Raw genomic sequence first — 60,971 nt, 5'->3', positions numbered from 1 at the left:
GAGTTCTTGCTAGCAAGGGCAGCTCCCTACTGAGAGACTCGCACTAAGAAACTGCCCCGGTCTTTATTTATACTTCAGTGTGTGTGTGTGTGTGTGTGTGTGTGTGTTACTGCTGATCAAAGGGTCAAACATCCTTGGTCAGGAAGAGGGTAGCCTCCCCCTCACCCTAGATGGTTCACCCTAGATAACACGGTGAGGAAGTCCTGCAGTTCATCTAAACAAAGAGCACTTAGACTAAAACAAACGTAACTACGTTAATCCTGCTATAAAACAATAAAACCAGGTACAAGCTCTCTCGTGCTCCCAGGACGTGGGGGTGCATTCCTGGGGTGCACCCCAAGCCTGCAGCCTGTTAGTGATCACACACAATTAATTATATGCCTCTAAGTATACATGGTTGAATATTTCCTAATACAAATAACTACATGCAGTATTCTACCATATGCAAACTTATATCACTAAAAGATTATACTGACTACTAAATACAATTTTCCATTAACATTCCCTCCTGTTGTCAGTAAAACTTTAAGTGAGATACCAGTTTGTAACATCTTGTTGTACATTTTCTGTCACATCGTCATTAATCACACAAAGTCTTCGTGTTCCAACAGGTCGGGGTCATTATCATCATCATCACTTGTCATGGCTATTTATGCAGCAACAGTAGAAAATATTATGCGGTTAATCATGAGTTTTATACATGGCAATATACACGTTACAAAGACACAAAATAAAAGTAAAAATATCCCAACTCCGATGAGTAGTCTTTTTAGCACCTGTAACCAGGAGCCAGTGTAAAGCCAAGAAAACCAGTCACTTGTATCACTTACATAGTCCTGATTTTGGGCCTGCTGGATCTGTCTTAAAACATTCAGGGCGTCAGTCATGTTTGATGAATGTGCGTCTTCTTTATGTAAACGCAGAATGTGTTGTTGAAGAGGACACAAAGTCCCCTTTCTCTGCTAGTATCATAGAGTAGTTCTTCCCTGACAGTTAGTCCAGGAACATATATATTGTGGGGTATGTTGCCGTGCTGGGTAGATGGGAACAGACATAACAGTCTGTATTTGCCGATTCTGCTTTTGTTCTTTCGTGGATATAACGGTACCTGGCATTGTTCATCCACGGATGAATGTGGTCTTGCGTCATATCCCTTAGGTGAGAGTTGTCGTGTGTCCATCTTCTCTGCCTTCCTCCTGGTTCAGCTGTTTCCGGCACCAGCTGGGGTCCTGTAAAAGTGAGCGTCGTAGTCAAGGTAACCAAGAGGGTCCACCTTCCCATGGTTGCACACAGGTCCGTCACGCCTCGCACTTGGTTGCCCTAGAGTTGATCAGAGGCTGGAGGTTGAAGTGCGAGTTTACCCTACGGGGGCTCAATCAGCACCCCCCCCTCACCACTGAAACAACCAAGTGTGAGATTTCTCTATTGTGCTGTCTTGAGGGTGCCGGGGTTTCTTGGGACCTCGACCTCTTTGCAGTGGCTCTGATAAATCCAGGAGGATCTCTCCGCTATTTTGCAGGCAGTTGAAAAGGTCAGAAGCACTTGAATTGGCCTCTATCAACCCCCATCACCTCACTTCAGGCCTTCATCCTGCGGTAGGAATACTTATGACTCTTCTACTGTCCATCCTCTGCAGAAAAACACCTCTGTGGAAAGGGTGCTGGGTTCAGTTATCTTACTGCTGTTGTGATCCCAGCAGTCTTCAGTGTGCCATCGTATGCACAGTATAGTGGCACAGCATTAGGTGTTGTTCATAGGAAACTGCTGTCATCACCACCATGGCTTCTGGTTCCTGGGCTTTCACAGAATCATGATGCCATCCTTAGATTCCCTCTGCGCTGTCGATGGAGCTTGGCACGCTCTCTCCATCCCTCAAGTTTTCATATTCCAACGCTGTGTGGGAAGTCTCCTCTTGATCTCCCGGAAGCTCAGTAGCACAGCTCTCTGTGTGATGTCCGCTGTGCTGAAGATGATCTCTGATCCTCCTGAAGCCTCTCTCCTGGCCTCAGCTCCCATCTTGTGGACGATCCTCTCAGCCACTCCTTCTCGTCATGCATAGTCCTGATTTCTCAGGAGATTACTGCTGCACCTGTATTTCCTTGCTAGGAAGACAAACTATTTGGAGAGTATGTCAACAATCATCAAACCACATTCTTTAGTTCAGTGAACTTCACTTATAGGCCATCAAAGCCTCATCTGAACATGGGTGCACCACTTGTATAGGTTTAATATTTGTAAATAAAACGGCTAATCACACAAATCGCTGCAAAAATTATATAAAACAAAATTTAATGTTAATTCATTGTTTCATATTAGTCCTGGATCCCTTCTCTTGACACATGGACACTCCCATGAGTCAACTCATCAAAATCAGATTCCTGTCTTAAAGAAAAAGATTAGCTAGATCATATCCCAGGCAACATCAGGGCATCTCCTCCCCTGGAGCAGCACCACCCTGGACCTATAATCCTGCAATAAAAATATTAGTGTGTTTTGCATAACACCTGGCTCTGCCAGGAGCCTGCATACACACCATCATGGCCTGGAAAGCAAAATCTGGAAGTGAAATCAAACTTCACACCTATAAACACCTATAAAGTAATAAAGCATTCAGCACTAGCAGGACAAGTGTCATGTGCAGGTTTTCTCAAATCAGTAAACTACAATTATTACCATAATTTGCCTCAGACATGGATCATCCCATGTACTCAGTCAACAGTAATGTAATCAGTGACTTCTCGTAAGCAAAGTCACTCCACTCATATATTATTTATGGGCTCAAGAGTGGCCAGCAAATGAGCCCATATTAACTATTCCATAACACCGCATCTCTTATTTGTTTGTCTCATGTCACTTGTCCGCTTCTGCCGAATCTCAAAAAACAAACATTAGCAACACACATTGATCATCCTGGTGGGCAGGCGCCAGCCATCCACATTCCAGAGGTGCCATAAAAACACCATAAAGTTAGCCATCCCTAGCTGTAGAAAGAATGTCAGTCACATATAAACCCAGAAATCCTATAGTAAAAAAAACCATTAACTAATCCTCTTATAAATCACATGATCAAACACATAAAAACTGCAATGCTGTAGAAAAGAAAATGCAAATGTTAGCGCTGCGCAGGCATATGCATACTTTGTCACCGTTACCTCTGTAAGCAACACAAGGTAGTGAATAACACCCCTGGTAGATGCACAGACACAGAAAATGGCATTTCAAAGGTTAAACCATCATGCAACCTCGAATGTTGCTGTCATCTTTCTGCTCCTGTAACAAAAACACATAAATTCATCCACCCTTGTGTCCTGTCTAGGTGGGGGTTAACCTTGAGTCGTGGTCAAGTCCTGTCAGCTTTTACCAGTCAGTCAGTTTGTTTTTTATTTCCATTCATTCATTCATTCATTCTTTCTTTGCTGATAGTGGAAACCATCGTCGCATTTAGTTTCCACTTTCAGCAAAATTACGTCATTTCAAAAGAAAAAGAAAAAGAAGAACTTCTAGATCGGATTACCTCGCTGAATCCTTTTTAGGCAGGGACGCTCATCTAATATTGTCCCAAATAAGTAGCTTTCTCCAGAGCCCATTTTAATGTGGAGAAAACTCACTTGTAACGGCTTTCTCGACAGGTCGTATAGCACTTTCAATTCCCGACGTGCAGATCTGCTTAAAGAAAAGAAATAGACAAACAAAATCAGTGCCTGTTCAAAAGATAAAAATGAAAAATAACCGAGGTTATCAAACCAAACTTCCAGTGCACTGTGAAAGTATCAAAATAAAAAGGCCTTGTTATAGTCATGACACAAGCTCCTCATCTCAGGAGGGTAAATCACCATTAGCATGGTTCATCATACCATCATACTAATTGGCAGGCTCAACTTCACAACAAAAGAAAAATCATCAGCTAGATTAACTCCAAACCAACCATCAGCTGCACAACACACACATAAGCCTAATGTCTTATTAGCTATGAGTTTAAACACCAGGTCTGTGCTCTTCACTCATTTAAACCACAGATCTATTTTATTCAATTTTCCTTTTTCCCTTCATCATAAAACATGTGACATGCTGTCATGCACTTCACAAAAGAAGTTTGTTCTGACATATTCAGAGTTGTGTATCTAAATACAGGATTCACTCGCACATCAAAACAGGAAACTCAGTGTTTTAGAGTCTCCACTCAACACACAACAAACATCCCATTCACTCGTGCTAGAATTCAGTCACCTTTCATTAATCTAAAACCGATCAACTAATTTGCATATCAGCTATTAACCCACTAAGTTGACAGGACGACAGAAATGCATGTTCAAAATAGTATCACAAAAGACAATTTCCCTCATACAGTAAATTACTTGCGCTGCATCAATCAAGCAGGAAGCTTCTCCCAATTTACTATATTAACAACTAAATTTATTGTCTGATCACTGGTTGGTCAAACCAGGATCTTTTTTCCCACAAAAGTTAAACTGTTGTCCTGCAACCTAGAGAGTCAATTTTTTGCATTGGATAAATTCAGTATTTGATAACGAGTGTCTGCTAAATTGACACTATTTTAACACTGATGAAAGATAACAAGCTAATTTTCATTGCATGGGTGTTTGTGTTATTAGGCAGGTCTAATGCATGTCTGTGGAGCTGCATATCCAGCAGAGCATGTTCTTAAAAGCTGCCTTTTCTACACACTTCTCTGCTATTATTTAATCATTTCTTAACTAATGTGCTATGAGTCTTCATGAGTCATTTTGTGTATGGAATTGTTAGTAGGGTTAATTCATGTTCTGCTTGTTTGTGTGATTTTGTATGTTTCTATTTTCACAATGTTTCAGACTCCTTCACAATTTTCCAACTTAAGCAGTCAGTTTTCTTTTCCCCAGGTTTGCTAACCCAAATTTTGATTTCCCACATTAAATAACAGCATTCCTCTGTGTTCTCACCTAGTCTTCTCACTCTGTGTTCCTCTCCCACTTTCAACAGTCCAACAGCCGGCAGTTCTTCAGCTTTGTCCTGTGTCCCACTGTCTCTTCTTGGCATTTTACTCCACAGGTGGCAAATGTCAAACTCCAACAGTTCAGTTCTCCTCAAACGTTTTCTTCACATGCACAGTGAAGTTTCAGCTTGTTGTAGACACAGTGCCATTCATCTGATCAGTCAGGATGATGGGTTTGCTCTTTTTCTCTGATGCTGTTTGTCCACATTGCTGCTGCTTTGCTGGGACTCTTTGCTCAGGACTTGCTGCTGTCTTTATCTGCCATGTTATTGCTCTTTGGAGCTGCATTCTTCAGGGAGGAGTGAGCACTTGCTTGTGAGGTTGAGAGACACATGGCGCTTTAAATAAGTCAGCCAGAAACTTGGCCTGCATGTTTCCAATGATGTTAAACTATAACTTTCTTTCGACCGCTGCATGTGGAAAATTGATTCAGGTCTGCTTTTCACCTGAAAGTAACAAACTAAGACATGTTCATTATTATCATCGCTGCTTAATCAACACACATCTCTCTCTCTCTCTCTCTCTCTCTGTGTTTTTGTGAACAGTCCTTTCTTAAAAGCAGAAAATAAGATTGTAGTTGTTCTTGGCTGATCAACACAAAACCTTTTTCCTATAATTATTTTTCATCTACAATGTAAATTTTGTCTCTTTTTCACTCTTTTTTTTATATATATATATATATATTTTAAATAGCTGGTGACCTGCAGAATCACCGCTCTCACAATCAAAGGCAATTACTTTTACACAGCGCACAAAAACACTGTGACGTCAGACACATTCACACTCACTTTTTCATCTGCGTAAATAAATCACATGGCTGATGATATGTGCCATGGTGATCCATAAATATGATCACCAGTTTATTTAACTATTTTTCAACCCAACAAAACAAATAAACAAAAACATGATGCTGATGTTATGAACACTCTACACACAAGTCAAGATGCAGGAAAACTGCTCACGGAAACGCTGCACACTCCAATTATCACAGTTATCACAGTTCTGTTTGTGTGAATTATCTGCTTTCATTATTAATACCAGTTTATAGGTTGTTATCCTTTTTATTATTAGTTTGAATGCATTAAAATTAAGTTGTAATTTAGCTTTTTGTTTATTTTACTTTATTCCTCTTGCATTTATATCTATTCAGTCGGGTCTGTTTCCAACCCTTTTTTAAACTACTTCAAACTACTGTGATCTCTAATTTTTGCTGGGTGAGGGATTATTATGTTCTTCCTAGTCTGAACTGCTCTCTTTACCTGAGCTGCTATCCTATTCTGAGTTACTGTCTTCTTTGTTTCTTACAGTCACGTACAAAATGTCCCTCTTTTCCACACCTCCAGCATGTAGTGTTAAAGCCACTGTTTGGTGTGTGTGTGTAGCCTCTACCTCTTGCTCTTCCACTATGCATTCCTCTCTCTTTCTTTTGGATTAGTCCTGCTCCGGCTTGCTGTTTTTCTAGACATTTCTCATCAGGTGTTAATTTTTCTTGTTTATCACCCATTTTCAAAGATTTTGCTGGGCCGTCGCTGGCACGCTTGACTTCAGAGTGGTTTACTGATACGGCCTTCGACTTCACCCTAACGGTGAAGCGGTATCAGTTTTATGAGATGAAACTCAACCGTTCTCCTGTCACCAGCACGTGAGCCTCAGCAAAGAAAACAAAAATGGAAGTAGTTCAGCAGCGTATTGTGCTGTAAAATCAACTTACTTCCAGACACATACACACACATAGACAGTTGCGCGCTAATTTGTCACGAGATAATTTCAGCTACCTCTAAAACTGGTCGAAACATAGTTCCTTTTGCCAAACTTAAACCTAATTTGTCACGAGATAATTTCAGCTACCTCTAAAACTGGTCGAAACACAGTTCCTTTTGGCGAACTTAGACCTTTTTTACCACATTTCTTTAAACTTTTGCGGCCGTCTTATATACCAAAATAGTGTTTCTCACCCCTGACGTCCCACTGGTGATTCAGATCATTGGACTGAATCCCACCGCCGTGGACCAGATTATAACACCGGCCCAGACCCGAATTTAACGTCCTGGGGCTCTCTCCTCGTCCAAGAGGGCTGTCATGGTCCTGAGTCTGAGGACTCAGTGTTTTGTGTTCCTTATGCTTTTGTTCATTCAGAGTGTGTATTCTGTTGTGATTTTGCCATTTGTTAGGTTTCTGTTCTTTGCCTGCCTGCTTCCACTTCTCTGTGTTCCCTCTGTCTGTCCATGGTGTTATTGTGTCTGCTCATGAGTCTGCCTGTCAAGTTCAGTGTCCGGTCTGGTTCTCTGTGTCTGTTAGTTTCCTGTTTTATTCTGAAAGTTCATGTCTCATGTCAGTGTGTTCAGTTTTACCTCTCCCCTGTCTCGTTAGCCTTATTGCTCCCAGCTGTGTCTCCCTCCTGTGGCCCATTCCCTGATTACTCCCCGTGTATTTAAGCCCTGTGTTTTCCTGTGCTCTCTGTTGCGTCGTCTGTTTAACGCCATGTCAGTCTGCATTATTCTGTTACCTGGTATTCATTCTGCGTCTCTCTGCCATCTCTCTTTGTGCATTTCGCTCCTCCTTCCGTGAGTGTCTGGTTTAAGTTTTGTTCTTTAGTTTTCCCAGTTTAGGTTTGTTTACTCCCCGCTCTGCTCTTCCTGTTTTGTCACTTTATCACCTCTGCAAATAAATTTTCACTCGCACCCCAGTCAGTGCCTGCATCTTGGATCCTTTTCTCAATTCACCACACGACTGCTGTGCAGCCATGACAAGGGCTGTGCACAGGCTTCGGTGCTGGCTCCCCATGGCGTCAGGAATCAGTGCTGGATCCTGGAACAGAGTCACAGATAACAATTCTGATATTTTCTGCTCCGGCTACGAAGGACCAAATAATGTTAGGGAAAATATTCTAAAACACTTCTTCAGTAAAGACTCAGAGAAGAGAAACACACAGAGTTCTTGCTAGCAAGGGCAGCTCCCTACTGAGAGACTCGCACTAAGAAACTGCCCCGGTCTTTATTTATACTTCAGTGTGTGTGTGTGTGTGTGTGTTACTGCTGATCAAAGGGTCAAACATCCTTGGTCAGGAAGAGGGTAGCCTCCCCCTCACCCTAGATGGTTCACCCTAGATAACACGGTGAGGAAGTCCTGCAGTTCATCTAAACAAAGAGCACTTAGACTAAAACAAACGTAACTACGTTAATCCTGCCATAAAACAATAAAACCAGGTACAAGCTCTCTCGTGCTCCCAGGACATGGGGGTGCATTCCTGGGGTGCACCCCAAGCCTGCAGCCTGTTAGTGATCACACACAATTAATTATATGCCTCTAAGTATACATGGTTGAATATTTCCTAATACAAATAACTACATGCAGTATTCTACCATATGCAAACTTATATCACTAAAAGATTATACTGACTACTAAATACAATTTTCCATTGACATCAGCCAACCAAAAAAACTGTCTTTGAATACTGTTCGCTTCTTCTGCTTTCAACTGGAGTGCATTACCACTGAGTTACTTTGCATCTGCTCTTAATATTTGGCCAGTCACTCACCTAACCAAACTACTGCCAGGGTGAAAATGAATAATACCTTACCACTAAATCAGGGGAGAGCAAATGTAGTTTCACATTGTGTGTGTGTGTGTGTGTGTGTGTGTGTGTGTAGTGTAGAGTAGAATAGGGCTTTGGAGTTGACGTCACGCCGCAATGCATTGTGGGAGCGCAGCGGCATTTTCGGGGTCTACGAATCAAAAAAACACACTGTGTTGGAACGACGACTACAAGAAAGATGCTTAAAAGCAGCTCAAAAGAGAGTGAACTGTATAGAGACCGATTGCGTCCAGAGGCGAAGCAGCGGTACTTGCAGAAAATAGCGTGCATTGGAAATGTGGACCCGTATGAAATACGGCCGTGGAGTAGAAACCCCGAACACCTAGCGCTACTGACGTAGCCTGACATATTTTCGTACCTTGTCTGTGGAGTCAGCGCGTACAAGTCGTCATTCAAACAAAGGTAAGTCAGCTCGAGTACTGCGTGTGAAATGCGTTTGATTTCCCTGCAAACATTCAGATTAGTGCAGCATAAATTCATTCATGAGGGGAAATTACAGTGAGAACATGTGGAGGCTGTTAGAGGGATAACAGTGAGTTCAGTGCATTGATGTGACATTGTCCTGAAGGATTTAGTTATTCTTTATGGTTAAAGAAATTGCACTAATTTATTCATATTTATTATAAATAATCCTAATTATACATCTTGCTTCCATGTTTGTATCCTGTGTCACTAAAAATACATTTTATTTTAGTTTTATACATTGATTAATGACCTGCAGAATCTCCTTATCATATTAAGTGATTCATAATTGTCACTTTATGCTTTCCCCATCTCTAAAGTGATGACATCCTTGCATTACATACTTTAGGTTCATTCTCTGCAGGCAGGTTTCTGACAGAGAACAGACAGATTTACACTATAACATGCAGCGATGGACACATAAAGAAATGAAAAATCACATGTATGGGCTAACTTTCTAAACACTTTGTTACATTTATGATAAAGTAGATAAAACACATTTATGTCGGCCATGGCTCATTAGTTCTTGTCTTTAAATGAACTTTGTCTGTGTGTGTTTCAGGTCCTGCACTCTCAAAGACTGAATGAACCAGCATTGCAGCCATGGGTCACTGTGAGCATCACAGGGAAGGTTGAAGTCGCCCACTGCAGCTGTATGGCCGGAGTCGCAGAGAACTGCAGCCATGTCGCTGCTCTTCTGTTTAAAGTAGAAGCAACAGTCTTGATCGTGGCACAAGGACTGTTACAGATGAACCTGCTTACTGGGTTTTGCTGGGTAATGTGACCAAGATACAGCCAGAGGTTGGCCATAAGATAGACTTCTCCTCTTCAGCTGCCCAAAAAAAGGCTCTTGATCAAAACATAAACAGACCATCCGTAGTGACAGGTAAAAGAAGCCGTCCTCAAAAAAGGAAAATCCCACCTGCTACTGTGGAGGAGTCTAGATGTATGCCTGTAGTGCACTGCCGTGTAAATAATTTGCATTTACTGAATATGTACTGACTGAGTCCCACTGTTCAAAAGTTGAATAAAGAAACAAACTAATTTTTGCCTCTTTTTATTTTATTTTATTAAAACCACCTTATAGAGCATCACATCAGTAACAGTGTAGAATCCATGTCATTTATAGTTTACAAATGACAAAATGTTTACACAAAATCATGAGTGTTTACATGATATCACCCACTACTAACATTACTTTATTTACTGTATCTTTTGAAAAAATAACAGCACAAGACTTAAGAACATTTAACAGGAGCAGGTTTCATTCTTCCCTGGTTTTATTATCACACTGTTCACCAAACACAGCAAACCTTCACCATCTTATCCAGGAGGGTCACCTCTTCACCCTCACATGGAAGAAGTAATCTGATTGGCATGGTGGTTTGTTTGAAGCAGGTCCCTCGTGTAGCGCTGGGACCCAGTCACGATGTTTCATCCATTTCATAGGCTGGTTTGCTGCAATAATGCCAAATAATTAGCAACTCTATAAATAGACGGTAGTTCTGCAAAATCACTCAGTAGGATGTTTGTTCTAATTTGCTATGACCTCAGAGTGCATTGAAAATGAAACTAATAGGCTATAAAGAGTGATATTAACATATTTAGAACTTACCGGAATGAAACTCTCTGGAGCACCAACAGATATTTGGAGATGGAAGAGAACTGGAGCTCGTCTCACAGCTGCTATCCAGGCTGGACGCCTTCGTTTGCTAACATCGATACACGAGCTGCCTCATGTTGCTTCCAGGTTGGGAAAGAATGAAAAGATAAACCCTTTTCAAGCTTATTTTCTTGCTGGTCGTGCGATCGAACATTGCAGCCGACCACACAGCAAATACGAACCATGGCTGTTGTGTGTGCCTTCGCTCCCTTTTCACTTGCGCTAGACCCCCAAAATGGCGGATCGGGCCAAAATCCTTTCCACGCCCACCCCCGTGACATCACGCTCCAAAGCCCTATAGAAGAGAAAAGAATGCCTTATTTTCCCTATACAGTTGTACAATGAGATAGAGGGCATCTCCTACTCAGTACAAACATGCTGGGTGGGGACAGTTCTGCAGCACTATATACGCATGGACAGTATTAACAGAGAAAAAATATACAAAGTTTACAAATATACAAACCAGTTTTAAAAAGTAATATGTAATAAATAGTGTTATGTATATACTAGAGATGGCACATACTACTTTTTTATGTCTGAGACCGTTACCGATATCATAAATTTGGATATCTGCCAATACCAATATAAATCCGATGTAGCGTATTTTATAATCAACATAATGTTTTTTTCAAATATGTTGCTGCATTTTGTATAGGTTCATACTGAAGTTTTTAAAAAACAAAACAAAACAAAAAACACTGAAGCTATTCAGCAAAAAATACACTGCACCCAAAATATTTCATAGTTCAGCAATTCTGCTCAATCTAATAAACTTAAACCTACATCATCCTTCCTATTCTGGTATTTTAAAGAGTACTTAGCAGAAATATTAAGCAACCTAACTAATAGGTTTGCCAACTCCCAGCTAGAGTTGGATGTCTCGAGACCGGTCTTGGTCTCGAGACCACTTTTACGTGGTCTTGGTCTCGTCTTGGTCTCGTCTTGGTCTCGACGTACTTTTGTCTTGGTCTTGTCCTGGTCTCGACGTACTTTGGTCTCGGTCTTGTCTTGGTCTCGACGTACTTTGGTCTCGGTCTTGTCTTGGTCTCGCTGTCTTGCTGTCTCAGGTCAACATAGTGATCGGGAGATTTGGAGTCAACAGTATCCATCACACACAGCGTAACGTTCGATAATGTATCATGTGGAAAAGCTTTATCTCTGAGAGCCGTGCTTAGAGAGTGCTTTGTAGTGAATCAGAATAGTCAACTCCCATTGAGCGAGAGCCGGCTCCTCAATTAATTTCCTTTCGCTGCTCAGCTGTCACACAGCGACACACAGTGGCTCAGCCATGCTCAAATCCCTCCACATTGTGGCATTTTATTATTTCGCCTTTCGCGCCCTTCACACACAACTAAATGCAACCCGTTAGATTGAGTCAGTTACAGAAATTTCAGCGACTTCGTCTGTCATAAAGTTTGCGTTCATAGAACACAAAGAGTTTTTGGTAAATGCAAAAAAGAAGCATTCGGCAAAGTGCAGGTTTTGTAAAGTCTCCTTGACTGAGACAGCCGGGACTACCTCAACCTTCACCAGGCACCTGGAGCGCAAACACCCTCAAAGGTAAGTTAGCCGGTAGCCATCTATCCATCTTCAAACTCTTCTAACTACCTTTCCAACCTCAGATGACCAGGTCATGTTTATGTAATATTGTTATTTATAATGTGTTCTTCAAACATTATAAATTATGTAGGGACAGTTTTTTTGCAACCGTCCCTGCAGACTTAACTTTAACTTAACGTTACGTTACATGCTATGTACAGGTAGCTAGCGCTAGCAGTGGCTAGAAGCTACTTAAACAATTTTCATTAACTTTAGGTATTTTGGTGAATTCATTGAGCAGAAATATATCGAAACCATTTCAGTGAGCACTTTAAGGGCTGGTATGGTGCTTTGTTGTGGACTTTAATGGGCATATTTATATGGTTGCTGACTCGTAAGGACGGGCGTTTCAAGAGTGTCCCTATAACATTGCTCGGCTAACAGCAGCGTTCTCGACAGTGAAGACCAGATCAGAGCGGTCTATGGCTCTGGTCCAGATAGCACGGATCGCAAAACTGAGTCCTAAGGTTCTTAAATCGAACTTAAGGACCTTTGACTATGACTTTCTTAGGTGTTTTCTACTATGTTGCCCTACTAAACCAGTCCAGTGTGTAGGGGCTATTTTAGCATTATTAGACACAGTTATTTTGTATTGGTGTAACTTCAGACTTTATTGAGTAGTTCATTTCTTGTCAATACAGCTGTGTCTGATAGCTGACTGGCAGGAGGAGGCTTAATGCAACCTGCAAAGTTAATGCACAGACATTTTGTCTTTTGTAGATTCCATTCAACTGTTTTTCTGTTCTTCTTATTTAAGGTCTTGCAACCCTGAACACTCCAGTATTTTCATTATTACTAGTTGTGCCTAATGATCTATATGTGTCACACTGGATTAGATTAGGTTATTTTGTATGCAAAGGTCTGCCCTCATTGATAGGTTTAAAATTACTGTGCTTGTAAGATACAGTAGTTTTTGTGGTTGAATAGAAACCGATGTTTTACAGATTCCTATTTCCCTGTTTTGTAGGTACTTGGAGTACAAGGCAGGATCTGCAACATCAGTGATAGCGGTCAATCCCACACAGCCTCAATTATCATTGTTTGCTCCAAGCATCCACTTATTTTCCCCAAATTCACCCAGGCAACAGGCCATCACCCAGTCCATCCTCCAGGACCTTATAGTTGGATGCTCTCTCCCCTTGTCTATCGTTGAGAATCCACATTTTAGACACTTCCTGAATGTCTTGGATAGCAAATACACTCCTGTGTCTAGAACCACCTTGACAGAGAAGCTGATACCTCACCTTGTCACTAAATTGAAGGGTGACATAATCAAAGCCCTGGAAGTCCAGCCAAATGTAGCAATAACAACAGACCTCTGGTCTGACCGGAGGCTTCGTACTTTCCTGGGAGTTACTGCTCATGCTGCCTGCAAGAACAAGGACTCTTACAGTTTACAATCATTTTTGCTTGACTGTAGGCGTTTCACAGGGAAGCACTGCGGCGAACGAATCGCCTCAGCATTTGACAGAATAGTTGAGGAGTATGGCATTGGCCATAAAATAAGCTACATTCTGACGGATAATGCATCCAATATGAAGCGGGCCTTTAAAGTCAAGATGCCAGAAGTAGAGCACCCTGAAGGTGACAGCAGTGATGACCTCGATGATGAAACAATGTGGGAGGATGCAGAAGGTTCTGATCCATGGTCAACGGGTGAACGTCTTTCTTGCTTCGCCCACTCGCTGCAACTTGTAATCAGTGATGGGATGAAAGAGGTAAAGGCAATAGCTAGAGCCATTGCCAAAGCCAGCAAGTTCACAAACCTGCTGCACAGCAGTAGTAACCACAAAGACTTGTTTGAGGCACACTTTGGCTCCAATAAGTCCATCCCAGCAGGAAACAACACCCGCTGGAATAGCACCTACAGACAGTTAAAGGCTCTGATCACACTTGACCACGGGGCCATCACTGAAATGTGCAGCAATACAGAGAATTTAGTGTTTTTGTCATGGTCCTGGGTCGGTGACCCAGCGCTTTTAGTTATCATTTTCTAGTTTATGATGATGATGATTATTATTGTTTGAGTTCTGTGTGTTATATTTTCGATCTGCCTCTGAGTCTGCATCTGAATCTGTCTGTTTAGTTCAATGTCTTGTCTGGTTCCATGTATCTGAGTTTCCTGTTTTATTGTGAAGGTCCGCGTCGTATGTGAGTGTGATCAGTTTACGTTTCCCCTGTCCCGTCAGCCCAGATTCCTCCCAGCTGTGTTGCCCTCCTGTCTCTCATCCCCTGATTACTGGTGTGTGTATTTAAGCCCTGTGTGTTCTCCTGCCTGTTGCCGGTTCGTCTGTGTTCCTCCGTGTCTGTCTGTGTAACTCTGTGTCAGTCTGTTACCCTGTGTTCCACGGTGTCCTGTTCCTCGTCTGCGTCTCTCTGCTATTCATCATCCGTTGTCATATGCTCCCAGGTCTGTTATTTTAGTTCTCCCAGTTTAGGTGTCTTTAGTTGTTTGTTATGCCCCACTGTTTGTTTGCCACTACACCTCTGTAAATAAAACCACCGGAATCTCATCCACTGCCTGCATCTTGGGTCCTCCTTCTATATCCACACGGCTCGCCTCGGCAGCCGTGACAGTTTTCAACCCGAGAGTGGGCTCAGCTGAAAGACCTTTGTGCTTTGCTTGAGCCTTTTTCTGATGCAACAGACCTTACAGAAGGTGATCATCAGGTGACTATTAGCATGGTGGTCCCCACTGTTCTGGACTTGAAGAATCATCTTATAAAGATGGAAGTACAAATGCCCCAGGCCGTAACTATAGTCAGGGCACTGAAAAGATCTTTAGAGAAACGGTTCTCTGGAATTTTCAGGCAGATTTGCATGGACGAAAAGGATCCAGAAGAGCCGTTTAGCCATCGGATCTACTTCCTTGCCACCATGCTCGACCCCCAGTTTGGACTGACCTGGGTAGATTTAGATGTGCAAAATGGTGAAACCGGACCAGCACTGAAGAGGTTCAGAGATGACCTTAAAAAGTCATTAATAGGTTACTGTATAATAATAATAATTTATTGTTATTGTTGTTTTTGTTGTTCCACTTAATATCACTGTCTTTGGTTTTATAGCATCATTAGAAGCATCCTGTCTAATCCTGTCTTTGTATGTGTGTGTGTGCACCCTTTTCCAGACCTTTTGATCACAGAGGTAGACAGAGACGGACCTACAGCACCAACAGAAGAAGACACAGAATTATCAGATAGTGACTCAGCGCCACCCCCAAAACAACGTCTTCTTTCACGCTACAAGGCATTTAGGTTGCAACGCAGCACAAGCCAGGACTCGAGCACTGATGCACAAATAAGCAAGTACCTAGACGGCATAAATGACTCTGACTGTGATGCACTCACCTTTTGGTCAAAAAACAAAGAGCGTTTCCCCAGTCTACACAGTGTTGCCTTGAAGGTCCTCTCTGTCCCTGCCTCTTCTGCCCCAGTTGAGAGGGTTTTTAGTAGAGGAGGCATTCTAATGAGACCCCACCGCGCACGGCTAGGCTATAAGATGTTGCAATCTTTAGTTTTCTTGAAGTGCAATCAATCACTGTTTTAAAATGTGAACTGTTTTCTCTCACTCCTCTCTGAAAATATGCTGTTTGTTCATTATATATTTGTTCATAAGATATTTGTTATTTGTTCATAATGTCTGTGTTCTATTGTTCCTGCCCTACTGAACAACAGGCTTGATTTCATTGGCAGTGTGTTGTAATCTCATGCCACTGAAGACATCAAGATGCCAGAATCTTTTAAGCACTTGTTCTTATTCTTATTAATGCACAATTTGTATTGGTATGTAATATTTGTAGTTTGCATCTGATTCATGTGAGGTGTGCACATGTCTTTATATTGTTTGATTACAGAATTTTACTTAAAATGGTGTTGTTTGACTAAATAAATGTGACCATTGACTTTTAAATAACATCTGCATATCACTTTGTGTTGACAGGCCTTATCCATTTTAGGGAAGTTGGTATCATACAGTGTAATTTGGCTAGTACTACTACAATAGGACATGATGCAATTTCAAGTTTATAATCTTCAGTTTGATGTTACAATTTTATCTATATATAAAGTATAACTGAAACCAGTTACATATTTCATATTTTAGTTGTTGGAGGTGATCGCTGTTTTGTCAGATGACTTTGGGGCCAGTCAGTACCATCATGTCAGCCCTCAAAAGCACACAAAAGTTAGTCTTTTTTTTGTCTCGGTCTTGGTCTCGTCTCGACTCGACTTGGTCTTGGTCTCGGTCTTGGTCTCGATACCCTCTGGTCTTGGTCTTGTCTTGGTCTTGGATTAGGCGGTCTTGACTACAAGTCTACTCCCAGCAAAAAAAAAAAAAATAGGGAACCACCCCCCACCTTCCACCTCATAATGCTTAATTGACGTAGTCAACTTTAATTTAATGCACGCGTAAGAAAATGTACAGAAATCAATAATTTTTCTACAATAATTAAATAGATTCAACATCTTTCTTCAACAAAATTGCAGACTGCACAGATGGTATCTTCCCAAAGGAAAAGGTACTACAGCTTGCTAGGTTATAAATTTGACTTAATAGTTCCTATATCAAATAATGAATTTTTATACATTTTACATCAGATGAAAACTTTGGTTGTAGGATTCAGATAATTATTTATGAAAAGCTAGACATGACAATTAGAAAGAAAATTCTGGCCCCCTGGCAAACATTTGCTGATGCACCTGTAGCACTTCCTTTAGGGAAGCAGGCTGAACATGTTGAAACCAGGGTGGAAGCCGTCGTTGATGACGTTTGCTGCTCTGTTGAGGCAGCGGGAGGAATAAATGTCCATCAGGGAGGGGAGAGGGCAGCTGATGATCTTTTGTGCTGTCATGACTACACTCTGAAGCCTCGGTCTATCCAACTCAGTGCAGCTGCCGTACCATACCGTGATGCTGTAAGTTAGCAGGCTCTCAATGCACGAGTGGTAGAGGGTCAGCAGCAGGTTGGAGTTCAGCTTGTACTTCCTGAGGGCCCTCAGGAAGTGCAGGCAACGTTGGGCCTTTTTTTTTTGTTTTGTTTTTTTTTTTGCCTGTCCTGTTTGGTTCTTTTGCCATCAGAATTATTGTCTAAAGGCGAGGAAAGATGCCCAACGGATTTACTTTACCAAGTTGACCATCCCAGCCTTGCCGTAATGGTCTATTTGATTCACCTTTTATTGTTTATTTTATTTTTTTTTTAATTTTCACTTGCTAGTTACGGGACAGACTTTAATGAGGAAAAGAAAAGGGAGAAAGGAAGAGGGGGAAAAAACTGCGGAGAAGAGGGACGGGGATAAAGGGCAAAAAAAACCCAAAAACCAACTAAATAAGCAGACACACAAAAAAAAATGCATATATCAATCACCTGGATCGCCTGTTGAGAAAGAAAAAAGAAAACAAGCAGAAGAAAACGAGAGCAATACAATAAACAACATCACAATGATATATGGGAATATAACAGTAAATATTAAATATTAAACATTATTGTGCAGCACGTAATATCAACAGCGCACAGTGTGCTTTGAGGTAGGAGCCAAAAAGGGTGTCGTTTGTGTGTGTGAGCACCCGTGTGTACACCTGTGAGCATGAACACGTTTGTTTTTAAAAGGTTCCTTCATGTAATGATCTGCTAGAGGGTGTGGGGGGGCCACAGCCCCGTCCTCCAGGGCATGAAGCAGGTATGGAGGAGATCAAGACTCCAGACATCCAGAGGCCCCCAGAACACAAGAGACCAAGGAAGACCAACAGAGGGGCAGCCGCGCCACTGTCCCAGAAAGAGCTGAGGAGAGTCCCAGATGAGGGCTCACTCAGCAGCTGCGGAGCAGAAGCCAGGGGGGGTTGCAGTGATGTGCCCGTGAGCTCCGCCGGCAGCCAGCTGCGCCAGAGTGACTGAACCCCAGGCCGAGAGGCCGAGGGCACCCCACCCCCGAAGTGGCCCGAGCGAGCCCCAGGCTCCAGGCCCTGATAAGCAGCCACCAAGGAGTGAGCCGGTGTGTACCTGGGCGCCCACCCCCGGACACAAAGAACCACCAACGCGCTGATGTCTGAGGGCGTCTGCCACTGGCAGGGGAAGTGGTGGTGGGTGATAGGCCTCCATACCTTAGAGGGCCTGAGATGTCCCCAGAGAGGTGGCGTCTGATACCCGACCTGACATATGGACACAGACAAACAGGCACACACAGATACAAACATCCATTCCCACCCTCATGCTCTCATATGCACTTACTCCACACTCAACCAACGTGGAGACAGACATAAAGAGACGCTGTACACACGATCACACTCCCCAAGCGTACTCTAAGAACCTGGTCTAGGTACCTTTGCCCCTGGAGGGGGGAACTGCACCCAGACCCAGGTGGTGTTACCCTTTTTCCCTGTGGTGGCGAGAAGCAGACCGTCCCGACTCCGCAGCAGCAGGGAGGCCCCACATTCCAGACCCCAGTCGGATGGCCAACTCCTCCTCCCGGCCCCCCGCTCCAGCAGGTTGCAGAGAATGGGGGTGAGAGAAGACTCCAAAACCTCCCTCCGCCCACTCATATGTAGTGTTGATGCATGTGTGTTCTAAGGTGCATTTAAAACCCAGGAGGGCATGGAGCTACCTGCCAGAGAGCAGCAGGTAGTCCCTCCTGATAGCCCTCAGTGTCTGTATTTAAAATTGAGAGGTGGGCAATGACGCCAGGGGTGAGGTGTACACCCTGATGGTCTTTTGGAGTCCGTGTAGCGTGCCCACCCCCAAGATCCTATATGTATGTGTTATGAGAGTGTGAGTAATGTGAATGTCTAAGTTGTGAGATAAAATTAAGGCACAAGAAGCCAGAAGGGGACAGAGGGGGGGATGCCTCCCCTGCACCCTGGTGACACACCTTTACCCCAAGGACCTGCATGTGTGGGTGGTTGTGGTGGAACGGGAAGAGGGAGGCAGCTGGAGATGGGGAGGGAAGGAAGGGAGGGGCAAGTGACCCCTCCCTGGGGCCAGCTCCCCCGCTGAACCCAGTAGGCACCTCCATACTCCGCAACCCGCCAGGGAAAGGGGACCCAGGCCCATCCGGACCGGGGCCCAGAACAGCAGCGCCGCCCAGCCCCACAGAGCCCGGGACAGCCCACCTGACCCCACCACAGAGAAAACTGCACCCACCCCGTCATCCACTCATCTTCCAGACTACACAAGACAATAGACGCCCAGGCTGAGATCTTCCTCCACCTCTCCTATATCTCCCCCTCCTGCAGAGTGAGTTCCTGAAGAGAGGAGAGCTCCTGCAAGGTGTAACACCCCCCCACCAGTTGAAGAGCCCCCCAGGTGGCTCGATGCACTGGCAGCACCCTGCGCCAGGGCCGGGCCCCCATACACCCACCCGCCCACAACCCCAGCAACATACCAACCAGGACCCAAGCCCCCGAGGCCCAGCCAGGGCCCCAGCCCAGAGACGGAGCGCCCCCAGAACCTCACGCCCGTCCCAGACCCACCCAGGGGCAGCCAGGCTACCAGGTCAGTAACCCACGTCCGTCAGCACAGACCCTCCCCTAGCCATGCTGCACGCAGCCACGAGGAAACCGTCACCTAAGAGCCAACAGAGCCCCTAATAGGCCATGACCGCTACCCCGGGTTGAGCCACCCAAGGAAGATGCTCCTGGGGAACCCCCCGACGAACGTTGGGCCTTCTTGATGACCACTGAGATGTTATCTGTCCAGGAGATGTCAGCAGAGATGAGGACACCAAGGAACCAGGAGTGGACCCTCTCCACACAGTCCTCGTGGATGTAAAGGAGGGGGGGGGAGGTATGTCAGTGCTGTGCCTCCTGAAGTCAACAATGACCTCTTTGGTTTTCTTAGTGTTCACTGGCATGTTGTTCTCTGAACACCATGCTGCCAGCTTCAGGACTTCCTCTCTGTAGTCTGCCTCCTCTGCCTTTGAGATGAGTCTGACTACTGTGGTGTCATCAGCAAACTTGATGATGAGTTTGTTGTTGTGGGTCGAACTGCAGTGGTGGGTGTAGAGAAAATACAGGAGGGGGCTCAGCACACAGCCCGGTGGGGAGCCAGTGCTCAGTGTGCGATTTGAGGAGACATTAGGGCCAAGTCTTACAGTGTGTGTGTCTGTGTTTGAATCCATCTCTCACCCCAACCACACACCTCACCTCTGTTTTACTGTTCTGATACATGTCCTCCAGCAGCCTCACCCTCTCTGTCCCACTGCTGTCCTCCTCATACAGTACCAAGGTTCCTTTCTTGTCACGCTATGTCCTCTTCTTCTTTTACTAAGATGAATTCCTTCTAAAGAAGGAAGGACATTTTTATATAATAACTTAACGCCATCTGTCATCACCTACAAAACAACAACCTACCTTGTTGTCATGACAGTGATTAGGCATACAAAAACAGCTGTACCATCAATGTTTCTGAATAAAGTTGAAGGATGAGGAGAAGGTTGAGGAGAGCCATGCTTTTAGAACATGTAAGCAGGAAAGCATACATGTTCTTTAAGGTTCACTTCTTTGTTTCATTTAAAAACTTTGATGTCTGCTAATGAAAGTTTCTGGTAAAGGGATGACTGGACACACAAAAAACATCTAAAACATCTATGGATTAAAAGGTCAGATAAAGCAAAGTCCAACTGGAAATGGTACACTATGCACAAGCAGGGCAACAAGTATGTTCTCTACAGACGAAACCAGGGTCGTGGGCGTGTCTGATGGCTTCCCCACACAGGTGATCAAGGATGTGAGAGAAAGTGATGCAAACATTTACTACTGCAACAAGTATAGAAACAACCAAGAACACAGGAGAGTTAAACTCATTGTTTCAGTATGATGCTTGCAAACAGTGATTATTTTATGATTATCACATCGATGAATGCATATCCTCTCAGAGCTGAAGGTAAAGGTGATTCCTGCCTAATCACGACCTGAAAACAGCTCCATCTTAGCAGTGATAGAAAATTGAAATTCAGAGAAACGCTAAAGATATTTGAGATAAAATGAATGAAAATTTTGGTTCCCACAAAGTATGAATAAAACAGAGTAAAAGAGGGTACGAATATTACTGAACAGTACACACAGCTTTTAGAGGCTCACACTGCTACCATTCATATAATACCCCCCCCCCCCCCCCCCCCCCCTCTCTCTCTCGTCCAAACATGGATGAAGTATAGACCCAGTGAAGACATTTGATGTGTTATAAAGAAAAAGATTAATCGTTTTTCTTCTTTTTTCTATTTCTGTATACTAATATAGGCCAGTCACTGCATCTTTATCAGTAAATCTGCTTGGTCTGATTTTTTTTAATTTAGACTTTACAAAGGTGAGTATACTAGTAATATATAAAAACACACATGTATTTATTATATATAGCAATAGACTACCTTTACTGCTCATTTACTGAAGTATATTTACAGATGAATGAAATGAAATGATATTTTGAAAAATAAAAATATCACGCCTGTTAGTGGTTCTGGTAAGTTTCTTTTTCTGCACCACAATAACCATTAATGCCGCACCATTGTTGTTACTCTGCCAATAGTAACAACTTTGGGTTTTTTGATGAAAATGTAATGAAATGTGGTCATGTAGCATATTTAATTGGGATGCTTTGTAAATTTTAAAAATAACAAAGACAAGAAGTGTGACAATACACAAAAAAACCCCACTATAAATTCAAAAGTAAGAGTCCAATAGCTGCTGCAAACATGCATTCTTCACTAGAGGGCTCTGTTGTGAAAAAAAAATTATCATAAAGGAGGAAGTGACTTTGGTCGTGTTAAAACGTGTTTGTCCTGCAGACACGCTGAAATCAGCTCTGTATTCAGGTTTTCCTCTTAGGCAGCTCATGAATTTGAACATTTATTCACATTTCTGATATTTCATAAATTTTGATATTAACAGAAGTCATAGCAAGGACTAAATTATATTCACATAATCAACTTTTTGATTAGAAGAGAAAATCTACAGCAGCCATGTTGTTGGCAGAAGCTGGATGTTTGTTTCTGGGTTTCATTCTGTGTCTGTCAGGTAGGAATAATTTGTTTCTCCTCCTCATGATGACTGTGATGATGTTTCTGGAATCTAGAAAAAGATGCAGAAAGTTACAAGTTTTTCTCAGAAGTTAAATTAAAGTGAATTTCCTAAAAAAACCTCACTTAAGAGATTTACTGTTAACATGATTTTTTCTTGTTTTGAAGTTCTGAACTGTCAAGTGTATCAAAGCACCAGATTGTGATCTTTTACAGTAACATGCTGTCATCACAGATTAGCACAGAAAAGAAAGTTAGCATAAATGTTCACCATGTTTTCTAATCACATGTTGTGTTAAAGGTGTTCAGGGAAAACCAAACAGCATCTGTGTCTTGAAAGGTTCATCAGTGAATCTGCCCTGCTCACATCAACATCCCACTGCAAGAAATGGCTGGTACACTGGACACGATACTGTCTCCAAGATAATGTTCTCAGTAGAGGAAACACATGTAAAGTACAGCATGTCAGCAGAGAGTAATTTCACTCTAACAATCAATAATCTGACAGAGAGAGATGCAAATTTTTACTGCTGCATTAAAACTGCTGACAGATCAAAGTGCCAACAAAGTGGAATTCATCTCCAAGTTACAGGTACAGTTCTTTTTACAAATGCATCACAAATGAATGATTTTATGAATGATCAGTGTATTCATGTTGGTCATGTGACCTCTCAGAGCTGCAGGTAAAGGTGATTCCTGCCACAGAGGGACAGACAGTAACACTGATGTGCAGCAGCAGCTGTCCTCTGACTGAAAAGCCTGCAGCCTACATCTGGTACAAGAACAGAGAGTTTCTCTATGAGGACTGGTCTCCCTGGTACCAAGAGCTGCTCAGCAGTGAGGAAGCAGCCACATACTCCTGTGCTGTCAAAGGCTACGAGCATCTCAGAGCCCCTGAAGTCTCTGTGGGTGAGTCATGATGGACACCTCCTCATCATGTTATGAGATGTTAAACACAAACACTTTACTCTTCAGACTCTAATGAATTTACGGAAAGTTGTTGGTTTTTCTCAGGTTCCATCACAGAGACCTGCTTAAGTGTGACCTATGCTAAAGGGAGAATGTGTTCTTCTCAGCAGACATCCGTGGACGAGTCCTGCTCCATCACATATCCCAGAGGTGAAGTTCTGGACAAACTGCACTTTGAAACTTCATTTTTATTTCTTAATTTATTTGACATGACAGAGATGAACTGGTGGAAAATGTGTTCATCATCTCCCAACAGAAATTCATGTCCAGAGGACTCCTGCTGAACACAGAGGTATCATCAGACTGACCTGTAACAGCAGCTGTTTTCTGACTGAGCCTCTGATTTCCTTTGTGTGGTATGAGACCAGAAAGCCTACAGTGCAGGAGGGAAAACAGATTCTAGTTCACATCTCTCAGCCAGACAGTTTGTCCTGTGCTGTAAAAGGTCTTGAGGATGTTCGCTCTGCTGACGTCTGTGAGTAAACTTATTGTCTCTCCACTTACAAAGTATTACCACCACTTCTTGCAATTATGACTAATCATCACACTGGTTTCCTGTAAAGTTCAGGATCAGTTTTAAAACGTTGGTGATCACATCACAATTCTCAGCTGCAGATCCAAAACTCTCCCTCTTCAGATCTGCTCATCTATGATACTAACAGTATTCATCTCCTGACTTCTGCTCAGCTTTTTCAGTCTCACCCAAGAGTAACTCAGTCTGTCATTTTGCCCAGTGTATTTCTTTCTTCTTTTATATATATTTAATGTTATTATTTTATTATTGCTTTTGTTAATTATTTGGTTGTTTTTATTATAAGTATACTTTAAAGTGCTTTTTACTTGTTGTTGTGTTTTAATATGTGATAGAAATAAACTGATTTGACTAATTAAGTTAAAATATCTCTTCTCTGTTTCATTGATATTTCAGGTGTTAGTGATTCCTGCTGGGCGTTGAATTATGTCCACAGCAGAATCTGTGCTCTGGAAGGATCTTCAGTCAACATCTCCAGTAAATACTCACATCCTGACTACGAGCAGATACAGTCTAAATGTTGGTATAAAGTCAAGAGAAATGCTGAGGAGGACGTCAGGAGGAACCTGACTGAGGATGCAGATCATGTGGAGTATGATGACAGCATGAAGAACCAACACATCCTCAGATTAAAGAAGCTGAAGAGAGATGACTCAGCAGAATACAGGTTCACCATCACAACAGGAAATGAAGAAGTGAAAGAGTTTGATTTTCCTGGAGTTACTCTGATTGTCACAGGTAATTATGGTTTGTCTTTCTTCGTATAAAAATAATAAAAATAACAGTCAACACAAAATCCTCTGCAATGCTTTCAGCTGAATTAACAAGATGAAAATGCATGAATTTTCCTCAGCTGATGATGCGATAAGAAATATTTTATTTAGTCAAAAGGCTACAGATATTTGCCTTTTATTGCTTCTTGCACTCTTCAGAAGTTAGTGAAAACCAAAAGCACCAAATCTTGTTTTATCTTTAATGAGAACTACTTTGTGTTACATTTACTGACTAGTCTGAGTGTTTTTCAGAGCTGAGAGTGAAGATGAGTCCTTCTGCAGTGGTGACAGAGGGTCAGAGAGTCACACTGACCTGCAGCACCAGCTGTCCTCTGACTGACAACACAAACTACATTTGGTACTTGAACAGTCGACCTCTGACCCCGAGAGAGAACCAGAACAAACATCTGATCCTAGACCCAGTCAGCAGGGAGGATGCAGGAAGCTACTCCTGTGCTGTGAAAACCAACAAAGATATCAGCTCTGCTCCAAAGACTCTCACTGTCCAAAGTATCACAGGAACATGGACACCAGCAGCTGCAGGAGTTTCTGCAGCTCTGCTGGTTTTAATACTTCTCACTGTCTGCTGGTGGATCAGGTGAACGTTACTGTGTTATCTCTAAGACCAGTTATGTTTAAAGTGTGATGTGAAATGTTTTACCCATTCACTGATTTGTTTCTTTTATGCAACAGAAAAAAGAAGACTTCCAGTCAGTCTCCAAGAGGAGAAATGTCAGAATCAGTGCAGCAGGTACGAAATAAGATTCAAATAATTCTGCTGTGTTAGAAAAACATCCCCTCATCTTTCCTTTTTTCCTCACACGATCATTTATTCTGGAAAAAAGCTTAAACTTATTATGTCTGCCTTTTTCTGAGTAACCAACTGTAGCATTCTTTTCAGTGTCCCTACCTACACCCGATGTTCATGTTCATCATTGTATCAAATAAGTCAGATATACATCAGCAATCCTTACCACACATTACATTAATATCATCTTCAACTAGATTTGTAATTGATTGGACATTGAACAGTCGTGATGTTTACCACTGACAGGAAAAATAATTTTTGAGTTCATTGCCATTTTTGTCCCGTCTGTTTCTCATTGTTATATCATGACCTCTGACCTTAATTGACACAATTGAGACCTGAAGTTCTTTAGAGGTTGTTTTTTGGGGGGGTTAGGTCTCTTAACTTGTTTCAGTTTGTCAGACAGGTTCTATTTGAGAATCTCAGTGACAGTGCAGTACAGTGACAATGTAACAAACAACAAACAACCAGCTATGAGTTATTGATGCAGTTTGATATAAATTTATAAGAACTGTCTCGTCTCCTCAGATGAACGTTGACTCCATGTATGAAAACATCTCAGCTCAGTCAGCAGAGCTGGATGATCATCACTACAGCAGACTGCACTTCAGTGAGAACCACACAGCTGACCTCTACTCCACCATTGAGCCACTGTATGCTCAATAAAGAAACGTTTGTTACCATGATGATTTCAACTCCAGTGATATTACTTTACCATCACAGCAGAGAAACTGCAGCATCTGGATCTGTCTGTGGGTTACACTTTCTTCATTGGAATATAAAATAAAGGTAGAAATAAGTAGAAATTGAAATCAATTGAAATTGAAAAGCTCAAGTAGAAATTCTCAAGCTTTTGAATTAAAACATATTTGGTAATGATGTACGTCTGTCACAAAAACCTGCAAAAAATGACGCAACCGTTTAAAAATTCTGCTATGTCCAAAAGCCCACGAGTGTGCATTTACTGATCACCCACTTAAAGGGTGCTATTTTTAATAACTTTGTTAGACATTGTATTACTTTGTGTGCTTTGGGTGTCACTAATAAAAACATCAAAGCCATTGTGTCCGCAGGTTTGTCTTCTGTTAGGTTTTTGTCTGTACCACAAAATAACCACTAACACTGTCCCCTGTCTCTGCTTTCATTGTCAGCACTGTCAGGTTTTTGATGAACATATAATAATGTGTAGCCATGTCACATGTTTAACTGAGCTGCTTTGAATGCAGTTTGTCTGGAGAAAGACTCACAAAATTAAAATCTTTTTTCAGCCTTTCAGGTAGGAATGAACTATTTAAGTAAAGAGCAGATTCACTGTTTGACATGATTTGTTCTGTATGACCTCTCAATTGTATTTAAGTACCAGATTTGGACTCTTTAACACTAAAGTGTTTTCTTCACACAATTTGAAGTCCATCATTATACAATGAGAAAGATGAAACAAAGATGACAAGTGAAAAACATTCAAAACAGTTGCCAATCTTCATAGGGGTAGACGTCCCAGACAATTCACCCCAGTCAGACCACATAAGGCTCAGAGAAACTGCAAATCCCCCCAGGAACTACAAGACTCCAAAGGCCTCAGTTAGCATGTTAAATATTAATATTCATCTAAGTGCAATTAGAAAAAGACTGAACAAATATGGTCAATACAAATAATGAACAGCACCACATTTGGAGAGCATCTCAAACTAATTAAGCACACAAGTCATATACACTGAACGAGGGCTGATGATATGGGCAGTTTTGCCTACACAGAACCAGGACACCAGGGCTGAACTGGGCAGCTGAACTGCTGCTACGCCATATATCTTAAGGCACCCGGGCCCTCACGTATCTGCGATACGCACCTTGAAGAACAGAATTTAATTTTGAAGAAATGAGAAAGGATAAGAGTTGACAAGTTAAGAGAAAACAAAAAACAAAAAGAAAAAATAGTAAAATCAAAAGAATCGGTATGTTAGCTGTTGGGGCTGCTGTCACTGCACTGTCAGCAGTACAATCAGTAACAACTACTAACAAGCCCTCACAGTCACAGTGGGGTGCTTTTGTAGGGACAACAATCCCAATAAAAAAGTGAGGAAGAGACACAGGAAGTTGAAATTAATGTATTAAGAAAATAAATGATTATGAAGTGAGATATTCAGGGATTCAGGTAAAATGAATGGGAACTTTGACCATGAGCCACTCTTAATAGCTAAGGTGTGGCTTCTGATTGTCACAAGCTGCTGTGCAGCTAAGGCGTCCTAAACCAACGACAACGTGATTTAAACTTGATTCAAATAAATAATCAAACAAAATGAAGTATATTCATAATATGTGTATCGGAGCTCAGTGACCTTCCAGTCACTGAGGTGGCCATGGCCCTCACATTTGACTCTAAAATATTTTAAAGTCCTCTGTCTGACAGCTAAAGCCTAGAGTAAAATGAGTCATACAAAGGACAGTGAACCCAAGCTCAGCAGCAAATCTTCAACAGAATGGCTTAAAAAGAAAAGAATCAAAGTGTTGCAATGGTCCAGTCCAGTCTTTCCAGACCTTAGGGGTGGCTGTAGCTCAGGTGGCAGAGCAGGTCAGCCACTAATCAGAAGGTCAGTGGTTCGATCCCAGGCTGCATCCTGGCTGCATACCAAATGTCCTTGGGCAAGATACTAACCCCATGTTTGCCTACTGGTGGTGGTCAGAGGGCCCGGTGGCGCCTGTGTCCAGCAGCCTCGCCTCCGTCAGTGCGCCCCAGGGCAGCTGTGGCTACAATGTAGCTTGCTATCGCCAGTGTGTGAATGTATGGGTGAATGACTGAATGTAGTGTAAAGCGCTTTGGGGACTAGAAAAGCGCTATACAAATGCAGGCCATTTACCTTAGCCTGATGGAAAAACTGTGTTGAGTCATTAAGAGGGATGTGCATAAAAACATGTCTGCAAACTGAAGCAATGCTGTAAAGAAGGGTTGGCCAAAATTCTTCTGCGATGATGCAGTTCCTTATAGGAACTGAAACTAAGATATTTAAAGACTTAGCAGCTCTTGAACTTGAGACACTTTGTCTCTGTCAGGCTCTCTCACACCAAATAAGAGGAAGCCTCAAAACTTTGTCAGATTTAGCTTCATATAAAGGCAAGCAAACCAGTAAATTGTCTGAAATCAGGCGTACTAAAATCCAGGAACTTTTCACTGGACACAAATAAATGTGTTCAGTTCTAATAAATGTTCTATTTTAGGTATTATCACTTTGTACATTATTGTGGATGGAACAGAAGGTAAAAATCTTGATCCCAGACTCAGAGGACTCAGAACTGGTTCATCATCACCATCATCTCAGCTGCACCTAATATATTCTTGATGGTCTGGTTGTATTAAAGGTTCTTTTTATTGCACAGCTTAAGGGAAAATTTCAGTGACTTGGATGCCTTTTGAAACTGCTGGAGTGAGAATGAGGAACGAGACAAAAAGAAAAGAGAAGGAATGCAACAGTCAAATGATGATGTCACAGTCAGTATACATTTCCTCTGTACTCACAAATCACAGAAGAATAAGCTGTATAAAATCTGTATTAATTTATTTTTTAAACTTCCTGGTGACCTTGACTTTGAGGTAAAGCTCACACCTTGACCAGTTACCAGTAAAGAATTCAAACTCATGTTTTTCGTAGATGCACCTGCAGCTAAGGGGTAAAAGGAGCTCAAAGCTTCACTTAAATTTATTCATGAATATCTCGACTGGTTTTAGCAACACTTACTTAAGCTACGCTGCCATCTCCTGGCAAAACTGACTATCACTACCACATCAGTTGAGAGGAAGAACCGTTAAAATCATAACACAAATTTTTAAAAAGTAATGTATATTTACTAAGGTGATAATCAACATTTAAAATTCCCACCAGTAAAAGGCTGAGATTTCTTCTTTGACTCTTATGTCTTTTCTATTCCCTTTCTTTGATTTTGTGAACTTTATGCTTCGAAGATGAAGATGAATTTTTTGAAAGATGCTCATTAAACTTTTCTGGGTTTCATCTTGTACATCTTAGCTATAAGTGATTATTAAGTAAGGTTTACGTTACTTACTCATTACATATTTAGTAAATTAATAATCTGAATTTATGCTGGATTAATTAATTAATTAATTAACTAATTAATTACTATTACTGTGGTCTCAGAGGTCCATCAGTGGATCTGCACTGATCACATCAACATCTGAGTTCAAGCAGAAAATGGTTCACTGTACACTCGGATGGTTACAAGTAAGTTCAGAGTGAGCTCTCTGTACGTGTAACGCAGAAACGGCCCTAACCAATCTGGCGCCCTAGGCAAGATTTTAGGTGGAGCCCCCCTACATCAGCAGTGTAGTGTAATGTTGTAACAAATAATATTTCTATTAAATAAGCTTTACTTTGCATTTTAATTAACGTGGGATTATTTTTTGTATTTAGAAATAATAGTACCAACTTTTTTTTTTTTCAACATTTGTGGCACTGGCGTGGCGCCCCCTGATGGACGGCGCCCTTAGCATTTGCCTATACGGCCTATGCCACGGGCCGGCCCTGGTGTAACGTACAACATGTCTGAAGAGAAAAACCCAACTTTAACCATCAATGACCTGAGAGAGAGTGATGCAAACACACTTTTACCAAGAGCTGCTCAGCAGTGAGGAAGCAGTCACATACTCCTGTGCTGTCAAAGGCTACAAAGATCTCAGAGCCTCTGAAGTCTCTGTGGGTGAGTCATGATGTTTATGGTTGCTACAAAACAAACAGAATGGGTCATACAGCAAATCATTACAATCAGGATCACTTCTTTGTTTCTAGGTTCCATCACAGCAACCTGCTTTAGTGTGACCTATGCTAAAGGGAAAATATGTTCTTACAGGCAGACATCAGTAGATCAGCCGTGCTCCATCACATATCCCAGAGGTGAAGTTTTCACAAATAAGCAAACATCTTCCACCAAACCTCTAATATATTAGTTTGATCTCATTTTTCTTCAAAAAATATAAAGCTCACATATTACCTTTATTAACCCTTTACAGCCGATCGGAGCGGGCACGCTCTGTTTTGCGTAACTATTTTTAAATCCCGGTAGCTCTGCAACCAAGTAAGCTAGCGCAAAAATTTTTTTTGCATATGAAACCGGAGGAGTTGTACTTACATCTTATGCCATCAGCTTGTCCTAGGTCATGGTTTCCTTCCACATAAAGCTTTGCAAAAACTGCATAAAAAGCGCTTGCAGGAACAAAAACATAATATTCCAGAAACACGCTGTGCCGGTCCGATCAGCTGTTCATAACACTTCCTACGTTGGAATAGACGTCAGCGCGAACTTTTGCATTTCCGCCATTACCTGCCCGAAACCGGAAGTGACGTCATTTTCGCGGAAATGTAGTCCTTTTTACTATCAGGCCCTCAGAGCCTATACTCGTCTTTTTAAAAGTTATCTTTGACTTTATGACTTTCTGTGTCGTTTCTGGGATGCTTAGGACTCATATTGCACTGCTGGAAATTGTTTATTTTGATGCATATGCTGCTTTTTTGCAAATTTGCAGTATAATATTTATTTTCGTTTTTCCTGCAGTGTATAAAAATTGGTGTATTTCAAAAATAAAACTATGAAGACACTCAAAATAAATTTCCTGTGGTGGGAAACTATTTTGTGCAACTTTTTTGTATTTACAGTTTTGAGGGATAAGCCTCTTAAATTTCTCTAACTACAAATATATGTTAAAAAAGCAAAAACGATTTTCAATTTTTTTTGTAGTTTATTGCACTTTTTTGCAATTTATGTAATTACTATGCACTTAATGAATACATATTATTAAAATCTGGGCTATAATGGTTGTATTGATGTATAGCAACTTGAAATGCTCCCAAAAATGGCTCCACAGCAGGTAAAAATATAATATAAGCTCTGGCGGACTTGGTTCTATGGTAGGTCTTAAAGGGTTAATACATGTATTAGCAAGCCATATTTAATTACTCCTTTTTCTTAACACCAAACACCAAAAATAAAATTACATACATTATGTCAAAGTGACTCATTAAAACTATATTTATCATCTCAGAAAGCAGAAATTACAAGAATCAACAATTTTCATTTCAAAGCTATTCAACAGACAAGTTCTCCTGTGCTGTAAAAGGCCTTGATTACCTTCTGTATACACGGTGTATACACACACACACACACACACACACACACACACACACACACACACACACACACACACACACACACACACACACACACTCTGTGCTAATATTTTCTTGTGCTGCTTGAATCGGCAACAAAGTTCCTTAGCTAGAAGACTCAGAAACAATCTTCTTTTGCCTGTCCGCCCTGTGCATGCCTTATACAAAATGTAGGCATTCACCACCGCCAGGTTCAGCATATTGTAGAAAACCGCTACTGGTCACCTGCGTGTTGCTGCTCTTACAGAATACATGCGTGCCATTTGGTCCAACACGTCTACACCACACTGTAAAAGAAGAGAGAGAGAGTCATGAGTATATGTTTTTTCTATAGGCCTGTATAGCACACATCAGAAAACATTGTAGCACTGATGTAAAATTATACACACATTCGCATACCTTCATGTGGTTATAGTTTCTTATTGCTTTGGGTTTCCTCTTTCTGCCGTCACTGATCGTCACATCTTAGTGCATGGAACTAAGAACACACACAGTCTTGGTTTTTTTAGGTCCATAAATTGTGAAGGAGACACCGCCACTTCTAAGCACTGAAGTGGAGAATTCCTCTCGCTGTGCAGTGTCTTTTGCAATTTGAGGAAGTTCACGGCGGACTTTATTCACCGGCACGGTGAATAAAGTCCACAAAACAACGTTACTTGGCACAAGTAACGTTGTTTTGCGCTGCAGTAGTCTGTGCGACAGCGACAGTGAAGTGAAGGAATTGTCCGTTGTGACGTTTCTCCCATCATCCAAAAACAGCTCCACTAGTTTCATGACCACGTTCTCTGCCAGCCTCTCTTCCTTCTGACGACTGGGGTCCTTTCCCAAGTAGATGCACTGCAGACATATTTGGTCTCCAGATCCGTGGCCATCCAGAACTTGATCCCAAATTTGTCTGGCTTGGTTGCGATATACTGTGTGAATGGACACCGAACCTTGGTAGGGAAAAGCTGTTCATCTATGGTCATGTGTTCTCCTGGAATGAAACTCTTAGCACAGTTCTCATTGAAGCGTGTCCAGATGTCAGAGATTGCCTCAAATTTATCTGTTTTCACCCGTTCTGCCCGCGTGTCCTTGTCATCAAATTGAAGGTGTTGCATAATTAAAATGAATCTATCTCGGGGCATTGTCTCTTTGCTTACTGGCACCAGAAATCTTTCTGACCAGCAATCTAGAATGGCACCAACGGGACACATGATTGCTCTTAGGGTCAGGGTTTTTTTTTTTTTTTTTTAATTTTTGCTATTTTTACAGGAACAGGCAGAGGAGAGAACATGTAAAGCTGGAGTGATCACACATGTCACTCATGTCATTGTATTAGCAACTTGTCATTCTGTTTTCACACATTTTTTTATAAATAAAATGGACTTGTGTTTCCATATATTGTGAATGTGACCAAAAACAAATGTCCATTACAGAGGCCATAAATGAATAGGCTGGTGTGGTGGGGCGTGGTCTGCGGTGCCGTGAAGGGAGGGCGGATGCACCTGCACGGCATCCTTAATCACGCCCGCCTAGTTAAAACACGGGGATTCAGGGGTTTGGGTGTGTTGTGGTGAGATGTACATATCCGAATGATACTCCGTGGTCCCGCCGTGCCTTATTCTCGCCACAGCTGGTTCTCAGGAGGGTGTAGGGTCATATAAAGACAAAATTATACAGAATATATATAACATAATATAATAATATGATATATATAATATATAACTAACCAGACCAATTTGTGGTTTGCAAGGACGAGAGGACCATAGTTGGATAAATGTGTCAATTCTAGCTAACAGCAAGATCAGAAATCAGAAACACAATGAAATCAAGGAGTACCAGGGGCTTAAGGACCAACTGGAGGTAAAGTCCAAATTGTCTTAGTAGTAATAGAAGCATGAGGAGCTGCCACCCCAAATCAGGATGAGTGGCTTCAGCAGATTCCAGGCAGAACATCAAGGGTCTCTGTACAGAAGCGTGCAGTTCTAGGAGCAGTAATGGAAGATACTGCATAGAACAATATACATACACAACACATATGAAGTATTGAAGCTGTTATTTATGTTTTACTGTAAAATTCACTGAAGGCTCTGACTACTTGAAAGTAGACCATGATTTGTTAAAAATTACCTGTAAAAATTCAAATTGTTACGATTTGTTCGAGAAGTGAAACTGATAACCTTAATAAAGAAAAGAAAAACAAAGGCAATAAAGTCTGAAGCCTGAGCGTTTGGCTTACAGGGATCATTTGTATATATGTTAAATTTATTTTTCCAAACTTTGGGCATCCACCACTGTAACTGTATGCAAATGACAGAAAACAAATACAAGTAAAATTGGGTCCTTTTACGTTGTGGGTAGGGATGGGTATCGAAAACCGGTTCTTGTTGAGAACCGGTTCCCACTGTTTCAATTCCTTGGAATCGTTTGCCATTTTTGCAAACGATTCCCTTATCGATTCCAGTCGCCCCGAATGACGTCACCACGTTGCGGAGCGTCATTTACCTGGCAGGAAACATGGCGCCTAAGCGGCTCAAACGCTCAAAAGTTTGATTATACTTTATGAGAACCGATGACAACAGGGCAACTTGCAAAGTAGATATTTCATTTAAGGGAGGAAACACTACGAATATGCAAAAGCATTTGCTCACAAAACACGCGATGACACGCGTTTTTAATTCCGCTCCGGACTCGTGACTCTCAACCCAGCAGCAGCGCTAACGTTTGCACGTCCTCTCCCGTTAATGCGGCAGGTAAATAATCAACTAACAGTGCATATTATGTTAGCGCAATCTGCATTATTACAAGACCTGCCATTACTGTACATGTAGGTGACCATGATGAGAGAGACAGACAGAGTCTGGCTGGCGCTCGCTGGCAGTTCTCGCTGCAGTCTACCGGTAGCGTCTCCTTTCAGGCCAGGATAGACTAATGTCACCGAGCAGTGTCTAAGTTTGTGGTCAAAGGCTTGCACCCATTTGCCACAGCAGATGCCCCCGATTTTTGGTAAGTGAATGTGTTTAATTGTAGGCAGGGACATTACTGGATATTCTTGTGTAATTGCCACAGAACAATTTATGTTATACTTTGTTATTGCTACAGAAGAATGTTGCAGCTTTAAGGCAGGGATGACTCCTGGAGTTGCTTTCTCACTGCATATGCTTTATTTCACAATCAGATCGATTCGATAACAAAAACATACAGCAGCTCCTCTCCTACTCCTAGCCCTTCGCTGCGGTGGAAAAAAGAACGACTTCAATCCCCTTCAAGGAACATACGTACAAAATAGTTTTCCTGATACACCAATGGGGCGTTCAATGCCATCTTGTAAATATGAGTACTCTGGCAGAGTAACAGTTCAAATGAAAAATACACCAGAACAAACAAGCAAACAAAAAAAGAAGTGTGGGGTACCTTTGAACCAATGAACAAAGTATAACAATTTATACTTTTTAACATAACCCGACCCCGTCAATATGTGATATGTCTCACAAGAATATTTATTTTATTATTTTACATTTACAATTTTTTTTTCCTGGGGACCCTGTGACACCCCATTGAAGAGCCGTAGGCTGGATCTCTCAAGATCTCACTGTTGGGTTTGTAAGGCCATGTTACTCCTAAATTTCTATCTTGTTCAAAGAGAAGATATAAAACAAAGCTCTGAGCTAATCGACCTTAGTGTTCTCCTTTTTTTAAAAAAAAAAAAAAGAATCGATAAGAGAATCGATAAAGAATCGAATCGTTAAACAGAATCGAAAATGGAATCGGAATCGTTAAAATCTTATCAATACCCATCCCTAGTTGTGGGGCCCAATTATTTAAACAAAAATAAAGATCAACCATTTTTTTTTTAATCTGCAACATAAGATAATGAAATAACTACAGATATTTATACCTAACTTATCTTGTCTGTGAACTTGAAAAGAAGTAGGCAGAGAACAATAGAAAATGTTGCTGAGATGAAGAGTTATAATGTGTAAAGATGCCCCAGAGACAATCCAGCACATAACAGCAGGGTGCAAGATGCTAGCAGGCAAGGCATACATGGAACGCCATAACCAAGTGGCCGGCATAGTGTACAGGAACATCTGTGCCGAGTATAACCTGGAAGTCCCGAGGTCAAAATGGGAGATGCCCCCAAGGGTGGTGGAGAATGACCGAGCTAAGATCCTGTGGGACTTCCAGATACAGACGGACAAAATGGTGGTGGCTAACCAACCGGACATAGTGGTGGTAGACAAACAGAAGAAGACGGCCGTAGTGATCGATGTAGCGGTTCCGAATGACAGCAATATCAGGAAGAAGGAACACGAGAAGCTGGAGAAATACCAAGGGCTCAGAGAAGAGCTCGAGAGGATGTGGAGGGTGAAGGTAACGGTGGTCCCCGTGGTAATCGGAGCACTAGGTGCGGTGACTCCCAAGCTAGGCGAGTGGCTCCAGCAGATCCCGGGAACAACATCGGAGATCTCTGTCCAGAAGAGCGCAGTCCTGGGAACAGCTAAGATACTGCGCAGGACCCTCAAGCTCCCAGGCCTCTGGTAGAGGACCCGAGCTTGAAGGATAAACCGCCCGCAGGGGCGTGCTGGGTGTTTTTATATATAATATACATGAATCCTGATATAAGAACAGGAGTAACTTTACTTATGAACGACAGGATGAGTTAATACTGTATGATTCATAGATCACGACTTTCAGGTCCAATTAGTTACAGAATATTATTGTGTGATTAACGATAGGAAAGTGAAAATGAGTTTCTGTTAAAAGTGCTTCATAAATAAATGTTTATAGAAATGGAAAATACAATTCAGTCTGAGAGTTCAAACACATTTCAGATATTTTTAATCAATTGTTCCCCATAGCTCATTGTTTCATATTTTTTAAAACAAAATATAGTCACAGTAGATTAAAGTCTGAATCGCTCCAGCTGTGTTTATTACAAATTGTCATACTGAGATATGCTCAGCAGTTTATCACCTCCACACCTTTCTGTTCAACAACTTATATTTAATAAACTGAATATTTAATGCATTCAAAACACAACTGCATGCAGCAAGTAAATAAATTAAAAGCATTATTATTGAGGAATTGAACTGATGTAGATTAAAATAATATTCATGCTACAACAAAGCATTTAAGGATGCAAACGATTCAAAGGAAGAGGAAGCAAGTTTACTTTTAGTTTCAAAGATGCAAGATATGTGAAACCAAAGAATATGAACCAGCAGCCCACCCCTCGCTCTGATAAAGAGTACTGCTTAGTTTGTCTGATGACTCACTTTGTATCTTTTGGTTTGAGCTTTTACTGTCAGCTTTACGCTCAAAGTTTGGACTAAAACAACAATGGAGTTGAGAGATGCTGGTCGTCTGCTTGTGGGTCTCATCTTTTACATTTCAGGTATCAGAGATTATTTATGAGTTCTTATGTAAAAATCGTTAGTTAATATTAACTTAAGAAAAAGATCTTGTAATATTTACAGATGAGGAATTTTAGTTTAGATTAGTTTCTAATGTAAAGTACTGAAAATTATTAAGTAATTAATAACAAAGACATATTAATAAGATAAAAACATTTATTAACTCCCTTCTGTTAAAGATGTTAATGGAGGAGAAACCAGGATCTGTGCTTTCAAAGGTTCATCAGTGGATCTGCACTGCTCACATCAACATCTGACTTCAAGCAGAAAATGGTTCACTATAGACTGGGATGGTTACAAGTTTGTTCAGAGTGAGCTCTCTGTGGATGGACAACGTGTAACATACAACATGTCTGAAGAGAAAATCCCAACTTTAACCATCAATGATCTAAGAGAGAGTGATGCAAATGCTTACTGCTGTATGAAGACTGCAGACAGTGCAGGAAACTGTTGGCTAAACAGAATTACTCTCCAAGTAGTTACAGGTACAGTGACTTTTACTTATTACTTACTTTCCAAATGACATCATTGTATAAGTTGTTCTCCATCATCCTCTCAGAGCTGCAGGTAAAGGTGATTCCTGCCACAGAGGGACAGACAGTAACACTGATGTGCAGCAGCAGCTGTCCTCTGACTGAAAAGCCTGCAGCCTACATCTGGTACAAGAACAGAGAGTTTCTCTATGAGGACTGGTCTCCCTGGTACCAAGAGCTGCTCAGCAGTGAGGAAGCAGTCACATACTCCTGTGCTGTCAAAGGCTACGAGGATCTCAGAGCCCCTCAAGTCTCTGTGGGTGAGTCATGATGTTTATAGTCCCTACAAACCCTTCAGCAAAAAACTGTAAAAATAACCTCAGTAAAAATATTAAATCTCATTTCTTTTTGTCCAGATTCCATCACACATACATGCTTCAGTGTCACTTATGCTTATGGAAACATGTGTTCTTATAATCAGACATCAGTGGATGAGCCGTGCTCCATCACATACCCTAGAGGTGAAGTTTCCACAAACAAATTGTATAAACACTTCTCCAAACCTTTATATCATATTCGTTTAAACTGCACAATTATGTGACTTAAATGAGCCGCATGATTACATCTAAATAGTGACGAGAAGTGTATTTATCTTCGATCGACAGAGGTTTATGTTCAGAGAGCTTCTTCCACCTTGGGATTTGTCACACTGACCTGTAACAACAGCTGTAATCTGACTGACCATCAAGCTGTCTACATGTGGTATCACAACAAAATAAACTATCATGAGAATCAACATTTTTCAACTCATAACTCTTCAACAGACACATTCTCTTGTGGAGTTAAAGGTCACACACATCTTCAATCTAAAAAAGTTTGTAAGTGTCAAATCTGTTTTTCTTTTCAACTAATAATGAAACACAGACCAATCAAACAACATTAAATCTTCCATCTATATGTCAGGTGTTCAGGATAAAAACTGCTGGAGAGTGAATTATGTCAGCAGGAGAATCTGTGCTCTGGAAGGATCTTCAGTGAACATCACAAGTGAATACTCACATCCTGATAACATGAAGCCAGAGTTTAAATGTTGGAGTAAAAAATGGAGAAAAGATAAAGTGGAAGTTGAAGAGCTGATTGAGGCTGCAGGTGGTGTGGAGTATCAGGACAACATGAAGAACCAACACATCCTGACCATCAACAACCTGAAGAAGAATGACTCAGGAGGATACACATTCAGATTCAACAAAGATCATGAAGGATGGACACAGTCTGATTTGCCTGGAGTCTTTTTGATTGTCACAGGTAAATCTAAACTCCTCAGTCAGCAGACTTTACTCATTAATATTTCAATATGAGCAGAAGCGCTAGAACTATTCAGATCTTTCTCGGTTATATAACAATGTTAAAATATTCCCTTACAATGAAAAGTTTGTTCTTAATTAAAAGCATGTAAATGCTATGAAAAATAACTATAGTTAAAATATCAAAAGTAAAAACTGGCATTTTGCTTGATTTAATATAATAGTTTTAAAATTATATACAAATGAGTTTTTCGACAAAGAAATAATTTTTGTAACAACTTTCATCTTCAATTGAGGCATTTTAATAAAAGAATTACTTAAACGGTTCAGGAAATACAATCATATTTATACGGTCCCCCATTTTCAGAGGCTCAAAAGGGAACTGGATATCTGATAGCAAGATACATTAAGCAAAGAAAGATCCGGAGTTTATTTCAAGTATTTCATGTTTATTTACTAAAATGTTCTGGAAAAATGAAATATTTGGACAAATGAATCAAGATTCATTTGTACCAGAATGATGGCCAAATGCCTCAAATGCAATAGTGTTTCACAGTCCCACTGGATAAGGTATCATGGGCTGGTTGTGTTGTGCCCTTAAACAGGGGAAATAGTGAGGAGAGGTGAAAGAACGGCACAGACACGCAGCTCTCACTCTCACTCGTCTGTATTGAGTTTCAGAAGCAATACAACCAAAACAATATTCTTATGGATGCACTCAGTCTCAGGACAACTGTATCCAAACTAAGTCACTATTGTTCGCTGCATTAGCTGATGAGAATACTTTAGATAACATGAACTGTAGCATTAGACAAAAACATATTTTTAACTCGCACATGTTAGCTGACACAGTCACTAACTTTCCACAGCAATGAAATAATACTTTAAGTACTGCATGTCTTTCAGTAGTTAACTTATACAGATCGTAACAGAAAAATCTTCACACAATATGGCGGAGTAATAGCGAAAACTAGCATACGCAGCAACAGAGATTAACTGGAACTTCTCAGCAAAATAGTCCGCAATTCACATCTTCCGCTACAATGAACAATGATAACAATGTAATAATCAACAGTAACACACATTTATATAGATTTGTGCATGACAGTTACCTTAAACAGGGGAAATAGTGAGGAGAGGTGAAAGAAAGGCACAGACACGCAGCTCTCACTCTCACTCGTCTGTATTGAGTGAAGGAGGAAGCGCGCGAACCCACCTACTGGAGCCCTGAGGCATTAACAATGGATCGATGCACAATCAACCCAGGCAAAACTTTCACTACTTATCTCCCTCTATATTCCCACTGCATATTCTATTCGAAAACAGTCAAAGCAACAAATAAAACATTAATAAGGGCATGACATGAAATGTAAGGAACAGAGATGTACAACTTCAAAACTAATCAAATTTATGATCCACCACATACTCCCCCTCAGAATAGATGTTGTCCTCAACATCCAAATGTTTAACATTTAGCACAAACGTGGAGTTATGACCATTAATATCGCCAAAACCACATACAATAAACCATTGCATACTATAACTGTTTCTTGTACCTTATATGTACTCTACAAAAATAGTTTCACAAGCTGGAACTCTTTTCATACATTCTTTAGTGTGGGTTATTACCCAAAGTCTTTCAGTGTTCTCATATAGTCTGTATGAATTACAGTGTCCATGCAGTTACATTAACACAGTCTGCTGCTGGCTTGTGAACAAAGTCCTTTTAGTGCAGCTTGTCAAAGCAGTCACTCTCTCCTTTGACAAATGTCCATGAGAGTGATACAAGTGGCCTTAGCCATGTGGTGTGCTTTGGATGTGTCTGTTAAGCTGCAGGCACAATATGAATCAGTTCAACGTCCAAAAGTCACTTTGAATATGAATTCTGTGTTAAACAGTCCATTTCCATGCGGTTGGTGTGGAGTGTAAGTACATTGTCTCTGTTCAGTAATGTGTTTCGTGTGTGATCACAATGTTTCTTTTCACTCAAGTCCATACAGTTATCAGTGGCAGTATGCCTGAACAGTCCGTGGAACCATGAAGTGTGTATGATGTGATGGTGTTCTCAGGTTATAACAAGCTGGTGAACCAAGCCGATCATATGTGAAGATCTTTGGTGGCTTGCGCTCTCTACTCGGTCGCTGATGCTCTTGCTCACAGGTCCTGCTGTGTTTGTCTGGAACAGGTGCAGGAACAGGTTCCTCCACTGATGGTTCCTCGACATAATTTTCCTCTTGGTCGGGTGGTTGTTCACATTGGTTCAGTACTTCATGTTCATTCTCTGTCTCAGATGACATGTTTTCCACTGTTTGAAGGTGTTTGGCTGGTTCATCAGTGCTCATAGGATTCAGTGTCTCAGGATAAAGTGGCTCAAATGGCTGCTGAGATGACACTGGATAGTACTCATCATCGTCATCCTCTTCCTCAGCTTGTTCCACTTCCTCACTTGTCTCCACGGCTCTTTTCCTTGTTCGTGGTCGCACTTCAGTTTCAACAGGCAGATGGTCACATGGCAGAAGAAGATTGCGATGCAATATCCTTGATCTCCCTTTTGCTTTCTCAGGTCTGAGTTCATAAACTGGGATATCTCTGCTGACCTGACGAACGACTGTGTGAACCACATCATCCCAGTGGTTCCTCAGCTTGCCTGGACCTCCTCGAGGTGTCATGTTCCTTATTAAAACACGATCACCTGGCTGTAATACTGAGCTCTTCACCTTGCTGTCATAATGTCTTTTACTTCTTACAGCTGCTTTATGAGCATTTTCTCTCGTGATCTCATATGCTTCTTCCATGCCTTGTTTCCATTTTACCATGTAGTCATGATGATTGCCATCTCCTTGTTCTGAGGTCAAGCTGAACAGCATGTCGATTGCCAATCGTGGGGAGCGTCCGTATAACAAGTAAAAAGGGGAAAATCCAGTTACCTCGCTGCGGGTACAATTATAGGCATAAATCAGTTTGTTAAGCGAGTTCTTCCAGTTAGTTTTCTGACTCTCTGAGAGTGTTTTCAGCATCTGGAGTAGTGTCCTATTAAACCGCTCCACTTGTCCATTCCCTTGGGGATGGTAGGGAGTAGTCCTGGACCCAGCAACTCCACAGTAGTTTTTCAGTTGTGCAAACAGATGATTTTCAAATTCAGCACCTTGATCATGATGTATTCGTGCTGGAAAGCCAAATCTTAAAGCATAGTCATTAAAGATTTTGTCTGCAGCCGTTTTACCTGATTTGGAAGTTGTGGCATACGCTTGGGCGAAGCGTGTGAAATGGTCAATGACTACAAGGATGTATTCATAACCCCCTTTGCACTTGTCAAGGTGCAGGAAATCAATTGAGACAAGTTCAAATGGGTGAGTAGTGACAATATTAGTCAGTGGTGCCCTGCTCTCATGACACGGCTTCTTCTGTTTTATGCAAACACACCTTCTGGTCACATAATCCTCTACTTCCCGTTGCATATAGGGCCAGTAAACCTGGTCCCGTATCAGTGACAATGTTCTCTCTACACCTTGATGGTCCATTTCATCATGTAGCTCCTTTAGTACAGTACTTTTGTGTATTTCTGGTAAGACCAACTGTTTTCTGTTTGCTGCTTTTCTGTGCAAGATCCCATTCTCATCCATCTCCAATTTGTCCCACTCCCTCAGGAGACATATGACCTGTGGGCTGAGTTTTCTTAGTTCTGAACGTGATGGTTTTTCCTGTGTTAGTTTACACTGAGTTACAGGTCCAATAGTCGGATCACTTCTCTGGTCCTGTTTGATCTGGCCTTTTGTCAGTGGAATGATGGAAACATCTGTGGCCATGGCTGAACACCTGACTGAGACACCCATGGACCATGACACATTGGAGTCATCCTGCCTTTCCACTGCCTGTGTGGTTGCTCCAATTACATCGTATGCCATTTCCTCTGTGCATTCATTCATAAACGTTTCCATGTCTACCGGCATCCTGGAGAGGCTGTCTGCATCCACATTTTCTTTACCAGGGCGATATTTAATTGTGAAGTGAAAATCTGCCAGTTCTGCTACCCATCGACACCCTGTTGCATTCAGTTTGGCAGTGGACAGTACATAGGTAAGTGGATTATTGTCGATGTACACGGTAAAGAATGGTGCATAATATAGGTAATCACGGAATTTTTCTGTGATAGCCCACTTGAGAGCAAGAAACTCTAACTTGCCTGAATGCAGATGGTAATTCTTCTCAGCTGCAGTTAAAGTGCGGGAACCATAAGCAATCACACGAAGCTTTCCATTCTGCTTTTGGTACAACACAGCACCTAATCCCTGGTTTGACGCATCAGTGTGAAGGGTGAATGGCTGTGAAAATTCTGGAAAGCCTAGAACAGGGGGCTGAGTTAGACAGTCTATCAGCTGCTCTAGTGCTAACTGGTGCATGTCGGTCCACTCAATAGGTGTACTCGAAGGGACACTACACCTGTTTCGCTTTGTTTGCCACTTTAATCTTGTGTTTCGCTGGGTTTCAGCATCTGCAGGTCCCTTGAGCAAGTCATACAGAGGATTTGCAATTCTGGCAAAATCCTTGATGTATTGTCTGTAATAACTTAGTAGGCCCAACATTGCTCTTAGTTCACCAACAGTACCTGGCCGTTTGTTTTTCAAAGCTGTTACAGCAGCAGTTTCTGCGGAGTCTATCCTGCTTCCCTCTGCTGACACAATCCTGCCAAGGTACCTCACTTCTGTCCTAAACAGGTCACACTTCCTTGGTTTGAGTTTGATTCCGTACTCCCTGAGTCGGCGCAGCACTTTCCTGACATCCTCAACATGATCCTCAAACGTTCTGCTAAAGACAAGGACATCATCGAGGTAAGGCACACATATTTCATCCCTTAGCCCTTCTAAGCACTCCTCCATGCAGCGTTGAAATGCTGCCGGAGCGTTCATCAGTCCAAATGGGATTCTGACCCACTCATACAGGCCCCAGGGGGTCACAAAAGCTGTTAGGTGTTTACTGTCTTTGCCCATGAACCCCTGGTGGTATGCTTTACCCTGGTCCAGTAGAGAAAAGAGAGTGTTGCCACCTAGGTTGTCCATGATGTCTTGTACTCTGGGAATGGGGTGGCGGTCTGGGTGAGTCTTCCTATTCAGTTCTCGGTAGTCAATACACAAGCACAGTGTACCGTCTTTTTTTCTTACACAGACTACCGGAGAGGAGTAAGATGAGTTAGATTTTTCCACCCACCCCTGAGCTATTAGGTCCTGTAGGTAGTTTTTCATTTCCTGATACAAGGGTTTTGGTACAGAGAGATAAGTCCGTGCGACTGGCTCATTATCTTTCAACGAAATGTTCATTTGCAAGTTTTCAACACAGCCTATGTCATCATCAGATTTAGAGAATGACTCTGACTCTTCTCTTAACATCTGACTAACAGCTTGTCTCTGGTGGTCATTCAGGTGAGTCAAGTCGACAGGTGGGTCCCATTGTTCACTTTTAGGTGTGTTCTCACCTGAGCTCTTAGCTTGGATGGGACGGACTGATGCAGTAGGGAGGCAGTCAGTTTTGAATACATTAGCAGGATATATTGATGCAACAGACTGCACAGTTCCAATAACAGTCCTACTTGGCAGTATGATGTCATGGCTAGTGGGATTTTGTACACTAATGACAATTTTTGGTGTCATACCAGTCTTTACTAAAACAAGGGTATCACAGAACTCGAGTCCTTCAGGTCACTGTGGGTTCTCATGAGGCTCGAAGATCAGGGTTCTATCTTCTTTGAAAGGTGGGGCTTGCACTCGACACTCGATTTGGATGGAGCTGTGTTTAGGCACTTCAACTCTCTCATTTGTTGTTCTTACACTGTGCTCACATGGCTGTCCCACTGTCACTGCATTAACAAAAGCTCTTGCGCTACTCTTTCTGAGGTGAGGAAAAGCTACTTTTACTGTTTTCATGAGTTTCTCTTTATTCTTATTGTTTGTCTTATCCTGTACTCTGTTTGCAACTAGGTGTGAAATCACATTGAAGCCAATTATGGGGCATGACTGTTGGTTGCCTTTTAACACTAACACAGGTATTAGCAGATCTTTATCATTAGCAGCAAGTCTGAAGCTTACCTCGAGCCAACCAATATATGGTATTTCCGTCCCATTGGCTGCTTCAAGTTGCAGTGGTTCAAGTGGGTCTACTAGTTCTGCTATATCTCTTAGTTGGACATCAGGCAAATGGGTCTGTTTCCAGGCTGCATCTACAGCACAAATTTGTGAACCTGTGTCCCAAAGTGCCTGGATTCTTTGGTTGTGCAGAAAACACTGAATGAGACATTTCTCTCCTACAAGCTCTTTTACAGTAGGCATCTTCACTGGATTACTTCTTTTCCTACACTTTGGTTTGCAACTTGACTGTGTTTCCTGTTTCTTAATAGATGAACATGTATGTGGCTTACAGTACCTTCTGTGCACAGACCAGTGTGTCTCTTGACAGTCTTTTGAGCAGTACAATGTTATTTTATAAACAGAACAACATTTTAACTTCATACTCTCTTCCTTTCCCTCACAGTTAGCACAACATTGGGACTTTTCAATGCTGTCGGTTGCCCCATGTCCCGTGGGAGCAACCTCCCTTAGTTTAAAGGGCTCCCTTTATCTGATTTGGTCAGTCTAGGTGCTTTACAACCTGCATGGAAATGCTCACTACTCCCACACCTAAAACAATGCTGGCAATATGCCTCACCTGCCTGCACACATGCAAAACATCTGGGACGGTTACTTGGTGAGGGATAATATCGCTGTGGTGCGAATCTTTGTTGAAACTGTGCTGTCCCATGCACATGCCCAGGTCCATGTGCTGGGTGGTATTCCTGTGCTGCTGCAGGAGGGTGCTGGTGGTAAAATGGCATGCAGTTTTGTTCAGCCTTAATGGGGAAAGGCTGCTGAGGTGCTGGGGTTGTCTTTTGAATGGTTTCTCTGATTTGGGAAACTTCAGCCCTCAAGTCTTTCAGCAGCACCATGTCAGCACGCATTTCCTTTATTTCTGTTAGAAGATCAGGGGGTAGAGGGGCTGGTTTCTCTTGAGCTGTGCTTCTCTTTCCCACTGGGGAATCATTAGACTGGACAGTATTTACAGCTGTTACTCATGATGGAGCGGCATGTTTCTTTTTGTCCTGTCATTTTGTCCTTTTCATTTGCAACTGCAATATTTACCTTCTCGAGCAACAACTCATCTGAAGTATTTGTTTGCAGGAGGTAAGGTTGCAGGTCACTTTTAATATTGTCATTCTGAAGACCAGTCAGGACAGTATGTGTAACGGAGCGGAAAGGCTAATTTTATTTCCACAGTGTCGTTTTTTAAAGGAAGGAAACCTTCCTCCAAACGGACAGAGCAGTGGAGCCGCCAAGGGAAAGCACACGATTAAAAAACTGTAGAATTAAAATATAATTTATTATATTTAAATAGTTAAAAATGTAAGATAAATTAAAACAACCTTGGCCAAGGGACAACACAATAAAAATCAATAAAACACAACATTAAAAGTCCAGTGGGATCCACCACAGCATAAAAGTCCCAGGGAGTTAAGAAATCCAGCGGAGTCCTCTCTTTCCTTTCCGCATTCGCGTGTTGATATGCTAGAGAAAGGGAGGAGCGGCAGTCACTATTCTTCCGGCAGTTTTTATTCAATAAAAGGGGATAAGTCGAAGACTTACCCCGGGTGGGCAGAGCTCTCAACTCCGCCCGCCGCTTCTTTAAAACTGCAAGGCCACACAGCCGTCCCGTGCCTTCCGCTGGTGCTGTCTCCGCTCTCCCCGCTGGTACTGTCACTCTCTGCACTGGTGCCTCTGCGCGCTGGTCCTCCATTAGCCAACTCTAGCCGCCTTATATGTCACTCTGTAAATTATCTTAAAGCCTCACGTCAGGCCTCTCAGGCCCCATCTCTTAAGCCTCCGTGTCACTCCAGGCTCTCGTCGGTTCCCGTGACACTCATCGGTGCCTTCATGCTTCAGTCCTCTCTTGCCTCTCGGTCGAACCCCTGACTTTGGTCTGCCAGGCCCTCTTATTGGCCTCTCTGGGATCTCTCGCAGGTGTGATCAGTTTATTATCAGGTAGGGGCGGAGTCTTTCCAGGACAAGTCATCAAATCAATACAATTAAAACATGCAGTAAAACTCATAAAAATAAACCAGTGTACAATATTAAAATATTAAAAAGGTAAAACGCAGCAAAACATGCACAGTAGAAAAACTTAGATGACTTGTCCCTTTCCACCCCGTGACATCTGCATAAAAAGGCTCTGGACTAGTGCTGGATCATACTTTAGACTGGACTCAACTTCCTGAGAAGCAAACAGGATTTTCTGTCTCAAGTCCATTGTCCTGATCAAGAAATTTTGGGGTGTCTCTTTACTACTCTGAACCTCAGAGGTAAGTTGTTTGTATAACTCTGTGGCACCTTTTTCCTGGTAATGAGACCTGAGGATTCTCCTAAGAGCAGGTAATGTGAGGTTTTCTTTTCCTTCAAGATAACTCCTTAGCTGCAAGCCTGGCGTGATAGCACGAATTACAGCATCAGTGATTTCTGATTCTGGGTAGCCTCTATTGAGCCCGCTTTCAATTTGTCTGGCCAGACTGGAGAATGTCAGCCTGTCTTTTTGCCCCGGCTCTCCTATTTGGCCTGATATCTTAAAATCTTTGCGCCACATGGAACTGTTTGGTGCTGTTGGAACAATGTTTCTCACTGGGGTGCGAGGACTTAAGGCAGGATTCATGCTATTCCTCATCAAGTCATGCATTTCACCCTCTTTTTGTTGTAAGAGCAGTCTTAATGTCTCTATCTCCTCCTGGCTACTTTCCTGGTCCTGAACAGCTGGATCCACTGTTTCATTCACACCTTGTTTTTTATCCATTTGTATGTCACTTATAATGTCCTGGACATTAAGAAGTTCTGACATACCTTCGTCCTCTCGGGTAGCCAGCTCGGTGCGTTCAAGGTGCTTAACTAAATGCGAGACTAGCTGACTGCGCGTTCTATTAATCACAAACTCTTTTCCTGGTCCTGAGATTTGAAGTACATCACATAATTTAGTCAGCTGCTCTAAAGTCAGTTGATACAATGTTCCTTTAATCTCCAGCTGTAGCTTTTCTAATTCAGACTCCATGTTGTCAGAGGAGTTAGCACAAGCAGTCAGTTGAGAAATGATCAGACTTAGTTGGCTTTTACTGCCCCCTAGTGGCCACTTTTTCACTTCAGGATACAGATACCAACGTAGGTCTAGCGATGTCTCTGCTGCTTTACTATGCTCCTTTCTGATACCTGGGTCGTCTGGGGGGGATGATCAACGAGAGGATTTCTCTTACAGGTCAGGGATGGTCCTCGAATCAATCATCCCAGCGGTGCCTCCAAATGTTGTGCCCTTAAACAGGGGAAATAGTGAGGAGAGGTGAAAGAAAGGCACAGACACGCAGCTCTCACTCTCACTCGTCTGTATTGAGTTTCAGAAGCAATACAACCAAAACAATATTCTTATGGATGCACTCAGTCTCAGGACAACTGTATCCAAACTAAGTCACTATTGTTCGCTGCATTAGCTGATGAGAATACTTTAGATAACATGAACTGTAGCATTAGACAAAAACATATTTTTAACTCGCACATGTTAGCTGACACAGTCACTAACTTTCCACAGCAATGAAATAATACTTTAAGTACTGCATGTCTTTCAGTAGTTAACTTATACAGATCGTAACAGAAAAATCTTCACACAATATGGCGGAGTAATAGCGAAAACTAGCATACGCAGCAACAGAGATTAACTGGAACTTCTCAGCAAAATAGTCTGCAATTCACATCTTCCGCTACAATGAACAATGATAACAATGTAATAATCAACAGTAACACACATTTATATAAATTTGTGCATGACAGTTACCTTAAACAGGGGAAATAGTGAGGAGAGGTGAAAGAAAGGCACAGACACGCAGCTCTCACTCTCACTCGTCTGTATTGAGTGAAGGAGGAAGCGCGCGAACCCACCTACTGGAGCCCTGAGGCATTAACAATGGATCGATGCACAATCAACCCAGGCAAAACTTTCACTACTTATCTCCCACTATATTCCCACTGCATATTCTATTCGAAAACAGTCAAAGCAACAAATAAAACATTAATAAGGGCATGACATGAAATGTAAGGAACAGAGATGTACAACTTCAAAACTAATCAAATTTATGATCCACCACAGTTGCATGGCAGGCAGAGACACAAATACTCACTAACAGAGACGCACACTCAACATGAGGAACCAGCAACGTGACAAGGAACACTGGGAAGCTGGGAAAAACAAGGCACATGTGAAATAAGTCAGACTAATGACAAGGGAAGCAAAACTGAACACAACACAAGAGACTAACAAAATAAAACAGGAAAGTAACACTGAGACTGAAACACAAATTTAACAGGCCAAAGTAAACACAAAGATAAAACTGAGTAAATATGGGCAACAACAGAAACACAGACATAGGAGGACAGGAAAAACCTGAGAATAACTAACAACGAAATCTTAAACACACATTTAGAATGACACCCTAACCTAAGAAAATATAATATTTAAACTGAAAACTACTCAAAGTCAAATAAATGTTTTATTATTTAACTGAATATGAGGACTGGAGGGTCTGCCTGCAGTCAGGCCTCAATTAAAACTCATGTTTTGTGAGTAATTCATGTTGCGATTTGGAAGAGTTTCATGTCTTGCCTTAATACTATTATTATTACTATTATTATTATTGTTGTTGTTAAATGTTCGTCTTTCAGAGCTGAGAGTGAAGATGAGTCCTTCTGCAGTGGTGACAGAGGGTCAGAGAGTCACACTGACCTGCAGCACCAGCTGTCCTCTGACTGACAACACAAACTACATTTGGTACTTGAACAGTCGACCTCTGACCCCGAGAGAGAACCAGAACAAACATCTGATCCTAGACCCAGTCAGCAGGGAGGATGCAGGAAGCTACTCCTGTGCTGTGAAAACCAACAAAGATATCAGCTCTGCTCCAAAGACTCTCACTGTCCAAAGTATCACAGGAACATGGACAATTGGAGTTTCTGTAATAGTTCTGGTTTCAATACTTCTCCTTTTCTTCTTTTTGATTAGGTAAGCAACACGGTGTTTGATTCAAAGTGACAACATTTTATCTCTGGCATGAACTCACTTATTTTTTCTGTTTATTACTTTCAATAATCAGAAAAAAGAGGACTACGAGTCAGTCTTCCACAAACGAAACATCAAACAACATAGTGGAGGTAAAGATTACTGTAGAGTTGGAAAACACATTTTCATACTGAATGATCTTTCTTACAGAGTCAAAGGAGTCAAATCTTTAAGTGAATTATGATGTATCGCTTTTTGTTCTCAGCTAAATCCTGATCCTGTGTGTGAAGACATCTTAGGTGAGCCACAGGTGGAGGATGAAGTCCTCTACAGCAAAGTCTACTTCTTTAAAAACCACACAGATCCTCTTTTGTCTACCATAGAGCCACTTCAGCCAAGAGAAGAGCAGCATGCTGATTACACTGTGGTGAAGTATAGAAATAACACGAGCTCTGATGAAGAATCTGTTGTCCTTTCAACAGAAACAGACCCCACATGGTGTTGAACAAGCCTTTTAACACATCTCTGCAACTGTCATTTAAAATTTTGTGCATCACACTTGAATCTTCATTTTACCTTTTTGCTGTGTTCGACAAAATTAGATTAGGCAGTTCGATGGGCTTCACATGTTACTCATATGAATGGAATAATTCATGATCATGTAAATATTATGCTCATGTATTTTTATTTTTATTCTATTTTAGCAGGTCACGTGCCTTTTGTCTCCCTTTTCTAACCGTGAGAGCAATTACACACAAAGAAAGGTTGTTCACTATAATCCAAGAACAAAGGGATACAACAACTGTAGTGTTTGCTGTGGGGATGACCCTTGTGTGCATGTGCTATTATAGCAGAAGACACTGAAATGCGGGAATGTCACTGCATTATAGCCTTGATTTTGTCACAGTGCAGAATATTTAAGTCCAAGTTGTTACTCTTATTTATTTCGTAACAACTGGAAACCTTGTTATGTCTTTTTCAGAACTGTACATTTAACCATTTCATTGCTGTTAGTAATTTTTATTTCATTGACGGTTTGTTCTTATATCATTATATCACTGGTGAATTTTGCCACTTAGCGCTGCCCTTTGTCACTTTTATATATGTATAAACATATGATGTGTTTTTGTGTATATATGTAAACCTTGTTGAAAATTTGGATTTACAAAGTATGACAATTACAAATACAGATATCAGTGTCACAGTATAAAGACAAATAACCTGATTTAGAAATTATTTTATTTGTGGCAACAAGCAGAGATAAAAGGCTTTTCATCTGTAAACTCCTCACCCAGCCCCCACACTTGCATGTGCATTGCTGCGATTGCAATCAGTTTCTAGCAGAGAGTCTTTTTGCGTGCTAACTCAAAGATAATAACAGGGTTCAGTGGAAAATATTACTGAAAACATAACCTGCAAGCGCCAACCAAATACCCATCTGCAGAGACTGCTACTGAGATCATGAGCTGTGATAATGGCAGCCTACGGTGGACAGACCACAAACTGCTAAAGAGCAGAACAAGCTAGACTGGTGCTTAATAATGGTGATGTTTTCCAAATGGTCACTATTATTATTAATATTATTGTTATTATTATTATTTTAACAGGCTGTAAACATGCCTTGTAAAAATGTTTGTATTTTAAGCATTTTAACTCTTGTGCCATTTTTTATTGCACTCCATCAGGTTTGAGCAGGAGAGTTTTAGAAAAAGTAATGAATACATACAGCATACATATATATACATAAATGTAGAGGAATAATATCAATACTTAGAACAGTCATTGAGACTGAAAGTTACCTGAACATCTAAAATATTCAGCACAAGACAACTAAGCCCCATTGTTCTTCCTGCAGACAGCAAAAGAACCACAGAGGAAGGACATTCATGTTTACTCTCTTTTCTTTTTGTCCTTGCCTGTCCTGCCCGGCAATCAGAATTATTGTCTGAAGCCCAAGAAAAAGCCCAGCAGATTTATGTTCCCAAGTTGACCAAGTTCCGCTTTTGCTGTCCTGGTCCACTTGATAGTAATAGTTTTTATAGATAGATAGATAAAATAGAGGATTTTTTATTATGAGTTATTACAATCAGAACAGATAGGACGGGGAGAGGAAAGAGAAAGAAAAAGGAAAGAGAAGTTTGGAAGACAGTTAACAGAAGGAGAGGAGAGATAGAGAGAGAAAAGACACTGAAAATCTGCTGAAAAAAAATGAGCAAAAAAAAAACAACAGCAGGGAAACCACAGCAACAACCAACATATGCAAAAGTAACAGTAAATAATAAATATTAAATGTTACTGAGCAGCATAGAGTACTAATAATGCATTATGTGTTTAGAGGCAGCAGCCGACCAAGATACTGTGCATCTGTGATTACCTGTTTGTACACCTCTGTGTGTAAGAGCTCTTGTGTTCATAAGATTTCTCCATCTAAATGTCTAATAGTAGGTGTAGGGAGCCATATGCCCCCAGGACATGAAGCAGGAATGGAAGAGACCCAGACCCCCAGACATCCAGTGCTTTCTATGCCTGCTGAACATAAAACAGTCATGTTAGTCCTTCTGTTTTTCCATCCATTATGACCTAGATGAAATTTATTCAAGAAAAAAAACAAGACATACAAAAAAAGTTTTGAGCCTTTGGCTTTTGTTACTGTTATAGGAGGGGTAAATCTGGGATGTCCTTTGGGAACATGGTGGGGTTTCCTCATCCTCACACTCTCTCTTGGTAGAAACGAAGGTTTCTGTGCGTGATGCCTACAATCAGTGTAACGTTGCATTTTCAACTGATATTTCTGAACTGAGTGACGTGCAATGTTATCCAGTGGAGACACAGCAGAAGGCAAAGGGAGTACATCCAGTTTAGTAACCATCTTTCTGCCATACAGGAGTTCATAGGGAGAGAGGGAAGTAGTTACATGCGGTGTTGCACGGTAAACTTGAAGCCAATCCAGCACAGTCTCCTTCCATGGTTTTGACTGCTGGATTGCTGTCTGGATAGAGGTGCGGAGGGCACGATGAAACCTTTCGATTGCTCCATTTGCAGCTGGGTAGTAGACAGATGTTCTGCTGTGGGAGATGCCTCTATTACAGAGGTAAACTGTGTACCATTGTCAGTTACAATGTTCTGGGAGCAGGATTAGTATGTGCAGTTTTGTCATTGAACTGGCAAAGGCGTTTTGTGAGCACAATCCCTTGGTGACTTCCATGTGCCAGTGCAATCAGTTTAGGTCTCACTGAAAGTGGTGCAATGAGCCTTGAGCCTCTGAGAACATAATCACTTAGGGTTGAGAGTGCATTACAGATTTTGTAGTAAGGTGCAAGTGTGACATCAAGTGCTTTGATTGAGGCAGGCCAGCCACTTTATATTTGTGAACGCAAAGCAACCAGTTCAGGGCAAGTTGAACAGGCAGAGTCAGAGTCAGCAACTGGAAGTGAGGACATGGCAGCAGCAACTTGAGCTATCATTTCATGATCTGCATCTGATGTGGGATGGGAAGAAACAGACAGGGGCAGGCGAGAGAGACAGTCAGCTGTATAGTTTGGAGAACCTAGGCAGACCAGCGGGCGATGCACATGCCAGCCCGATTAATCCCTTTGGTGCTCAGCAGTGTTGTCAGAGCTTGGTGGTCTGTCTGCAGAGTAAAACGTCGGCGTCACAAATATGTTCTCCATTTCTCTGCAGCCCACACACAAGCATAAGCTTCTTTTTCAATAGTTGAGTACTTTTGTTGTGTTGCAGACAGTGTGCGGGGAGCAAACGCCACAGGTTTTTCTGTGCCATCAGATTGCACTTGAGCAAATACAGCACCAAGCCCATAGTCACTTGCATCAGTAGAGATCACTACACGCAAGGCAGGGTCAAACAGTAGCAGTGCAGGACTATTCACCAGGAGTTTTTTAACTTCTTCAAAGCTCGCTTGTGCATCTAAAGTCCGTGTGAAGGTGTTCTTGTCGCTAGCACAGGCATGCATAGGGGCTACAACAGTTGCAAAGTTTGGCAAGAACTTGGAGTACCATGACATCAAGCCCAAGAAGGATCTCAAAGCAACAGCATCAGATGGGGGAGGGGCTCTTAAAACAAAATCAATATGCTCCTCATCAGGAAGAATGCCATCAGCAGTGACAACATGACCTAGGAAGCATAGTAATGTCTTCCTAAAATGGCATTTGTTTTCGTTAAGCACAAGTCCAGCATCTTTGAGCTTCTGCAGGATAGTGTTAAGGTTTTGGTCATGCTCAGCTGCACTTTTACTGTAGACAGTAAGGTCATCCAGGTAATTTTGGAGACCTGGGAGGTCTTTTTTAAGGATTTCAGCCATCATTTTCTGAAAAGCTGAGGGGGCAGAGGCCAGTCCATAAGGTACTCTGCAGAATCTGAAGAGTCCATCATGTGTAATGAATGCTGTCAAATCTCTGCTATCTTCATGCAGGGGCAGCTGGTAGTATGCATTTGCAAGATCAATTGTAGAAAACACTTTTGCACCCCGTAAGCTGGCAAACAATTCATCCACATGTGGTAAGGGGTAGCAATCAGTGATCACAGCTTTGTTTGGTTCACGGAGGTCTGCATACAGCCTTATTCCACCAGTTTTCCATCCTGTCACAACAATTGTGGATACCCATGGTGATGCATCAATCCGTTCAATGACACCAGCTTTGAGTAAACGATTCAGTTCTGCTGAAACTGAAGCCCTCACAGCAAACGGGAGACGTCGCAGCTTCTGACGGGCAGGTTTGACTGTTGGGTCAACTTTCACTTTATACACAAAGGCACGCACGCAGCCAATATCTGGGGCAGCAGGGATGCAAGAAGCAGGTGATGGATTTGTAGACATCACAGAAGCAGTAGGATCAGTACATGGAGGTAGAACAGTATTGCCTGCAATGCTGACATTCAGTGCTTCCATCAGATTTCTTCCAAGAAGAGGAGTTCCTTTTTTTTTACAACAAAGAACACAGCTGAGGCAGATGCATTTCCTCTGCTCACTGTGACTTGCAGGCAACCTAACAGGAATTGTTTTCTTTGTGTATGTAACCAGTTGAAGGTCAGGTGGTTGTAGTGGCGTATCACTGAAGTGCTCTTTGTAGATGTGGTTAGGCAAGATAGAAACTGCAGAACCTGTGTACACAATCAGTTCAATGTCCTTAGCTGATGAGGTAGGTGTTCTCACATTTATGCTGCATTGCAATCCTTTTGATGCATGCGAAGGATCTGTTAAGTAGAGGACTGTGAGTTGTGGTAAATGGACTTCCCATACATCTTTTTTCTTGGATGAGCAGCAGACACGAGCAAAATGTCCAATTTTATGACACATTTTACATGTAGCTTTGGCAGCAGGACTCTGACGAAGGTTGGCTAAATGACTGTTTGAACCACATCTAAAACAGTTCTTAGTGGGTGTGGTTGCATGAGATGGCTTTGCAGGTTGAGCATTGGATTTGTGTTTCTCACTCACGCTCCTGCATGGAGTGTGAGTGAGACTGCACAGCTTGGACTGGAGTACTGCTGTCTGCAGCTATGGATTTAGCTTGTTGAACTGCAGATTCCATTTGTGTTCCCAGTGTAACAGCTTTATCTAGAGTCAAATCGGGTTCAAGCAAATTTCTTTCTCTTATGCTGGGGCTAGACACATGTTCAACTAGCTGTTCACGGATCATTTCTTCTGTCCTGTCATCAAACAAACATTTAGAAGCAAGGTCACGCAAGCTCGCCACATACTGGATAACAGTCTTATGTGAAGCTTGTGTTCGCTTTCTGAAAGCATGTTTTTCCACAACAACATTTACCTTGGGTGAAAAGTGTTGTTCTAGGGCAGTAACAGCAGAGGCGGAAGTATCACCTGTATTTGGCATTGAGCAGAAAATCCTTTGTCCCTCTGTTCCTAAGCAGTGAAGTAAAGTAGCTCTTCTTCGTGCAAATAATTGTTGAACATACGCATCCACATGTTAAAGGCCAAAGCAGGATCTCCAGGGCAAGGCAAAGCAGTGGAGAGGCGTTTGCAGCCATGATGACAAAAAAACTAAGCAGAAAAAAACATGCACATTGAGTTATCAGTTAGCATCTTAACTTTATTCTAACTCTAAATTTTCCCGACTGCACTTTACTCTTATTTCATGACACCACCCTCTAGTGGTGCAATATGGTATAGTCATTACAGGACACGACACTTGCTTATGTCAGCTGTTAGGGAAAATATTCTAAAACACTTCTTCAGTAAAGACTCAGAGAAGAGAAACACACAGAGTTCTTGCTAGCAAGGGCAGCTCCCTACTGAGAGACTCGCACTAAGAAACTGCCCCGGTCTTTATTTATACTTCAGTGTGTGTGTGTGTGTGTGTGTGTGTGTGTTACTGCTGATCAAAGGGTCAAACATCCTTGGTCAGGAAGAGGGTAGCCTCCCCCTCACCCTAGATGGTTCACCCTAGATAACACGGTGAGGAAGTCCTGCAGTTCATCTAAACAAAGAGCACTTAGACTAAAACAAACGTAACTACGTTAATCCTGCTATAAAACAATAAAACCAGGTACAAGCTCTCTCGTGCTCCCAGGACGTGGGGGTGCATTCCTGGGGTGCACCCCAAGCCTGCAGCCTGTTAGTGATCACACACAATTAATTATATGCCTCTAAGTATACATGGTTGAATATTTCCTAATACAAATAACTACATGCAGTATTCTACCATATGCAAACTTATATCACTAAAAGATTATACTGACTACTAAATACAATTTTCCATTAACATTCCCTCCTGTTGTCAGTAAAACTTTAAGTGAGATACCAGTTTGTAACATCTTGTTGTACATTTTCTGTCACATCGTCATTAATCACACAAAGTCTTCGTGTTCCAACAGGTCGGGGTCATTATCATCATCATCACTTGTCATGGCTATTTATGCAGCAACAGTAGAAAATATTATGCGGTTAATCATGAGTTTTATACATGGCAATATACACGTTACAAAGACACAAAATAAAAGTAAAAATATCCCAACTCCGATGAGTAGTCTTTTTAGCACCTGTAACCAGGAGCCAGTGTAAAGCCAAGAAAACCAGTCACTTGTATCACTTACATAGTCCTGATTTTGGGCCTGCTGGATCTGTCTTAAAACATTCAGGGCGTCAGTCATGTTTGATGAATGTGCGTCTTCTTTATGTAAACGCAGAATGTGTTGTTGAAGAGGACACAAAGTCCCCTTTCTCTGCTAGTATCATAGAGTAGTTCTTCCCTGACAGTTAGTCCAGGAACATATATATTGTGGGGTATGTTGCCGTGCTGGGTAGATGGGAACAGACATAACAGTCTGTATTTGCCGATTCTGCTTTTGTTCTTTCGTGGATATAACGGTACCTGGCATTGTTCATCCACGGATGAATGTGGTCTTGCGTCATATCCCTTAGGTGAGAGTTGTCGTGTGTCCATCTTCTCTGCCTTCCTCCTGGTTCAGCTGTTTCCGGCACCAGCTGGGGTCCTGTAAAAGTGAGCGTCGTAGTCAAGGTAACCAAGAGGGTCCACCTTCCCATGGTTGCACACAGGTCCGTCACGCCTCGCACTTGGTTGCCCTAGAGTTGATCAGAGGCTGGAGGTTGAAGTGCGAGTTTACCCTACGGGGGCTCAATCAGCACCCCCCCCTCACCACTGAAACAACCAAGTGTGAGATTTCTCTATTGTGCTGTCTTGAGGGTGCCGGGGTTTCTTGGGACCTCGACCTCTTTGCAGTGGCTCTGATAAATCCAGGAGGATCTCTCCGCTATTTTGCAGGCAGTTGAAAAGGTCAGAAGCACTTGAATTGGCCTCTATCAACCCCCATCACCTCACTTCAGGCCTTCATCCTGCGGTAGGAATACTTATGACTCTTCTACTGTCCATCCTCTGCAGAAAAACACCTCTGTGGAAAGGGTGCTGGGTTCAGTTATCTTACTGCTGTTGTGATCCCAGCAGTCTTCAGTGTGCCATCATATGCACAGTATAGTGGCACAGCATTAGGTGTTGTTCATAGGAAACTGCTGTCATCACCACCATGGCTTCTGGTTCCTGGGCTTTCACAGAATCATGATGCCATCCTTAGATTCCCTCTGCGCTGTCGATGGAGCTTGGCACGCTCTCTCCATCCCTCAAGTTTTCATATTCCAACGCTGTGTGGGAAGTCTCCTCTTGATCTCCCGGAAGCTCAGTAGCACAGCTCTCTGTGTGATGTCCGCTGTGCTGAAGATGATCTCTGATCCTCCTGAAGCCTCTCTCCTGGCCTCAGCTCCCATCTTGTGGACGATCCTCTCAGCCACTCCTTCTCGTCATGCATAGTCCTGATTTCTCAGGAGATTACTGCTGCACCTGTATTTCCTTGCTAGGAAGACAAACTATTTGGAGAGTATGTCAACAATCATCAAACCACATTCTTTAGTTCAGTGAACTTCACTTATAGGCCATCAAAGCCTCATCTGAACATGGGTGCACCACTTGTATAGGTTTAATATTTGTAAATAAAACGGCTAATCACACAAATCGCTGCAAAAATTATATAAAACAAAATTTAATGTTAATTCATTGTTTCATATTAGTCCTGGATCCCTTCTCTTGACACATGGACACTCCCATGAGTCAACTCATCAAAATCAGATTCCTGTCTTAAAGAAAAAGATTAGCTAGATCATATCCCAGGCAACATCAGGGCATCTCCTCCCCTGGAGCAGCACCACCCTGGACCTATAATCCTGCAATAAAAATATTAGTGTGTTTTGCATAACACCTGGCTCTGCCAGGAGCCTGCATACACACCATCATGGCCTGGAAAGCAAAATCTGGAAGTGAAATCAAACTTCACACCTATAAACACCTATAAAGTAATAAAGCATTCAGCACTAGCAGGACAAGTGTCATGTGCAGGTTTTCTCAAATCAGTAAACTACAATTATTACCATAATTTGCCTCAGACATGGATCATCCCATGTACTCAGTCAACAGTAATGTAATCAGTGACTTCTCGTAAGCAAAGTCACTCCACTCATATATTATTTATGGGCTCAAGAGTGGCCAGCAAATGAGCCCATATTAACTATTCCATAACACCGCATCTCTTATTTGTTTGTCTCATGTCACTTGTCCGCTTCTGCCGAATCTCAAAAAACAAACATTAGCAACACACATTGATCATCCTGGTGGGCAGGCGCCAGCCATCCACATTCCAGAGGTGCCATAAAAACACCATAAAGTTAGCCATCCCTAGCTGTAGAAAGAATGTCAGTCACATATAAACCCAGAAATCCTATAGTAAAAAAAACCATTAACTAATCCTCTTATAAATCACATGATCAAACACATAAAAACTGCAATGCTGTAGAAAAGAAAATGCAAATGTTAGCGCTGCGCAGGCATATGCATACTTTGTCACCGTTACCTCTGTAAGCAACACAAGGTAGTGAATAACACCCCTGGTAGATGCACAGACACAGAAAATGGCATTTCAAAGGTTAAACCATCATGCAACCTCGAATGTTGCTGTCATCTTTCTGCTCCTGTAACAAAAACACATAAATTCATCCACCCTTGTGTCCTGTCTAGGTGGGGGTTAACCTTGAGTCGTGGTCAAGTCCTGTCAGCTTTTACCAGTCAGTCAGTTTGTTTTTTATTTCCATTCATTCATTCATTCATTCTTTCTTTGCTGATAGTGGAAACCATCGTCGCATTTAGTTTCCACTTTCAGCAAAATTACGTCATTTCAAAAGAAAAAGAAAAAGAAGAACTTCTAGATCGGATTACCTCGCTGAATCCTTTTTAGGCAGGGACGCTCATCTAATATTGTCCCAAATAAGTAGCTTTCTCCAGAGCCCATTTTAATGTGGAGAAAACTCACTTGTAACGGCTTTCTCGACAGGTCGTATAGCACTTTCAATTCCCGACGTGCAGATCTGCTTAAAGAAAAGAAATAGACAAACAAAATCAGTGCCTGTTCAAAAGATAAAAATGAAAAATAACCGAGGTTATCAAACCAAACTTCCAGTGCACTGTGAAAGTATCAAAATAAAAAGGCCTTGTTATAGTCATGACACAAGCTCCTCATCTCAGGAGGGTAAATCACCATTAGCATGGTTCATCATACCATCATACTAATTGGCAGGCTCAACTTCACAACAAAAGAAAAATCATCAGCTAGATTAACTCCAAACCAACCATCAGCTGCACAACACACACATAAGCCTAATGTCTTATTAGCTATGAGTTTAAACACCAGGTCTGTGCTCTTCACTCATTTAAACCACAGATCTATTTTATTCAATTTTCCTTTTTCCCTTCATCATAAAACATGTGACATGCTGTCATGCACTTCACAAAAGAAGTTTGTTCTGACATATTCAGAGTTGTGTATCTAAATACAGGATTCACTCGCACATCAAAACAGGAAACTCAGTGTTTTAGAGTCTCCACTCAACACACAACAAACATCTCATTCACTCGTGCTAGAATTCAGTCACCTTTCATTAATCTAAAACCAATCAACTAATTTGCATATCAGCTATTAACCCACTAAGTTTACAGGACGACAGAAAAGCATGTTCAAAATAGTATCACAAAAGACAATTTCCCTCATACAGTAAATTACTTGCGCTGCATCAATCAAGCAGGAAGCTTCTCCCAATTTACTATATTAACAACTAAATTTATTGTCTGATCACTGGTTGGTCAAACCAGGATCTTTTTTCCCACAAAAGTTAAACTGTTGTCCTGCAACCTAGAGAGTCAATTTTTTGCATTGGATAAATTCAGTATTTGATAACGAGTGTCTGCTAAATTGACACTATTTTAACACTGATGAAAGATAACAAGCTAATTTTCATTGCATGGGTGTTTGTGTTATTAGGCAGGTCTAATGCATGTCTGTGGAGCTGCATATCCAGCAGAGCATGTTCTTAAAAGCTGCCTTTTCTACACACTTCTCTGCTATTATTTAATCATTTCTTAACTAATGTGCTATGAGTCTTCATGAGTCATTTTGTGTATGGAATTGTTAGTAGGGTTAATTCATGTTCTGCTTGTTTGTGTAATTTCTATGTTTCTATTTTCACAAAGTTTCAGACTCCTTCACAATTTTCCAACTTAAGCAGTCAGTTTTCTTTTCCCCAGGTTTGCTAACC

General features: G+C 41.7%; 2 protein-coding genes across 3 annotated transcripts; both read left to right on the top strand.

Moving 5' to 3' along the window:
• The first annotated feature begins 22,092 nt into the window (after positions 1-22,092).
• On the top strand, positions 22,093-26,449 carry LOC101464507 (B-cell receptor CD22). Its single transcript, XM_024800807.1, has 9 exons — positions 22,093-22,310; positions 22,614-22,904; positions 22,988-23,221; positions 23,327-23,431; positions 23,538-23,756; positions 24,210-24,551; positions 24,839-25,184; positions 25,280-25,337; positions 25,923-26,449. Exons 1-9 carry the CDS (start codon positions 22,256-22,258, stop codon positions 26,058-26,060), a joined length of 1,788 nt encoding a protein of 595 aa, XP_024656575.1. The 5' UTR covers positions 22,093-22,255; the 3' UTR covers positions 26,061-26,449.
• Positions 26,450-33,904: 7,455 nt separating this feature from the next.
• Positions 33,905-51,382, top strand: LOC112429888 (uncharacterized). 2 transcript variants are annotated; one of them, XM_076884657.1, is made up of 10 exons: positions 33,905-34,299; positions 34,378-34,552; positions 37,143-37,448; positions 37,523-37,756; positions 37,853-37,957; positions 38,102-38,314; positions 38,400-38,741; positions 49,510-49,846; positions 49,938-49,995; positions 50,109-51,382. In XM_076884657.1, exons 2-10 carry the CDS (start codon positions 34,537-34,539, stop codon positions 50,346-50,348), a joined length of 1,851 nt encoding a protein of 616 aa, XP_076740772.1. In that variant the 5' UTR covers positions 33,905-34,299; positions 34,378-34,536; the 3' UTR covers positions 50,349-51,382. The 2 variants fall into 2 exon arrangements, with proteins under 2 accessions (XP_076740772.1, XP_024656573.2); XM_024800805.2 differs by lacking the exons at positions 33,905-34,299; positions 34,378-34,552 and adding an exon at positions 36,234-36,944.
• Positions 51,383-60,971: the final 9,589 nt, after the last annotated feature.

The sequence above is a fragment of the Maylandia zebra genome, linkage group LG6, assembly GCF_041146795.1.
Source record: "Maylandia zebra isolate NMK-2024a linkage group LG6, Mzebra_GT3a, whole genome shotgun sequence".
NCBI lineage: Eukaryota > Metazoa > Chordata > Actinopteri > Cichliformes > Cichlidae > Maylandia > Maylandia zebra.
Note: the sequence above shows the minus strand (reverse complement) of the source record. Positions and strands in the feature narration are given on the sequence as shown.

What these genes read in the sequence shown, in the direction of transcription:
- LOC101464507 (XM_024800807.1), top strand. Translation starts at nt 22,256, where the DNA reads ATGTTGTTGGCAGAAGCTGGATGTTTGTTTCTGGGTTTCATTCTGTGT. An exon ending in ACTGTCTGCTGGTGGATCAG is followed by an intron (nt 25,185 to 25,279) that starts GTGAACGTTACT and finishes TTTATGCAACAG; the next exon opens with AAAAAAGAAGACTTCCAGTC. An exon ending in TGTCAGAATCAGTGCAGCAG is followed by an intron (nt 25,338 to 25,922) that starts GTACGAAATAAG and finishes TCGTCTCCTCAG; the next exon opens with ATGAACGTTGACTCCATGTA.
- LOC112429888 (XM_024800805.2), top strand. Translation starts at nt 36,890, where the DNA reads ATGGAGTTGAGAGATGCTGGTCGTCTGCTTGTGGGTCTCATCTTTTAC. An exon ending in CTCCATCACATACCCTAGAG is followed by an intron (nt 37,958 to 38,101) that starts GTGAAGTTTCCA and finishes TTCGATCGACAG; the next exon opens with AGGTTTATGTTCAGAGAGCT. An exon ending in CATCAAACAACATAGTGGAG is followed by an intron (nt 49,996 to 50,108) that starts GTAAAGATTACT and finishes TTTTGTTCTCAG; the next exon opens with CTAAATCCTGATCCTGTGTG.